Source organism: Rattus norvegicus, chromosome 9 (genome assembly GCF_021556685.1).
Source record: "Rattus norvegicus strain SHRSP/BbbUtx chromosome 9, alternate assembly SHRSP_T2T, whole genome shotgun sequence".
NCBI lineage: Eukaryota > Metazoa > Chordata > Mammalia > Rodentia > Muridae > Rattus > Rattus norvegicus.
In genome coordinates, this window is record NC_141542.1 from 15,455,636 (window position 1) to 15,527,724 (window position 72,089).

The following is a 72,089-nucleotide window of genomic DNA, read 5'->3' on the forward strand; positions in this document are numbered from 1 at the left end:
CTATATAAACACTCTGATGTTCAGTATATGATCTTTAAAGTGTGCTTAAAACGAAGAGAGTATTAAAATCTGTAATTTTTTGGTAAGGCCAAGTAATATATAAAGGCAGATCTACAAGAATTACCCCCACACTTCCCAAGAGAGACCCAAACAGCCAGAAGAACCTGGACAAAGGTCATGAAAACCCTAGGAGAATACAAATACTAGCCCAGGCTACAATACCCTGCAAAATGCTCAATCATCATAGATGGAAAAACCAAAATATTCCAGGACAGAACAAAATTTAAACAACATCTATCTACCAATTCAGGCCTACAGAGGATTCTAGAAGAAAAACTCCACAAGAAAGGTACCTACACCAAAGAAAAAATAAGATGTTAATAATCTCACAACAAAACCAAAAGGAGAGAATCACATACAGATAATGATACCTACAATAACAAACATAATAAGAACTACAATCATGTGTTTAGTATCTCTCAATATCAATATACTCGGTTCCCCAATAAAAAGATATAAGCCAACAGACTGTATATGCCGCCAGGTTTCAACATTTTGCTGCATACAAGAAACAACTCTCAATAAAAAGACAGAAACTCCCTCAAAGTATAAGGCTGGAAAAAACTTCCAAGAAGATGGTTGCAATAAAAAAGGAGTTGCCAATACCCAATAAAATAGACTTTCAGCCAAAAGTTATCAGGTGAGATGGAGAAGGACACTTCATAGTCATTAAAGGAAAAATCCACCAAGAGAAAGTCTCAATCTGAACATCTTGCTACATGCGCAAGGGCACTCACATTCATAAAAGACATTTTACTAAAGCTCTAAACACACATTGAGTCCCACACAATAATAGTGGGAGAATTCAATACCCGATTCTCATCAACTGACAGGCCATTAAAACAGAAACTAAACAGAGACACAGTGAAACTAATAGAGGTTGTGAACAAAATCTTTTTAACAAATATATACAGAACATTTCACCCTAAAACAAAATACTTTCTTTTCAGCACCTAATTTTACCTTCTCCAAAATTGACCATATAGTCAATCACAAAACAAACCTCAACCAATATAAGAAGATTGAAATAAGCCAGGGTATCTTATCAGGTCACCATGGACTAAGTCTAGACTTCAATTAAAAAAAACAAACAAGAGACACCGCCGGAACCTGAGGGAAACAGACCGGATAAACAGTTCTCTGCACCCAAATCCCGTGGGAGGGAGAGCTGAACCTTCAGAGAGGCAGACAAGCCTGGGAAACCAGAAGAGACTGCTCTCTGCACACACATCTCGGACGCCAGAGGAAAAAGCCAAAGACCAAACAAAAAGGACCATAGAAAGAATCAACAGAACCAAAAGTTGGTTCTTTGAGAAAATCAACAAGATAGATAAACCCTTAGCCAGACTAATGAGAGTACACAGAGAGTGCGTCCAAATTAACAAAATCAGAAATGAAAAGGGAGACATAACTACACATTCAGAGGAAATTCAAAAAATCATCAGATCTTACTATAAAAACCTATATTCAACAAAACTTGAAAATCTTCAGGAAATGGACAATTTCCTAGACAGATACCAGGTATCGAAGTTAAATCAGGAACAGATAAACCAGTTAAACAACCCCATAACTCCTAAGGAAATAGAAGCAGTCATTAAAGGTCTCCCAACCAAAAAGAGCCCAGGTCCAGACGGGTTTAGTGCAGAATTCTATCAAACCTTCATAGAAGACCTCATACCAATATTATCCAAACTATTCCACAAAATTGAAACAGATGGAGCCCTACCGAATTCCTTCTACGAAGCCACAATTACTCTTATACCAAAACCACACAAAGACACAACAAAGAAAGAGAACTTCAGACCAATTTCCCTTATGAATATCGACGCAAAAATACTCAATAAAATTCTGGCAAACCGAATTCAAGAGCACATCAAAACAATCATCCACCATGATCAAGTAGGCTTCATCCCAGGCATGCAGGGATGGTTTAATATACGGAAAACCATCAACGTGATCCATTATATAAACAAACTGAAAGAACAGAACCACATGATCATTTCATTAGATGCTGAGAAAGCATTTGACAAAATTCAACACCCCTTCATGATAAAAGTCCTGGAAAGAATAGGAATTCAAGGCCCATACCTAAACATAGTAAAAGCCATATACAGCAAACAAGTTGCTAACATTAAACTAAATGGAGAGAAACTTGAAGCAATCCCACTAAAATCAGGGACTAGACAAGGCTGCCCACTCTCTCCCTACTTATTCAATATAGTTCTTGAAGTTCTAGCCAGAGCAATCAGACAACAAAAGGAGATCAAGGGGATACAGATCGGAAAAGAAGATGTCAAAATATCACTATTTGCAGATGACATGATAGTATATTTAAGTGATCCCAAAAGTTCCACCAGAGAACTACTAAAGCTGATAAACAACTTCAGCAAAGTGGCTGGGTATAAAATTAAGTCAAATAAATCAGTTGCCTTCCTCTATACAAAAGAGAAACAAGCCGAGAAAGAAATTAGGGAAATGACACCCTTCATAATAGACCCAAATAATATAAAGTACCTCGGTGTGACTTTAACCAAGCAAGTAAAAGATCTGTACAATAAGAACTTCAAGACACTGAGGAAAGAAATTGAAGAAGACCTCAGAAGATGGAAAGATCTCCCATGCTCATGGATTGGCAGGATTAATATAGTAAAAATGGCCATTTTACCAAAAGCAATCTACAGATTCCATGCAATCCCCATCAAAATACCAATCCATTTCTTCAAAGAGTTAGACAGAACAATTTGCAAATTCATCTGGAATAACAAAAAACCCAGGATAGCTAAAGCTATCCTCAACAATAAAAGGACTTCAGGGGGAATCACTATCCCTGAACTCAAGCAGTATTACAGAACAATAGTGATAAAAACTGCATAGTATTGGTACAGAGACAGACAAATAGACCAATGGAATAGAATTGAAGACCCAGAAATGAACCCACACACCTATGGTCACTTGATTTTTGACAAAGGAGCCAAAACCATCCAAAGGAAAATAGATAGCATTTTCAGCAAATGGTGCTGGTTCAACTGGAGGGCAACATGTAGAAGAATGCAGATCGATCCATGCTTATCACCCTGTACAAAGCTTAAGTCCAAGTGGATCAAGGACCTCCACATCAAACCAGACACACTCAAACTAATAGAAGAAAAAGTAGGGAAGCATCTGGAACACATGGGCACTGGAAAAAATTTCCTGAACAAAACACCAATGGCTTATGCTCTAAGATCAAGAATCGACAAATGGGATCTCATAAAACAGCAAAGCTTCTGTAAGGCAAAGGACACTGTGGTTAGGACAAAACGGCAACCAACAGATTGGGAAAAGATCTTTACCAATCCTACAACAGATAGAGGCCTTATATCCAAAATATACAAAGAACTCAAGAAGTTAGACCGCAGGGAAACAAATAACCCTATTAAAAAATGGGGTTCAGAGCTAAACAAAGAATTCACAGCTGAGGAATGCCGAATGGCTGAGAAACACCTAAAGAAATGTTCAACATCTTTAGTCATAAGGGAAATGCAAATCAAAACAACCCTGAAATTTCACCTCACACCAGTGAGAATGGCTAAGATCAAAAACTCAGGTGACAGCAGATGCTGGCGAGGATGTGGAGAAAGAAGAACACTCCTCCATTGTTGGTGGGATTGCAGACTGGTAAAACCATTCTGGAAATCAGTCTGGAGGTTCCTCAGAAAATTGGACATTGAACTGCCTGAGGATCCAGCTATACCTCTCTTGGGCATATACCCAAAAGATGCCTCAACATATAAAAGAGACACGTGCTCCACTATGTTCATCACAGCCTTATTTATAATAGCCAGAAAATGGAAAGAACCCAGATGCCCTTCAACAGAGGAATGGATACAGAAAATGTGGTACATCTACACAATGGAATATTACTCAGCTATCAAAAACAACGAGTTTATGAAATTCGTAGGCAAATGGTTGGAACTGGAAAATATCATCCTGAGTGAGCTAACCCAATCACAGAAAGACATACATGGTATGCACTCATTGATAAGTGGCTATTAGCCCAAATGCTTGAATTACCCTAGATCCCTAGAACAAACGAAACTCAAGACGGATGATCAAAATGTGAATGCTTCACTCCTTCTTTAAATGAGGAAAAAGAATACCCTTGGCAGGGAAGGGAGAGGCAAAGATTAAAACAGAGACTGAATGAACACCCATTCAGAGCCTGCCCCACATGTGGACCATACATATACAGCCACCCAATTAGACAAGATGGATGAAGCAAAGAAGTGTAGACCGACCGGAGCCAGATGTAGATCTCTCCTGAGAGACACAGCCAGAATACAGCAAATACAGAGGCGAATGCCAGCAGCAAACCACTGAACTTATAATAGGTCCCCCGTTGAAGGAATCAGAGAAAGAACTGGAAGAGCTTGAAGGGGCTCAAGACCCCAAAAGTACAACAATGCCAAGCAACCAGAGCTTCCAGGGACTAAGCCACTACCTAAAGACTATACATGGACTGACCCTGGACTCTGACCCCATAGGTAGCAATGAATATCCTAGTAAGAGCACCAGTGGAAGAGGAAGCCCTGGGTCCTGCTAAGACTGAACCCCCAGTGAACTAGTCTATGGGGGGAGGGCGGCAATGGGGGGAGGGTTGGGAGGGGAACACCCATAAGGAAGGGGAGGGGGGAGGGGGATGTTTGCCCGGAAACCGGGAAAGGGAGTAACACTCGAAATGTATATAAGAAATACTCAAGTTAATAAAAAAAAAAAAAAAAAAGCCAAAGACCATCTGGTACCCTGGTGCACTGAAGCTCCCGGAAAGGGCGGCACAGGTCTTCCTGGTTGCTGCCGCTGCAGAGAGCCCGTGGGCAGCACCCCACGAGCGAACTTGAGCCCCGGGACCACAGGTAAGACCAACTTTTCTGCTGCAAGAAAGCTGCCTGGTGAGCTTGCGACACACAGACGCAGAATTCCTCTTGGACCAGGCACGTTCTGTGTTTACCGGAAGTCCCACACCCGCGGATCCTGGCCCACAGCAGCTCTCTGCCCCCAGACCCTGTGAGAGAGAGACCCAACCGCCTGGTCAGGTGGGCACTCCTGAGCCTGCAGAGCGGAAGAGACCACCAACACTGCTCACCCCTGCCCACATCCCTGGCCCAAGAGGAAACTGTATAAAGCCTCTGGGCTCCCGTGGGGGAGGGCCCAGGAGCGGCAGGACCCCTGCCTGAGACACCGATGGAACCTGAGGGAAACAGACCTGATAAACAGTTCTCTGCACCCAAATCCCGTGGGAGGGAGAGCTGAACCTTCAGAGAGGCAGACAAGCCTGGGAAAGCAGAAGAGACTGCTCTCTGCACACACATCTCAGACGCCAGAGGAAAAAGCCAAAGACCAACTGGAACCCTGGTGCACTGAAGCTCCCGGAAACGGCGGCACAGGTCTTCCTGGTTGCTGCCGCTGCAGAGAGCCCGTGGGCAACACCCCACGAGCGAACTTGAGCCTCAGGACCACAGGTAAGACCAACTTTTCTGCTGCAAGAAAGCTGCCTGGTGAACTCAAGACACAGGCCCACAGGAACAGCTGAAGACCTGTAGAGAGGAAAAACTACACGCTGGAAAGCAGAACACTCTGTCCCCATAACTGACTGAAAGAGAGGAACACAGGTCTACAGCACTCCTGACACACAGGCTTATAGGACAGTCTAGCCACTGTCAGAAATAGCAGAACAAAGTAACACTAGAGATAATCTGATGGCGAGAGGCAAGCGGAGGAACCCAAGCAACAGAAACCAAGTCTACATGGCACCATCGGAGCCCAATTCTCCCATCAAAACAAACATGGAATATCCAAACACACCAGAAAAGCAAGATCTAGTTTCAAAATCATTTTTGATCATGATGCTGGAGGACTTCAAGAAAGACGTGAAGAACTCCCTTAGAGAACAAGTAGAAGCCTACAGAGAGGAATCGCAAAAATGCCTGAAAGAATCGCAAAAATCCCTGAAAGAATTCCAGGAAAACATAAATAAACAAGTAGAAGCCCATAGAGAGGAGACACAAAAATCCCTGAAAGAATTCCAGGAAAACATAAATAAACAAGTAGAAGCCCATATAGAGAGGAGACACAAAAATCCCTGAAAGAATTCCAGGAAAACACAATCAAACAGTTGAAGGAATTAAAATTGGAAATAGAAGCAATCAAGAAAGAACACATGGAAACAACCCTGGATATAGAAAACCAAAAGAAGAGACAAGGAGCTGTAGATACAAGCTTCACCAACAGAATACAAGAGATGGAAGAGAGAATCTCAGGAGCAGAAGATTCCATAGAAATCATTGAATCAACTGTCAAAGATAATGTAAGGAGGAAAAAGCTACTGGTCCAAAACATACAGGAAATCCAGGACTCAATGAGAAGATCAAACCTAAGGATAATAGGTATAGAAGAGAGTGAAGACTCCCAGCTCAAAGGACCAGTAAATATATTCAACAAAATAATAGAAGAAAACTTCCCTAACCTAAAAAAGAGATACCCATAGACATACAAGAAGCCTACAGAACTCCAAATAGATTGGACCAGAAAAGAAACACCTCGCGTCACATAATAGTCAAAACATCAAACGCACAAAATAAAGAAAGAATATTAAAAGCAGTAGGGAAAAAGGTCAAGTAACATATAAAGGGAGACCTATCAGAATCACACCAGACTTCTCGCCAGAAACTATGAAGGCCAGAAGATCCTGGACTGATGTCATACAGACCCTAAGAGAACACAAATGCCAGCCCAGGTTACTGTATCCAGCAAAACTCTCAATTAACATTGATGGAGAAACCAAGATATTCCATGACAAAACCAAATTTACACAATATCTTTCTACAAATCCAGCACTACAAAGGATAATAAATGGTAAAGCCCAACATAAGGAGGCAAGCTATACCCTAGAAGAAGCAAGAAACTAATCGTCTTGGCAACAAAACAAAGAGAATGAAAGCACACAATCATAACCTCACATCCAAATATGAATATAACGGGAAGCAATAATCACTATTCCTTAATATCTCTCAATATCAATGGCCTCAACTCCCCAATAAAAAGACATAGATTAACAAACTGGATACGCAACGAGGACCCTGCATTCTGCTGCCTATTGGAAACACACCTCAGACACAAAGACAGACACTACCTCAGAGTGAAAGGCTGGAAAACAACTTTCCAAGCAAATGGTCAGAAGAAGCAAGCTGGAGTAGCCATTCTAATATCAAATAAAATCAATTTCCAACTAAAAGTCATCAAAAAAGATAAGGAAGGACACTTCATATTCATCAAAGGAAAAATCCACCAAGATGAACTCTCAATCCTTAATATCTATGCCCCAAATACAAGGGCACCTACATACGTAAAAGAAACCTTACTAAAGCTCAAAACACACATTGCACCTCACACAATAATAGCGGGAGATATCAACACCCCACTCTCATCAATGGACAGATCATGGAAATAGAAATTAAACAGTGATGTCGACAGACTAAGAGAAGTCATGAGCCAAATGGACTTAACGGATATTTATAGAACATTCTATCCTAAAGCAAAAGGATATAACTTCTTCTCAGCTCCTCATGATACTTTCTCCAAAATTGACCATATAATTGGTCAAAAAACGGGCCTCAACAGGTACAGAAAGATAGAAATAATCCCATGCGTGCTATCGGAGCACCACGGCCTAAAACTGGTCTTCAATAAAAATAAGGGAAGAATGCCCACATATACGTGGAAATTGAACAATGCTCTACTCAATGATAACCTGGTCAAGGAAGAAATAAAGAAAGAAATTAAAAACTTTTTAGAATTTAATGAAAATGAAGATACAACATACCCAAACTTATGGGACACAATGAAAGCTGTGCTAAGAGGAAAACTCATAGCGCCGAGTGCCTGCAGAAAGAAACAGGAAGGAGCATATGTCAGCAGCTTGACAGCACACCTAAAAGCTCTAGAACTAAAAGAAGCAAATACACCCAGGAGGAGTAGAAGGCATGAAATAATCAAACTCAGAGCTGAAATCAACCAAGTAGAAACAAAAAGGACCATAGAAAGAATCAACAGAACCAAAAGTTGGTTCTTTGAGAAAATCAACAAGATAGATAAACCCTTAGCCAGACTAACGAGAGGACACAGAGAGTGCGTCCAAATTAACAAAATCAGAAATGAAAAGGGAGACATAACTACAGATTCAGAGGAAATTCAAAAAATCATCAGATCTTACTATAAAAACCTATATTCAACAAAACTTGAAAATCTTCAGGAAATGGACAATTTCCTAGACAGACACCAGGTATCGAAGTTAAATCAGGAACAGATAAACCAGTTAAACAACCCCATAACTCCTAAGGAAATAGAAGCAGTCATTAAAGGTCTCCCAACCAAAAAGAGCCCAGGTCCAGACGGGTTTAGTGCAGAATTCTATCAAACCTTCATAGAAGACCTCATACCAATATTATCCAAACTATTCCACAAAATTGAAACAGATGGAGCCCTACCGAATTCCTTCTACGAAGCCACAATTACTCTTATACCTAAACCACACAAAGACACAACAAAGAAAGAGAACTTCAGACCAATTTCTCTTATGAATATCGACGCACAAATACTCAATAAATTCTGGCAAACCGAATTCAAGAGCACATCAAAACAATCATCCACCATGATCATGTAGGCTTCATCCCAGGCATGCAGGGATGGTTTAATATACGGAAAACCATCAACGTGATCCACTATATAAACAAACTAAAAGAACAGAACCACATGATTATTTCATTAGATGCTGAGAAAGCATTTGACAAAATTCAACACCCCTTCATGATAAAAGTCCTGGAAAGAATAGGAATTCAAGGCCCATACCTAAACATAGTAAAAGCCATATACAGCAAACCAGTTGCTAACATTAAACTAAATGGAGAGAAACTTGAAGCAATCCCACTAAAATCAGGGACTAGACAAGGCTGCCCACTCTCTCCCTACTTATTCAATATAGTTCTTGAAGTTCTAGCCAGAGCAATCAGACAACAAAAGGAGATCAAAGGGATACAGATCGGAAAAGAAGATGTCAAAATATCACTATTTGCAGATGACATGATAGTATATTTAAGTGATCCCAAAAGTTCCACCAGTGAACTACTAAAGCTGATAAACAACTTCAGCAATGTGCCTGGGTATAAAATTAACTCAAATAAATCAGTTGCCTTCCTCTATACAAAAGAGAAACAAGCCGAGAGAGAAATTAGGGAAAAGACGCCCTTCATAATAGACCCAAATAATATAAAGTACCTCGGTGTGACTTTAACCAAGCAAGTAAAAGATCTGTACAATAAGAACTTCAAGACACCGAGGAAAGAAATTGAAGAAGACCTCAGAAGATGGAAAGATCTCCCATGCTCATGGATTGGCAGGATTAATATAGTAAAAATGGCCATTTTACCAAAAGCAATCTACAGATTCCATGCAATCCCCATCAAAATACCAATCCATTTCTTCAAAGAGTTAGACAGAACAATTTGCAAATTCATCTGGAATAAAAAAAAACCCAGGATAGCCAAAGCTATCCTCAACAATAAAAGGACTTCAGGGGGAATCACTATCCCTGAACTCAAGCAGTATTACAGAGCAATAGTGATAAAAACTGCATGGTATTGGTACAGAGACAGACAGATAGACCAATGGAATAGAATTGAAGACCCAGAAATGAACCCACACACCTATGGTCACTTGATTTTTGACAAAGGAGCCAAAACCATCCAAAGGAAAAAAGATAGCATTTTCAGCAAATGGTGCTGGTTCAACTGGAGGGCAACATGTAGAAGAATGCAGATCGATCCATGCTTATCACCCTGTACAAAGCTTAAGTCCAAGTGGATCAAGGACCTCCACATCAAACCAGACACACTCAAACTAATAGAAGAAAAACTAGGGAAGCATCTGGAACACATGGGCACTGGAAAAAATTTCCTGAACAAAACACCAATGGCTTATGCTCTAAGATCAAGAATCGACAAATGGGATCTCATAAAACTGCAAAGCTTCTGTAAGGCAAAGGACACTGTGGTTAGGACAAAACGGCAACCAACAGATTGGGAAAAGATCTTTACCAATCCTACAACAGATAGAGGCCTTATATCCAAAATATACAAAGAACTCAAGAAGTTAGACCGCAGGGAAACAAATAACCCTATTAAAAAATGGGGTTCAGAGCTAAACAAAGAATTCACAGCTGAGGAATGCCGAATGGCTGAGAAACACCTAAAGAAATGTTCAACATCTTTAGTCATAAGGGAAATGCAAATCAAAACAACCCTGAGATTTCACCTCACACCAGTGAGAATGGCTAAGATCAAAAACTCAGGTGACAGCAGATGCTGGCGAGGATGTGGAGAAAGAGGAACACTCCTCCATTGTTGGTGGGATTGCAGACTGGTAAAACCATTCTGGAAATCAGTCTGGAGGTTCCTCAGAAAATTGGACATTGAACTGCCTGAGGATCCAGCTATACCTCTCTTGGGCATATACCCAAAAGATGCCTCAACATATAAAAGAGACACGTGCTCCACTATGTTCATCGCAGCCTTATTTATAATAGCCAGAAAATGGAAAGAACCCAGATGCCCTTCAACAGAGGAATGGATACAGAAAATGTGGTACATCTACACAATGGAATATTACTCAGCTATCAAAAACAACGAGTTTATGAAATTCGTAGGCAAATGGTTGGAACTGGAAAATATCATCCTGAGTGAGCTAACCCAATCACAGAAAGACATACATGGTATGCACTCATTGATAAGTGGCTATTAGCCCAAATGCTTGAATTACCCTAGATCCCTAGAACAAACGAAACTCAAGACGGATGATCAAAATGTGAATGTTTCACTCCTTCTTTAAATGAGGAAAAAGAATACCCTTGGCAGGGAAGGGAGAGGCAAAGATTAAAACAGAGACTGAAGGAACACTCATTCAGAGCCTGCCCCACATGTGGCCCATACATATACAGCCACCCAATTAGACAAGATGGATGAAGCAAAGAAGTGCAGACCAACAGGAGCCGGATGTAGATCGCTCCTGAGAGACACAGCCAGAATACAGCAAATACAGAGGCGAATGCCAGCAGCAAACCACTGAACTGAGAATAGGTCCCCCGTTGAAGGAATCAGAGAAAGAACTGGAAGAACTTGAAGGGGCTCGAGACCCCAAAAGTACAACAATGCCAAGCAACCAGAGCTTCCAGGGACTAAGCCACTACCTAAAGAGTATACATGGACTGACCCTGGACTCTGACCCCATAGGTAGAAATGAATATCCTAGTAAGAGCACCAGTGGAAGGGGAAGCCCTGGGTCCTGCTAAGACTGAACCCCCAGTGAACTAGTCTATGGGGGGAGGGCGGCAATGGGGGGAGGGTTGGGAGGGGAACACCCAAAAGGAAGGGGAGGGGGGAGGGGGATGTTTGCCCGGGAACCGGGAAAGGGAATAACACTTGAAATGTATATAAGAAATACTCAAGTTAATAAAAAAAAATAAAATAAAAAAAAACAAAAACAAACAAAAACCAGAAATCTCCCATACCCATAGAAACTGCACAACTCTCTACTCAATGATAACTTGGTAACAGAAAGAAAAAAATAATAAAATAATAAAAAACAAAAAATAATAAAGAAAAAGGTTAAGACTTCCTGGAATTCAATAAAAATGATGACACAACATACCCCAACTTAAGGGACAAAATGAAAGCATTAGTAAGAGGAAAATAAGCACTAAATACCCTTGTAAACAAATGGTAGAGAGCCTACAGTAAAAACTTAACAACACACCTGAAATCCCTACAGCAAAAAATGTAAACACCCCCAAGAAATAAGAGATCAGGAAATAGTCAAACTTTGGGCAGAAATCAACAAAATAGTACAAAGAGAGCTACACAAAGAATTAAGAAAGCTCTAACTGTTATTTGAGAAAATCAACAAGATTGATTAAACCCTTAGCCAAACTACCTAAAGAGCCCAGAGACAGTATCCAAATTCACAAAATCAGAAGTGAAAAGGGAGACATAACAGCAGAAACTGAGGAAGTCCAAAATATCATCAGCTCCTACTACAAAAGCCTATACTCCACAAAACTAGAAAATCTAGATGAAATGGATGATTTTTTTGACAGATACTATGTCCCTAAGTTTAATGAAGAGCAAGTAAACTATCTAAATAGGCCAATATCACCAAAGGAAATAAAAGAAGTCATTAAAAATCTCTCAATGCAAAGAGTCTTAGGGCCAGGTGGCTTTAGAGCTGAATTCTATCAGAACTTCAAAGAAGATCTAATACTCATACTGTCCAAACTATTTCACAAAATAGAAACAGCAGAAACACTTCCTATTTCCTTCTGTGAAGCCACAATTAGACTTATACCTAAACCTCACAAAGACTCAACAAAGAAAACTTCAATCCAATTTCCCTTATGAATATCGATGTAAAAATACTCCATAAAATTCTCAGAAACTGAATCCAAGAACACCTCAAAACTATCATTCACCGTGATCAAGTAGGCATCATTCTAGGGATGCAAGGTTGGTTCAATGTATGAAAATTCTTTAACGTAATCCAATATATAAACGAACTCAAAGAAAAAAATGCATGATCATCTCATCACGGGCTAAAAAAATCATTTGACAAAAACCAACACCACTTCTTGATAAAAGTCTTGGAAAGATCAAGAATTGAAGGCCCATACATAACATAATAATAGGAATATATAGAAAACCACAGCCAACATCAAATTAAATGGAGAGAAACTCAGAGCAGTCCCATTAAAGTCAGGGACAAGACAATGCTGTCCTATCTTCTCAATATAGTACTAGAAGTTCTAGTCAGAGCAATTAGACAACAAAAAAGATTAGACGGATACAAATTGGAAAAGAGGAAGTAAAGGTATCACTATTTGCATATGATATCATAGTAGACAGAAGCAAAAATTCAACCAGAGATCTTCTGCAGGTGATACACAATGTTAGCAAAGTGGCCAGATACACAATTAACTCAAAAAAAATAGTAGCCTTCCTTTATACAAATGTTAAATAGAATGAGAAGAAAAATAAGGAAACAATATCCCCTCACAATGGTCACAAATACTATAAAATACTTTGGGTAAATCTAACCAAACACGTAAAAGATCTATATGACAAGAACTTCAAGTCTCTCAGGAAAGACACTGAAGGAACCATCAGAATATGGAGAGATCTTCCATGCTCATGGATTGGTAGAACTAATAGAGTAAACGTGGTCATCCTACCACATGGAATCTACAGATTCAATGCAGTCCCCATCAAAATCCGAACACAATTCTTCAAAGACATGGAAAGAGCAATTCTGAAGTTTACATGGAAAAACAAAATATGCAGATAGCAAAAAACTATTTTTAACAATAAAAGAACTTCTGGGCAAAATTACCATCCCTGACCTCAATTGTACTACAGAGCAATAGTGAGAAAAACTGCATGGTATTAGTACGAAGATAGACAGGCTTATCAGTGGAATAGAATTGAAGTCCCAAAAATAAATCCACACACTTATGCACACTTAATCTTTAACAAAGAAGCCAAAAATATCCAATAAAAAAGAAAAGCAGAAGGGGCTCGAGACCCCTTATACAACAATGCCAAGACACTAGAGCTTCCAGGGACTAAGCCACTACCTAAAGAGTATACATGGACTGACCCTGGACTCTAACCTCATAGGTAGCAATGAATATTCTAGTAAGATCACCAGTGGAAGGGGAAGCCCTTGGTCCTGCTAAGACTGAACCCCCAGTGAACGTGATTGTTGGGGGGAGGGCGGCAAGGGGGGGAGAGTGGGGAGGGGAACAACCATAAAGAAGGGGAGGGGGAGGGATTAGGGGGATGTTTGCCCGGAAACCAGGAAAGGGAATAACATTCGAAATGTAAATAAGAAATACTCAAGTTAATAAAAAAAAAAGCATCTTCAATCAATGGTGCTGGTCTAACTGGCAGTTCACATGTAGAAAAATGAAAATAGATCTATATCTGTCACCTTGCACAAGGCTCAAGTCCAGGTAGATCAAGGACCTCAACACAAAACCAGATACACTGAATCTAATAGAAATTAATGTGGGAAAATGCCTCAAAATCATTGGCATGGGTACAGGGTGGTAGTGGTGGTGGTTCCCAAACAGAACTCCAGTGGCTCAGTCTCTAAGATATAGTATTGATAAATGGAACCTCATGAAAATGAAAAGTTTCTGTAAAGCAAAGAACATAGTCAATAGGACAAATCGGCAAACTATAGATTGGGAAAACATCTTCACTAACCCCACATCCAATAGAGGGCTAATATCCAAACTGTATAAAGCCATCAAGAAAAGCTAACTTCTAGAAAACTAAATCACCCAATCAAAAATGGGGTATAGAATTTATCAGAATATTCACAACAGGAATCTTAAATGACCAAGGAGCACTTAAAGAAATGTTTAAAGTCCTTGCTTATCAGGGAAATGCAAATCCAAACAACCCTGAAGTTCCACCTTATACCATTCAGAATGGCTAGGATCAAAATCTCAGGTGACAGCACATGTGGAGAAAGGGGAACACTCCTCCATTGCTGGTGGCATTGCAAACTGTACAACCACTCTGGAAATCAATCTGGAGGTTCCTCAGAAAATTGAAAATAGATCAACCTGAAGACCCAGTTATACCACTCTTGGGCATAGACCCAAAAGATGCTCCACCATGCCACAGGGACACATGCTCCACTATGATCATAGCAGTCTTATTTGTGATAGTCAGAATCTGGAAACAACCCAGATGTCTCACAATGGAATGATGGATACAGAAAATGTGGTGTATTTACACAATGGAATACTATTCAGCTATTAAGAATGAGTTTTGCAGGCAAATAGATGGAACTAGAAAATATCATCCTGAGTGAGGTAAGTCAGATGCAAAGGAACATGTGTGATATGTACTCACTAATAAGTGGATATTAGTGGGTACAGTATACCCAAGATACAATCCACAGAACTCACAAAACTTTACAAGGTAAAGGGCCCACGTGAGGATGCTACAGTCCCACTTGGGAAGAAGAAAGTAATCACGGGGGGGGGGTAGGGTGTTGGGGAGGCAGGGAGGGATCTGGGTGGGAGAGGGAAGGGCAAAGGGAAAAGGGAATAAGATCAGGTATTGCATAAGCGGTGGGAGTGGGGCAGCAGGAGTGAAACCCCGAAGATCAGTAGAATGAATGACAACAGGCAACCTTGGGAAGTGGGAGATCTAGGTACACTCTAGAATGTACCAGAGACCTGGGAGGTAAAAGTTTCTCAGGACTCGAAGGGAGGAACCTCAGATGAAATGCCCAACGGTGGAGAAAGGGAACTCGTAGAAGGCATCAAGTACAGGGATGGGGTTTCTGTACCATAGTCAAAAACCCTGACCCAGAATTGTTCCTGTCTAAAGGAACTGCCAGGACAAAAATGGAGGACTGAAGGAAAGGAGGTCCAGTGACAGGCCCAAATTAGGATCCATCTCAAGGGAGTCTCCAGGGTCTGACAGAATTACTGGTGCTAAGGTGTGCTTACAGACATGAGCCTAGCATGGCTGCCCTCTGAGAGACCCAACAAGCAGCTGACCAAGACAGATTCAGATACTTATACCCAAAAAAAGGAATGAAGTTGGGGACCAATTGACTGAATTAGGGAAAGACTGGAAGAAGACATGGAGGAGGAAACCCAGAAATTCTCAACTAACCTGGATCCCTGAAGATCTTTCATACACTGGAACACCAACCAGACAGCACACACTAGCTGGGAGGACCACCACTCACCCACCCCCTGCACATATACAGCAGAGGACTTCCTGGTGTGGCCTCAATGAGAGAAGATGCACCTAACCCTTGAATCCTCAGGGAGTAGGGAGGTCTGGCAGGGGGTATGGGAGTGGGGTGGGGATATGTTATTGGAAACAAGGAGGAGGAATGAGATGAGGAACTGTTGGAGGCTAGACCAGGAGGAGGATAATGACTGGACTGTAAAAAAAAATGATTAAAGATATTTTTAAACTGAAAGAAAAAAGAAAAACATCACATGCTAGACCAAAGTGAGCCTGATACCCAGCAGGAAAATTCCAAATTCTGTAGCTCCAAACATTCTGTGTCAAAAAGCTTAGATGGTTAGATTTCTTTCTCATAGGCTGGTTCTACTCAATTTATCTAGCACTCCCTGGCAGACATCTCACAAGTCTAGCATTGTGGGGGTCTGCAATGTAATTTTGGCTTTACTTTTGTAGTTTCATGCAGTGACCTCTGGGCCTCAATGCAACAACTCCCCTGCCATACATCTGACCTCAGCAGCTTTCCTTAATTAACCGAAGATGCCATAACCCCTTTATTTCTGCATCATTGAATCTGACACTTCTGATGCTTACTTAGGATGGTACTTGCCCCCTTCTTGAAGTATATCTGCATAACCTTTGATTTGTTGAGGTACTTAGGAAAAGATAATTCCTTGGACCTTTTCGTTTCAAAAGCTGCAGGATTAGCTGGGAAATGATTAACTTTGAAAACACCTCTCCCTTTGTTTGATTTCTCCTCTGGGAGAAAAGGGACATTGACTTTTTGCTCAGCCCAACTAAACTGTAGGAAGTGTGACTGTTTTTGGTTTTGTTTTGTTTTGTTTTGGGGGGAGTCTGGAATAGGCCAAATACTCTCAAACAGTTTTGTACTATCTGCATTTTCCGATATTTTAATGAGACGGGATTTTTATTTATTTTATTTTTTAAGTGCCTGCTGGAGGAAAATGTGATGGGGAGTAGGTAGAAGAGGGGTAGTGGGAAATGGAATGTGGATTTAATTAAAATGCATTATATCCACTATAAATTCTAAAGCAATAGTCAAAAAATAAAACACAAATTAGAAATAGTCAAATGTGGTAGCACGAGTTTGTAATCCTGTTACAAGATTTGAGGCAGGCAGTGGGTAATTCAAAGTCACCTGGGTTACACAACTACAGTTGGCTAGGACTGGTTTTAACAAATTCATGTCAAATTTAAAATGCAATAGATTCAGGAGATGCTAGTTCAGTGGGTTCCACCGTCCTAAAGCTATGACAGGTCACATTCTGTGACACTCAAGCACAAAATTATTTTTCTAGCTTGCTCATAACTGTAATTTTGATTTTATAAATCGTATTTTAAGTATCTGATATGCAGATGGTTTTGGTCACCCCTGTGAAAGGGTCATGCAATTGCCAGAGGTATTTCAGCCCACAGGTTGAGCTCATCTGGTCTAGTCAGTTCTGTTCCAGGATGTCTCTACTGGCAGGCTATGCAGCTTAGATTATAGATAGCTCAGAATTTAAGACAGGAAAAGTGAAACAATAAGATACGAACAAAGTATTTCTCTAAAACTTGTACTGGATGTGTTTAAGAGTTTAGGATACTGAAAACCTTATGGCCAAATGGGATCTGTTTGAAAAGTGCCTTTGAGCATATCTAAGCTACATTTCTGTTGGAATGGAGGGAACATGTTGTCTCTGGCATTCCCTGGGCAGGTAGAGGCCCTTCTCGTAGAAGTCTGTAGGAACAGACTTCATACAACAAGATAGTGCGGAGAAAACTTCTGTATGTAGGGTATCAATGCATAAGTATTGGATGTAATAACACACAAGAGATTAGAAAATTCTATTCTTAAAAATAATGATGAGTTATCTTTTTATGTAAGAAAATACCAGTCACTTTAGAAGTAGTAATGGATTAGAAAAGTCTAGACTCATAGAAATTAATAGTAAGTAAAGTTTTCACATTCAATATAACCTTGCAGAAATCAATCCCAAGGCCATTGGTTCATGCCTGACAGGAAATTGTATCAAATTGTACATCTGCTCATTCTTTTCCATGGAAATATCTGGTGCCACCTTAACTTGCCCAATGCACTTATTGTAGCTTTTTAACTACTTCCAAGGTCTGACCATTTGCTGCTTTCCAAGTGGTTACTGATTCCTCGTTTTATTAAGTTTCCAGTTTTCTTGCTCATTCTGGAGCCCTTCCTTCAGTGTCTCCTTTGACAGTTCTATACTTCAGTTACATCATGGAGTTTTCATGGCTCATCTCTAGAGTCTCTGTCTTAATGATTAGATATTTTTAGGCCCACCTACAGTAGACTCAAAAGGCCATCTTTCCATTCTGATACATGTCCTTATCTCAAACCTCTACTCTGAAGCCTCCATTAGTTATGGGCCATTTCTTTAAGCTTATTCCTTATGTGATAGACCACGTGGAGGCCTCTTAAGACATGACTGCTCCAGAAATTTGGAGGTCTCCCAAAAGATCTACAAAAAGTAATATATATCATTATTTTGCAAGTTTCCCAAATCCCAAGTCTAGACACTCTGCCCCCTCATACTCTATGGATTATGCTAAAAGTTCTACAGTTTTCCCTTTAAATATTCACCAATTCTAGCATTTGCTTCATCTACACTGCCTTAAACAAAGTCTTTATTAGCAATTACTAATTGCTAGTTTAGCACAGTCCTTCATATTGCATTTCCTTACCTCAACTTCATACACTTTCTCTGCAGAGGAACTGGAGATGATCTTTTCAATGCATAAATAGCCTTTTACCTACATTTTTAACAAATAAGTTGTATGGAGGTCATGTCTATGAAAGACCCAGAGTTCAAAGGCTACATTTTAAATATGTCTATAGCATTAATATTCACTAATAGTCTTTCTGCAGTTATCTTTTTCATTGGTATAATCAAGCCTTCATTTACATGACTTTAAGGAAAATTATTTTTAAAACAACATATTATATATCTTGGAAGGCAGAGCAAGTTACAAAGTGACTGTGCCTTTATGTGTAGGAGAATCTAAGTTAGAGTTTTCATAGTAGATGCTCTTGATCTCTTTTGTGCATTTTACACAAAGTAGAGTTATTTGGGAAGAGCAAACCTCAGTTGAGGAATTGCCTTCATCAGCTTGGCCTATCAGCAGGTCTCTCCACCATTTTCTTAATTGATGATCAAAGAACTGGTGGTCTGTGGCTGCCAACAAAAGCAGACTTAGCAAGGCATCAAGCAGTTTTCTTCATATTCCTGATCTATTTCTGTCAGTGATGGACTGTGCTTGAAATGAGGAAATCAAATAAAGCATTTCCTCCCTAAGTTTCTTTTTTTCACGGTGTTTATCACAGCAATAGAGAGCAAAGAAACACAGGAGATAAACTACTTACATGTGACAGCAATTCCCTAGTTGCTCATTACATACAGCATGCAATAGTACATATTTGCTGCATTTTTCACATATATCAGTGGATTGGATTTGTGAATAACTTTAATGTTCCTCATCATACATGCAATAAAAAACTTGTGATATAGTTTCTCAAACACAACTTCCTAACTTTGACCGTGCCATAATATTGACCGTGCTCTTAGAAGTATAATAAGAAGACGTGAAAGTGAGGAGTCCTGCTTCTTACCCCACTGATTCCTGAAGGACCCCTTTCACACACACCCCCTCCAATCCCACCCTACACCACTAGCCCCATGATTTCTCCTAGCCATGGTGCTCATGAAATATTTGCTGCCAGACTTTAGGAGGAAAAAAATCTCAGTGAAGACTATTATAAAATGTCAGAATTGACATGTCTCTAGAGGAGAGTTTGAAGTCAATGTGGAAAACTAGTTTGCAGTATAGGTTTAAAATAATTCATGGGTTTTTGAATTTATAGTCTTGCTATTGTAAGATCAATGCGACTTATTATAAAATGGGATTTAGAATTTAATATATTGATCTGGGTATTTCACAGCAGCTCCCATGTGATTTATAAATTAATATTTTAATTAATATTCTCTTTTTAAATGTTCTTCTACTCGCAAACGCTTGAGAATTTCCCCAGGAGAATGAAGTTACCATTTGGAAGCCTAAGGGAGGTTAGCTCCTAGAAACTTTTCAGCTCAGAATATATTTTGAGTACTTAGATTTCAACTCAGGATATTTTTCACATTTGTTTTCCTAATAATTTTGTGTCTCTTTTAGTCGTAATGTTTTAAATTTCCATGCATTAATATAATTTAGATTCAAACAGTAAAATAGTTTCTTTTGTGGCCTGGTCTGCATTTCTTCAGTCCTTAGCAGGCACACAGCTGACCTGTACTTGAAGTCTGTATGCCAACCATGAACACAATTGCTTTGAGGAACAGGTTATATGGAATCTATATTTTTTTAAAATGAAAGTATGTCATATATCATTTCATATATGATGTCATATATTATTTCATCTACAAAGCTCATCTTCTATGCTACCTCCTTTCTGTCATCCCACCAGAGGTCCTCTGCAATAAGCCATTGTTCTCAGAACAGAGTGATACCTTGCCATCTTGCTTATGCTATCCCACCTTTGGCTGACCAAGCTGTTTGTCGTATGAACACTGGTTATTTACTGTGGCAGAAGAGTGACTATCAATGGGTTTGGGGCATTCTCATTTTGATTTGGCTCTACCTCAACCTGGCAGTTAAGCATTATCTCAATCATTGCTTCCTTAGCCCCTACCTTTCTATTTTGTAAAATGAGAGACTGTGATTGGGTGACTCTTCCTGTAGTCACTAAGGGAAGAACGAAAACTTACAGCTTTGCTTAGGCAAAGTGTGGACACAACAGACACTCTTTCATCTGTTATTTCTGGGTTCACTTCCCTGTTGGTATTTGCTGTTACTTCAGATCACTACCTTTGAAGGCATGGAGCTGCATTCAAGGAATAAAAATTTTACCTTATTTGTAAACATGATTATTCTTTTAGGGTTTAGAATAAATTCTAAGTATATAATTTGGCAAAAAGTGGTCAAAATAAGCATGTCTCTAGAAAGATAAATGGAGAGAGAGAAGAAATTGACCAGAGTTGTCAAAACCAGCCAATCACCTATGTGGTCAGTTGGTTTTGTTTACTTCTGTAAGATCTCATTCTAAATTTCATCAAATTACCAAAAGTATAAGATATAAAGAAACTCACAGTAGTTCTTATTTTCCTCCAGATTTATGGATTACTATGTACTTTGTCTTTGACCAGTATGCTTTTCTGGTTTGCATCTCTGAAAGGTTGAGAGGTATGGAAATTGTCTTCTCCATTCTCCTTTCTTCTGCTCTGGTTCTCACTGTGATAGGCCTTACCTACATTTCCTTTCCCCCCAGTTCTTCTTGACTTTTGCTTTGAAGAACTGGCTGATCTTGATCCTCTATAGTGATCTTTGCAGTTGCTCTTATTCACTTGGGGCCTTGGTAAAGCAGCACACACTACTGTCTTGCTTCTCTTTTCTCATGGCTCTTTTTTGCTGCCAGATGCCACCCAAAGTTCTTCCCTTAGATTTACTTTTTGACAATGTTGTGTGTAATACCATTTTCTTCTCAGTTTTATTCTATTGATAACACTGATTTTTTTAAACAAAAAATTTTATATTAAGATAATTCCAAAATTTTCCCTCTCTCCTTTCTGCCTTCTAACCCCTCCAATGTCTAATGTCTTCAATGCCCACAGACTTCTCACTTTTCTTAAATTCATGATCTCTTTTGTTTCAATTATTATCATACACAAACACACTCATATAAAAACAGGCTCTATAAATATAGCCCACTGAATCTGTTTAGTGTTGTCTGAATGTATATGATTTCAGGTTGACCACTTGTTGAGTATTGAATTAGAGCACTTATCCCAGGTCAAGTAACATTGATTTTATCTGGAATTCTTTGCTTTATTTTCCCTTTATAGTTACCTTATTAGTAGAAAATTATGGATGTTGTTGACTTTGTCTTGACTAATAGTCCATCTTAGTTCTGGATTAGTTCCAGACTAGAATAAAGAAAAGGTCTTCATATCATGTTCTTGCTTTCTCCCTTTTTACAGTCTATCAAAACCTGTTATTTTGAGCTCACTTACTTGTCTCTTTTAGGTAGGGTTTCCTTGTTCTCCATCATCTCTCTTTGACTCCTTTATTTTTATTCCTCCTGTATGTTTTACTCTGTTTTCTGTATGGTCTCTGTGAATCTGAGCTTCGATTTCCCAACTGACTGACAATTTCCTAGAATCTCTAGTCCTGTTTACCTACATATTTTATGACCTAGTTGTATGTTTACTATAGACAGACTTAGAATGACACAAAATGGAATGTACTATCCTTCTTTTTGGAATAAAATTTTAAAATAAAATGAAAAAAAATTAATGTAAAAACATGAAAAAATTATTCATTGCAACATCTTATCTTGTTTTTGATTTGTTAGGTACCTAAAACTATTTTGAGTTTACCCCATGTCAACTCAGCAGTCCTTTTAAAAGTAAATGATATATACCCATTTTGTATCTAGGGAAAAACAATTGTTCCTTTATTCTTAAGATATCAGAGAAAAAAGTAGTCAAACAGTGGAAACCATGTACTTCAACAACCATACACTTAACTGTCATCATATATTTAGCACATTTCAGAGAACAAGTTACTGTTTAGTATCTCTTTACTATTAATGAATTATTTAATCAAATTCTTGACTAAATTTAATTCAAATTATTTTGCATAATTCATAGGGACAGGGGATAAAGGGTTAGAGTGTGTTTGTGTTTGTGTTTGTGTGTGTGTGTATGTGTGTGTGTATATTGTGTGTGTGTGTGTGTGTGTGTGTGTGTGTGTGTGTATTAATGGGTATATTCATCAGTAAGTTGACAAATGAAGTCCAAAACTAAACTAATGGGCAAATGAGTAAATGAATGTATTTTAATATTTGTTAACTATTGATGTGTTTGTGTAGTTGAAAAATTTTGAGGTAAATATAAATATATTGAATCTCCATTTGAAGTTCTAACACCCTCTACCATCTAAAATTTTATGCTCTTTAATTTTAAATGACTCTATAATATTAAAATGAGTATCTGTACAACTGTTTATCTTGAATATTGATTGTAGAAATTTATCCCTGATACTGCTAATCTGACTATGAATATGAAGTATGCTACATATCCTACTAGTATTATTATGCTAATGAAAGTAGTATCAAATTTCCTCCTAAATATTTATCCTTATACCATAGACAAGTATAAATTCCACCTGTCAGCTGAGAAGTTTCTTTATGTAGTGGATGATAGTTAATACAGAGTATCAAAACTGGTAAATGTGCAGAAATAGGTGATGGTAGAGCGCTCAGCAGTAATTGTAATATCTTTATCACATTCATACCGTCACTCTCTATCCAAGATATAGAGACATTGCAATAAAGAAGGAAAAAAGATTGTTAAGAGCCAGCTGTCTGGAAGATCGTTACATAATAATGACTTCTGAATGTAAGTGTTGAACTCATAAACTCAGACGGTGTGGTTGGTGGCACAAGACTGAAACAACATCAAACCAGTCAACACTCTAACATGGAAAGGGAAGAATCTAATGAAGTCCCATCCATTGCAGTGGTAATTAGTAGCCACAAAGAGAGGAAGTTTTCTTTAATACTGTGGTCCATAAAAGGTTTCCCTTCCCTTAGTAGATGGCCCTGCACCCATTCCCATATGAATAACACTAATAGGATTCAGGAAGTTAGCAGCAAGAGAGGGCATGTGGAGGAGGGGAGGGGAGAGAGGAGAAGAAACAATGAAGCTGTGAGGGGGATGATGGGATCCTGAAGGAGTTTATGAGAGGAGTGTGGAGGGTTGTAAATGTAATCTAAATAAATTCATGTATGCAGTTATCAAGGGATAATAAGGTTAAAAAATGATTTTGAAAATAAGTGGATATTAGCCCAAAAGCTTGAATTACCCAAGCTACAATCCACAGACCACATTAAGCTCAAGAAGAAGGATGACCAAAATGAGGATACTTTAGTCCTTCTTAAAAGGGGGACAAAATATTCATAGGAGGTGATATGGAGACAATGTTGGGAGCAAAGACTGAAGGAATGGCCATTCAGAGCATACACCACCTGGGGATCCAGCACATATACATAGAGTCACCAAAACTAGACAATATTGATGCAGCCAATAAGTGCACGCTGACAGGAGTCTGATATAGCTGTCTCCTGAGAGGCTCAGGCAGAGCATGACAAATTCAGAGGTGAATGCTAGCAGCAAACCATTGAACTGAGAACTAGGTCCCCACTGGAGGAATTAGAGGAAGGACTAAAGGAACTGAAGGGGCTTGCAACCCCATAAGAACAACAATACCAACCAACCAGTGCTCCCAGGGACTAAACCACTACCTGGAGAGTACACATGGACAAACCCATGACTCCAGCTGCACCAATGGGAGGAGAAGCTCTTGGTCCTGCCAAAGCTGTACCTCCCAGTGTAGAGGAATGTCAGGGCAGGGAGGCAGGAATGGGGGGTAGTTGGGGAGAGGAACACTCTTGTAGAAGGGTAGGGGCATGGGATAGGGGGCTTATGGATGGGAAACCATGAAAGAAAATACCATTTGAAATGTAAATAAAAATATCCAATAAAAAAAGGGTAAATGAAAAAGTAAATACGTATAAAGTCCTTTAAAAACATGTCCTCAAATGCTGATTTTCTGCCTCACTTTACTACTTAACTGACTGTCACAAACTCAGTATCTTCTCTCTAGGTACATTCCAGTGAGGTTGCTATGCATGGGAAACACAGGTTCCAGGAATCATGAAACCATAAACAATCAATTTAATTGCACTTCAAGTTGGTGTAGTCACACTATTCTTCTAGTTCACAGATGGTCTTCGGGAAAAGATTCAGTTACACCCAGATGCCAGAATTACTCATAAACTGGGTATTATTGATAACCCAACTCAGTCCGTGGAGTGATCAAGGCTTCAAACCTTCTTTATGCTAAACATGTTCATTATTCTTTGTCAAACTCTCTGTACTAATCTTGCAGTTCTGACCTTCCATAGACCCATAGGATAATAAGCTGCGACATCTGCCTTAGCAGTTCTACTGGACCAGAACTCAGTTCCTTGCCTCTAAATTTGACTACAGACAGTCTATAACTTAAAATAGTTGGACTTAATGATTCCTGTCTTTTAAATGACACAAAGGTCTATGTGTTCTGTAGCTTTAGTCTATTTAGTTTGGATAACCTCTGGGTGAACCTCTTCTTTCATGATGCTGGGGAGCAGCAGAATTTTTTTTTGAAACTCAGGTCATTGATAGCAAAGAGAAACAGCAGAGACTCCAGTGTGCTACATACTTGAGGCTGGATGCTCTGAAGGTTAGATTGAGTCAATGTGTCTTCCTTCCATGATATTTTTTATTATTCTGTAATTATTTAGCTGTGTACTCTGTAAGCAGAAGAGTGTCTGAATTCAGTATTGTGCAATGATCCTTTGCCTGCCTGCACAGAAATCTCAGCCACATATGAACCTATAACTTAGCATCATCACATAACTTTACACTTCTTCCCTTGGCAGAAGGTGTAAAGAATAGCATCTAAAGTTGGAAAGAATGAGCATAATTTACAGTTTAATTATTTCTTCTAAGAGACAAGGATTTTTTTTATAAATACAGTCATATTTTAAGGGATCTGAAAGCAAAGTCAGATCTCAGAAGCCTTCAAAATCTACCCTGGTTCATACTGGGCAAGGATTAGTGGCTCCCTAGAAAGTTGAGTCCAAAGGTTTTTTTTTTCTTTTAGTCAAAATGCATGATAAATTTGTGATATTTCCCAATCATTAACCAGTCCTTGTTTTACCTGAGGCTTTTAAACTACTGGAGCCCATATAAAGTCCTAGCTGCCACCCAGAGAAATAGAGGCCATGACATTTATTACAAGTATTAACAGTAATTTACTCCTCATTAATCAGAGGAGTCAGCTATAGTACTTTTCAATCATGCATACTACTTCACTAGTTGGCTGAAATAGTTAATCTATCCATCAGTCTTGGAGACTCCGGAAATACCTTACAAATTTAGACAGGGCATCACATCCTGAGCAGTGTAATGCCCTTTTATGGTTAATTGATGGGCCATGTTTTTTTTATGCCAAGATGTAGGCTTTCCTACTGATCAAGGTTTGAAACATACAAGTTTAAACAGTACGATGTATTGGTCCATCAGATAAGAAGGAACATATTATGCCTTCTCCTATGTTGATGTTTGTATAGTTCTTATAATCAGCTGTTGGCAAAATTTTCTAAAAGCAAAATCAATTCCTACACTAGAAGTCAACCATGAAATTTAACTTGCCATTGCACATTTCTTCTGTCCAATTATTTCATAATTAAATTATTACTAAAAGTAAAAGGAAATATTGGAAGAAGTTGAAAATATCTTTAATTCTGTCACATAATTTGTGCAAAATTTTACAAAAACATGTATTTGAATATACATATATCTGTGCATATCTGGTTTACAAAAGGAATAGTCCTAGACCAAGGAATTTGTGGATGACATATAAGTACCAATGGAAAATGACACAGTGTTACAGAAGGCATGACAGTGGTTTGGAGCCTTTCTTGATTTGGATCGTCTTTACAATCACCATTTTATTTATATTGTGATATGAACATGTAGAATTGCTCATATCCTATCATTATGATATTCTAACTTCTAGAATTTTAAGTTTCAACAAGACCATACCTATTGCTCTAATTTATTAAGTATTGACATCTGTATTGGTGAAATTTGATATAGAAAAGCCAAAATGCAAACTGAAAGAATTTATTTCAGTCTAGTTGCTCTTCTGGTTGATTCATTAGAGACCTCAATTCTTTTTCAATGCAGAATGTAAGCTGCATTGAAATAACATAAAATTCAAGGAAGCCTTCCTTTACTTAATAGTGTAATGAGATGATATATCTCTGACATAACAATACAAACGTCTTAGAAAAGTGGCTCCCATAGTCTGGGACTCTGATGGCTAGGCAGCCTAGATGATATAACTCATGCCTGCTATATGTATGCAACAGCAATCATACATGCCACAATTTCCTCTGGGAGTTCTAAATTCAAGGTTACCAACTGTTTATTAACAAACTTTCTCTCTCTTGTTTTCTCATCTGTCTGGCTTCCCATTTTTTTTAAATTCTTTCTGTTTAGTACTTTTAAACACCACAAAGGAAACAATTGCTCAGCAGAACAAACTGAGTTTAAGATCTAAGAAAAATACTCCTCCTTCCTGGGAAGAAAATGATGATCAATTTTCTTCAAATAGCCTGAAAAAAGTTAGCTAATTCACTACATTTCCAGAAAATTTCTGTATAAAACATATGCTCCTGGATACATTGATCTTGAAAAAGACTATGTCATAGCTTTGGGCTTCTCTGTTCATAGTGATTCTGTAATTGCATATGTCCATTCCAGGCATCTTTAAACCTATGCCTCTGGAGTTGCTATAAAACTGTTGGTCCCTGGGGTACATGAGCCTTCTATGTTGGGATGTCTTTGTCCTTGGTGTGTATATGTCTTTTCCCCCCTCGCCTTTTCCTGGGGGACCCTGTGCACTGTGGTGACAGATGGCGTTAGGTGATTTCCTCTGAAGTCAGAAATGTGGGCAGAGTGTAGTCTCTTCTGGCTTCCCAGGCGTTTCTGCCCCTCTGAAGGTTTATCTCTCCCTCCCACGGGCTTTGGGTGCAGAGAACTATTGACTGGATCCCTTCAGGTCCAGGCGGTGTCTGGACCGCAGGGGACCTGCTGCTCGAGTCGTCCAGATAGCTTCTTATGAGCTACTTCATTACACTAAAATATGAAAGATTCATACTGAGAAGTGGGGCTATTTCTGTCATAAACATGATCATGTAGTTTCTAGGACATTGGAACTACTTTGTAGAAATAATGTGAAAGGTTAGAATGGAGAACTATAGAAGCCCTTGGGTGATGTAAGCAGAACTGATGGGTTACTCTGCTAAGAGTTTGGAGGACCAGAAAACAGAATAATGTTGACAGGTAATTCCTAGCTCATGAGTTTTATAAGGGGAAAAAGGTCTGGATTTGGAATTGAACTACAGGTAATTTAGTTTATATTTTGGCAAAAAAAAAAAACCCCTAGCTACATTCATTCATCCATATTCTCAGATTTTGAGTGGAGTTGAATTTTAGAGTAATTGACTAATGTGTTTGACGGGAAATTTTAAGGCAGTAGCATTTAGGCTGTTCATGATCATTAAAAATTATTTTTATCAAGGTCTATAGAGAAAAACAGCAATGAGTTAGGCAGGAAGATATCAAAATATGTACATTTTTGTCCCAGAAACTAGCTGGAACGAGTTTACTTTAGTTATAACTAAGAATTTCCTACCATTCATTAGGGCAATAGGAAAAGTGCCCTGAGGGTAGAACTGCCACAGTCAGTGCTGCACATCACGGGAGTGGGAAAAGGCCAGTGATGACAGAGATAAAAAACTAGGTTCACTTCAGGAATGACCAATTTTTATTTTTCTTACTGTTGCTTATATATGGTTAACCTATATTAGAGATAGCATCACAAAAAAGAACCTGATCAAACAGTATCTTTGACGCCTTATTTGAGGTCTTTGTTTTGTATTTCCCTGCCCCTTTGGTTTTCTTTTGTCCCCAAGGACAGCCCTACTAGGATCCACAGTGTGCATGTAGCTTTTTGCAGTCACACAGGGGCCACATGCAGTTCAGGGTTTGTGCTTGAGAAAGAAACTGTAGCCCATCTCAACCACAGTAACTTTCAGTACCTGGTTTTGTAGCATCACAATGACATAAGCAGATTTTTCTTGAGCATCAATCTTCTTCATATTTTTTGGATATAGAAGCAACCTATTAAGAAAAATAAAAGAATGATAGTAACCAATATTTCATTTTTTTAGTATTTAAAATAGTAAAGGGGATGGAATATTTTAAAGTGCCTTTGCAATTCATCCACAAGTTGTTGACCAGAGACCATTGACAAATGAGAATGTTGCAACGAATATGTCTTAATATAATTGTTCAATTTCAATAGTACTAGAGAATATACTTGAGAATAGTATTGAGAACATACCTCATGTACATTATTTTTGACCAATTTGCATAAATATTTAGGTTCATTGTAAGGTAAGCAGGCATAAATTTAGGTCACAATCAGCATGCATAATATTTTGCTAATGAAGTCTTCTTTACATTCTCCAGAGAAAGCAACCAAGGACACTGACTAGGTTCTCAGACTTTTGTCCTCCTGAATGTTGCCATGTCAGGGAAAGATGGGACAAAAATAAGAAAAGTGCCATCAAGTTTTTTAGGCATTTCTAAAGTGTCATTTCTTCATCTGCTGTTCAGGCTTCCCTTGATCGCTTCAAACCACTGGCTCTTTTCCAGGGTCCTTCCAATGTTGAGTATAGCCATGTCAGTTTGCACTGATTTCTCTGTAGTAGCACAGAATTTTGCACGGATGACCGGCTAGCTTGTGGAGGTTACATCAGGCATTCACTCAGACTGCATTCAGTTTTCAATATTTAGGAAATATATTCATGGTTGAGAAAGCTATTAGAATTAGTTACAGAAAGATTTATTGTGTAGTTTGTGATTATAAAGATTTCATAAGAAATTTGGATATTAGCGTTTATAGGGACACACACACAAACACACACACGCACACACACATTTATATATATCACAAAAGCTCAGACAGTATAACAGAAACAGATATATAAAATTACATTAAAATTGAAAGTTTCTGTAGTGCACATAAAATAATATCAAAATTAAAATTAGCCTACAAAGTGAGAAAATACTTATAATTTGCCATATAAACCTGACAAAAACACATGTTATATAAAGTTTACAAATGACAATCTATAGGAAATATAACATAAAATCAGACTAAGTAGCCCATGTCTGTAATTATAGAATTTGACAAACTGAGACAAGAGGATTATGATCACAAAGGTCATCCTTGCCACTTAGTGAGATCTTGTTTCAGCAACAAGAGAAAAAAGGAAACATAAGTTAACAGAATGAAAACCAATTACCCAGTTATAAAATGGACTAAGAAGCTTACACACATTTTCCAAGAAAAATACTAAATGTCCAGTAGGCATGTGAAAAGGAGCTTGACTTGTTTAATCACTGGGGAATTTTAAATTAAATATTACCAGAAGCCTTATCTCTCATTCTTTCCCATGCTACAGAACTGGTACTGGAAGGCTTTAATTTTCACAGTAATTCCCAAGAAGATAGACTGTGAAAGGCAGACATCTTTTCTACTTATGATCATAAATGACATTTTTCTACAGAAATGCTCTCTTTATGTATATTTAGCATTTACACAGTGATTAAAATGTAGATGTTTTACTTTAAAAAGGCATGTTTTAAGTCAGCTGATTGTTACACCATAATCTTGTTAAATGAAAATTAATCATTTGCCTTGAGAGATCATGTAAGATTCGTACAAAGCACGGATTTCATCTCATATTGAGTGCTTAATGAACAGGAGTAACTATGCTCCTGAATAATAGAAAACTATCAACTGAAGATGTGTGTGAAATAGTAATGGGTTTTTTATTTATATGGGTATTTCATCAACAAATGCTAATTGACATACCCTATATTATGGGAAATGAAGTTTTAAGTGAACTATAGTGAAAAAAATTTCTTCTTCTTCTTCTTCTTCTTCTTCTTCTTCTTCTTCTTCTTCTTCTTCCTCCTCCTCCTCCTCCTCCTCCTCCTCCTCCTCCTCCTCCTCCTCCTTCTTCTTCTTCTTCTTCTTCTTCCTGCTCCTCCTCCTGCCCCTGCTCCTCCTGCTGCTCCTCCTCCTCTTCCTGCTCCTCCTTATTCTTCTCCAATTTCAAGGATATTTATGGAAGATTCCAGAATATTCCAGTTCACAAAGCAAAATTTATCAACTTATAAGGTGACTGAATCATATTCTTTTGCCTTGAAGACTGATTGTTGTTTTCCCCTGTTCTTTGCCCACAGTTGTCAGCAGACATTTTCTATTTATTAATGTTGGAAACCATGACTATACAGAAATCCTGGTTACGGAGATAACTACCACATAGCCTCTGTATATCCCAGACCTTTAAAAGACAAAGCTGGAAAGGATTAGTTCTAAGTTTTTGTTATTGGATTATTTTTAAATATTTTATTAATTTTATACCAGTAGATAATGTATTGTTTTTCTATTTTTTTAACTGCAAATTTTTATTTATATTTCAAATGTTATTATTCCCTTTCCCGGTCTTCCGGACATAAGCCCCCTATTCCAACCCTTCTATATTGGTGTTCCCCTCCCCATCCCCACCATCCCCCCACACACATTCCCCTATACTGGGGGTCCAACCTTGGCAGGACCAAGGGCTTCTCCTTCCATTGGTGCCCAACAAGGCCATCCTCTGCTACACACGCAGTTGGAGCCATGGGTCAGTCCATGTATAGTCTTTGGGTAGTGGTTTAGTCCCTGGGAGATCTGGTTGGTTGGCATTGTTGTCCTTATGGGATTGCAAGCCCCTTCAGCTCTTTCAATCCTTTCTCTAATTCCTCCAATGGGGGAACTATTCTCAGGTCAGTGGTTTGCTGCTAGCATTCACCACTGTATTTGACATGCTCTGGCTGTGTCTCTCAGGACACATCTATAACTGGTTCCTGTCAACATGCCCTTCTTAGCTATGTCAATTTTATCTAGTCTTGGTGATTATATACAGGGGGCACATGTAAGGCAGGCTGTTAATAGCTGTTCCTTCAGTCGCTGCTCCAAACTCTGTTTCCATATTCCCTCCTGTGAATATTTTCCTTCCCCTTTTAATAAGGAATGAAGACTCCACACTTTGGTCTTCCTTCTTCTTGAACTTCATGTGTTCTGTGTATTGTTTCTTTGGTGATTCAAGCTTTTGGGCTAACATTCACTTATCAGTGAATGCATATTATGTGTGTTTTTCTGTGACAGGGTTACCTCACTGAGGATAATATTTTCTAGTTCCATCCATTTGCCTATAAATTTCATGAAGCCATTGTTTTTGATAGCCGAGTTGCACTCCATTGTGTAGAAGTACAACATTTTCTATATCCATTCCTCTGCTGAAGGGCATATGGGTTCTTTCCAGCTTCTGGGTATTATTAATAAGGCTGTTATGAACATAGTAGACCACGTGTCTTTTTTCTTTTTTATGTTGGAGCATCTTTTGGGTATATGCCTAGTACAGGTATAGCTGTGTTCTCAGGTAGTGCAACATCCAATTTTCTGAGGAACCTCCAAAATGATTGCCAGAGGGGTTGTACCAGTTTCCAATACTACCAACAATGGAGGAGTGTCCCTCTTTTACCACAGCTTCGCCAACATCTGTTGTCACCTGAGTTTTTGATCTTAGTCATTCTGACTGTTGTGAGCTGGAATCTCAGGGTTGTTTTGATTTACATTTTCCTGATGACCAAGGATGTTGAGCATTTCTTTAGGTACTTCCCAGCCCTTCAATATTCCACAGCTGAAAATTCTTTGTTTAGCTCTGTACTCCATTTTTCAATAGTGTTATTTGGCTCTCTGGAGTCTAACTTCTTGAATTCTTTGATTTTATTGGATATAATCCCTTTACCAGATGTAGGATTGGTAAAGATCTTTTCGCAATTTGTTGATTGACATTTTGTCCTAATGAGAGTGTCCTTTGCATACAAAAGCTTTGCAGTTTTATGAGTTCTTATTTGCTGATTCTTGATCTTAGAGCATAAGCCATTGGTGTTTTGTTCAGGAAAGTTTCCCCAGCACCTATGTGATCGAGACCTTCCCCACATTTATTTTTTCTATTAGTTTGAGTATACCTGATTTGATGTGGAAGTCCTTGATCCACGTGGACTTAAGCTTTGTACAGGGTGATAAGCATGGATCAATCTGCATTCTTCTACATGCTGACCTCCAGTTGAACCAACACCATTTTTTGAAAATGCTATCTTTTTTCCATTGGATGGTTTTAGCTCCTTTGTCAAAGATCAACGGACCATAGGTTTGTGGGTTCATTTCTGTGTCTTCAATTCTATTCCACTGACCTACCTGCCTGTCTGTGTACCAATACCATACAGGTTTTATCACTATTGCTCTGTAATAACTGCTTGAGGTCAGGGATGTTGATTCTCCCCGAAGTTCTTTATGGTTGAATATAGTTTTCACTACTCTGTTTTTTGTTATTCCAAATGAATTTGCCAATTGCTCTTTCTAACTCTATGAAGAATTGAGCTGGAATTTTCATGGGGATTGCATTTGAATCTGTAGATTGCTTTAGGCCACATGGCCATTTTTACTATATTAATCCTGCCAATCCATGAGCATGGGAAATCTTTCCATCTCCTGAGATTTTCTCCAATTTCTTTCTTCAGAGACATGAAGTAATGGTCATACAGGTCTTCCACTTGCTTGGATAAAGTCACCTTTAGGTATTTTATATTATTTGGGCCTACTGTGAATGGTGTCATTTCCCTAATTTCTTTCTCAGCCTGTTTATCCTTTGAGGAGAGGAAGTCTTCTGATTTGTTTAATTTTATACCCAGTCACTTTGCTAAAGTTGTTTATCAGGCTTAGTAATCCTGTGGTGGATCATTTGGGGTCACCTAAGTATACTATCGTATCATCTGAAAATAGTGATATTTTGATGTCTTCCTTTCCAATTTGTATCCCTTTGACCTCCTTTCATTGTCTGATTGCTATGGCTAGGACTTCGAGTACTATATTGAATAAGTAAGGAGAGATTGGCAGCCTTATCTGGTCCCTGTTTTTAGTGGGATTGCTTCACATTTCTCTCCATTTAATTTAATATTAGCTACTGGTTTGCTGTATATTGCTTTTACTATGTTTAGGTATGGGCCTTGAATTCCTGATCTCTAAATGACTTTTATAATGAAGGGGTATTGAATTTTGTCAAATGCCTTCTCAGCATCAGATGAAATGGTCATTTGGTTTTTTGCTTTGAGTTTGTTTATATAGTAGATTACGTTGATGGATTTCCGTATACTGAACTCTTCCTGCATCCCTGGCATGAAGCCTACTTGATCATGATGGATGATCATTTTGATGTGCTCTGGGATCCGGTTTGTGTGAATTTTATTGAGTATATTTGCATTAATATTCATAAGTGAAATTGGTCTGAAGTTTTCTTTCTTTGTTGGGTCTTTGTGTGGTTTCGGTATAAGAATTATTCAGTATTAGAACAGCTACTCCAGCTTGCTTCTCCGGACCATTTGCTAGGAAAATTCTTTTCCAGCCTTGTACTCTGAGGGAGTGAGTGTCTTTGTCACTGAGGTGCGTTTCTTGTAAGCAGCAAAATCCTGGGTATTCTTTGTATATCCAGTCTGTTAGTATCTGTGTTTTTGTAGGGGAATTGAGTCCATTGAATTTAAGAGATATTAAGGAATAGTGAATAGTGATTGGTGCTTCCTGTCATTTTCATATTTAGAGGTTGAATTATGTTTGTTTGTCTCTCTTCTTTTGTTTTTGTTTATTTTTTGCAAGGATATTACTTCCTTGCTTTTCCCACAGGGTTGTTTCCCTCCTTGTGTTGGACTTTTCCATCTATTTTCTTTTGTAAGGCTGGATTTGTAGAATGATATTGTGTTAATTTGGTTTTGTCATGGAATATCATGGTTTTTCCATCTATGTTACTTGAGAATTTTGCTGGCTATAGTAGCCCGGGCTGGCATTTGGGTTCTCTTAGCGTCTATATTTCATTGCCCAGGATTTTCTGGCTTTCATAGTCTCTGGTAAGAAGTCTGGTGTAATTCTTATAGGTCTGTCTTTTTATGTTACTTTACCTTTTTCCCATACTGCTTTTAATATTTTTCTTTGTTTTGTTCATTTGGTGTTTTGACTATTATGTGACATGAGGATTTTTTTTTCTGGTCCAATTTATTTGGAGTTATGTATGCTTCTTTTATGTTTATGTGTATCTTTTTCATTAGGTTATAGAAGTTTTCTTCTATAATTTCCTTGGACACATTTACTGGTCTTTCAAGTTGGAAGTCTTCACTCTCTTCTATACCTATTATCCTTAGGTTTGGTCTTTTCCTTGTGCCCTGGATTTCCTGCATGTTTTGGTCTGAGGAGCTTTGTGCCTTTTACATTATCTTTGACAGTTGTGTCAATATTTTCTATGGTATCTTCTGCCCTTGAGGTTCTCTCTTCTGTTTCTTGTATTCTGTTGTGATGCTTGCATCTATGACTCCTTATCTCTTCCCTAGGTTTTTTATCTTCAGCGTTGTCTCCCTTTGTGCTTTCTTTATTGTTTCTATTTCCATTTTTAGATCCTGAGTAATTTTGTTCAATTCCTTCACCTGTTTCGTTGTGCTTTCCTGAAATTCTTTAAGAGATTTTTATGTTTCCTCTTTAAGGGCTTCTATTTGTTCACTTGTGTTGTCCTCTATTTCTTTAAGGGATTTATTTATGTCATTCTTAAATTCATTCATCATCACCCTAAAATGTGATTTTATATCTAAATCTTGATTTTCCAGTGTGTTTGAATATCCAGTATTTGCTTTGTTGGGATAGCTGAGCTCTGATGATGCCAAATATTCTTTGTTTCTCTTCCCTAGGTTCCTGTGCTTGCCTCTTGTCATTAAGTTGTCTCTGGTGTTTGTTTGTCTTGCTGTCTCTGACAGTGGTTTGACCCTCCTATAGACCTCTGTATCAGCACTCCTGTAGACCATGTTTTCTTTCAATGGGATCTGGGAACAGAGAGCTCTGCTCTCAGGTTTTTAGGCTCTCCTGGGTACTGGCATTCAGTTCTTGGTGCATACAGAAACCCAAAGGGTCTACCCCTGACTCCTCCTAGGTCTATGTGCCCGAGGGGCACAGATGGCACTAACCAATTTCCTCTTGGGTCAGGAATGTGGGCAGAGAGTAATCTCCTTTGAGTTCTGAGGAGTGTCTGCACTTCTGAGGGTCCAGTTCTCTCCCATGGGATTTGGGTACAGAGAGCTCTGCGGCTGGTTCAGTTCAGTTCATGGCACAGGCAGGACCCAGGAGGTTCCTCCTGCTGACTGCCCATATATTCCTGTATCCAGAGGCACTATATAGTTTCCTCTTGGGCCAGGAGTGTGGGAGAGGTGGGCAGAAGTGGTAGCCTGTCCTGCAGTCTCACGACTGTCTGAACTTCTGGGTGTTCAGCTCTCTCACCCATGGGATTTGGGTGCAGGGAGCTGTAGTATAAGTTCAGGTCAGTTCCAGGCACTAGATAATGTATGTTGATCATACTTACCCTTTATTCTATTCCTCCAACTACTACTTCCCCAACACATATTCCTTCCAACTTCATCTTCTTTCCATCTTTTATTTTATATAACCCATCAAATTCAATTCTTGCAGTACATGTGATAATGGATCTAGGACCATTTTATATTGTCCTATTTTATATTATTCTAATATATTGTTCCATATTCTAACTAATATCCAAATCTTGACATATATATTTTTACATAATAGATCTGTTCCAATTCTCAGGAAGAACAACAAAAGTTTAAAGCATTTGCTTGGCAGTTAAGAATGAAATGAGCCTACCCTTACTGTTTTAATTGTCATTGATAATAATGCTTCTGCTGCTGACAATATCCACCCTTTGCCCTCTTCTCCATTTCTTTTTTCTCCTTAATATCTCCTTTTTTCCTTTTATTTATTAAAAATAGATTCTTTTCCCCTACAGTATATCCTGATTATATTTTCTCCTCCCTCTACTCCTTCCACTTACTCCTTATATTTCCTCTCTTCTTCATCCACGTTCTTTCTTTCTCTCATTGGAAAAACAGTTTCTAGTAGATGAGAGTCAAATATGACAAAAATATAAGATAAAGCAAAAATGATCATATCAAAGTTGGACAGAGTAATTCAACAAAAGGAAAAGATTCTTAAGAGCAGATTCAAGAGTCAGAACCCCACACATTCTCACAGTCAGAAGTCCTATAAATATATTAATCTAGTAACTATAATATATGTGCAAAGGACCTGGTGCAGATACATTTAGACACTGTGTTTGATGCTCAGTCTCTGTGATCTCATGTGTGGGTGGCTTGGTTGACTCAGAGAGCCTTATCCTTGATGCTCTCAATCTGCTCTGGTTATTTCAATCTTCCTACACAGGAATTCCGGAAAGGGAATGGGAGGGATTGGATGGAGATCTTCTATTTTAACTCTTTTCACATATCTGACTCTGAATCTCTGTATCTGTCACCAACTTCCAGACAAATCCTCTTTGATGATGATTGGATAAAGCGCTGATCCATGGTTACAGTAAAATACCTTTATGAATTCTTTAGCTTTTTTTTTTTAAGCATCAGTAGTGTTTGTTTTTTACCCTGGATTTCTGGGCTATCTAATCTCATTCTTGGCTACCCAAGCAGTGCTGTGTATGGGTTCTTTCTTGTGGAGTGGACCTTAAATCAAATCACAAGTTGGTCAGCCATTCCCACATTTGTTTTGTCATTATTGCCTTAGTATACTTTGCATGCAAGGCAGAATGTAGGTCAAAGATTTTTGTGGCTGGGTTGCTGTTCACATTCCCTTTTCAGTAGCTTCCAGAGTACCTTCCTGCACAAAAGAAACTAGAATGTAGGATGAGGCTGCATGTAGAAGCCAGATCAGCTTCTCCATTTTCAATGACATATGTGAATGCTGTCCTTGGCAAGAGAGACCCATTGCTGACAGTTTAAAAGAACATCTCTTTGTCTTAGCAATAGCCTTAGTTGTTTAGGTATATTCATGGAAACCTTTTGGCCAACAGTTTAGTTAAATACACCCTAGTCCTATCAACAAAAGCCTGGTCTAGCTACAAGAGATGAGCAGTTGAGACTCCATATAGCCCATTATTAGAAGTCATCATTAGAATCATGTTCATATATTCCAGTAAGTTCCAAATTCCCCACCATTCCTTAGATGCTACTCCAATTCTACCCATCTCACCCTGCAGTCTCTCCTTCCACTGGGGTTTCCATCACAACTAACCCTACCTCCCATCCCCATACAACTCCAGTCCAACCATAAATTTTATTCTATTTTTTACCTTCCAGGGAGATCTTTGTGTCCCCTTTAGACTCCTCTCAGTTACCTATTCTTTCTTTATCTACATACTTTATCTTGATTAACACTTAATTAATGGCTAATAGTCCCCTTATAAGTTAAAATATACCATCTTTATCTTTCTGTATCTGGGCTACCTTACTCAGGATGATCTTTTCTAGTTCCATACATTTGTCTGCAAATTTTATGTTCCTGTTTTTTAATGACCGAATAATACTCCATTGTGTAAATATAACACATTTTTGAGTCCATTTTCAGTTGAGTGGCATCTAGGTTGTTTCCAATTTCTGGTTATTATGAATAAAGCTGCGCTGGACAAATTTGAGAAAGTATCCTGTGGTATGGCGTGACTTCTGTTATATGTATATGCCCAGGAGTGGTATTATAGGTCATGAGGTAGAACTGTTACTACTTTTCTAAGAAACTGCCAAGTTGATTTCCAAAGTAGTTGTACAAGTTTTCACTTTCCCTCATAATGAAGGAGTGTTCCCTTGTGCCCGATCCTCTCCATCATGAGCTGTTACTCATGTTTTTTATATTGACAATTCAGACAGGTATAAGACAGAATTCACAGTCATTTTGATTTGTATTTTCCTCATGGCTAAGGATGTTGAACATTTCTTTAAATATTTCTCAGCTAACTAAGATTCATCTATTGAGAATTCTCTCTTTAAATCTCTTCCTATTTTTAGATTGGATCATATGGTCTTTTAAATACCTAGTTTCTTGTGTTCTTATATACTTGGATATTAGTTCTCTATTGGATGTGCTGTTGGTGAAATTATTTTCCTATTCTGTAGGCTGACCCTTTGTCTGATTGATTGTGTCCTTTAATTTACATAAGCTTTTCAGCTTCATGAGGTCTGATTTATTAATTGTTGATCTTATTGTGTGCTCTAAGTACTCTATTCAGAAAACCATATCCTGTGCCAAGTCCTTCAAGCATGTTATCTACTTTCTCTTTAACCAGGTTCAATGTGTCTGGTTTTATATTAAGGTACTTGATCCACTTAGACTTTAGATTTTTGCAGAGTAATGAATATGGATCACTTTGTATTCTTCTGCATGACAACATCCCACTTGATCATAACCATTTGTTGATTATGCTGTCTTTTCTCTAATGCATAGTCTGGGTTTATATTTGGGCCTCCAGTTTGTTGCCATTGATCAGCAGACCTGTTTTTATGTGAATATCATATGGTTTTTAGTTCCTGCACCTCAGTAGTAGAACTTGAGATCAATGATGGTGACACCTGCAGCAGATGTGGATGGTGAATGTTCTTTTATTGTGGTGGATTATTTTAGCTATCTTTTTTTTTTTTTGCATGTGATATTGAGTACTGTCGTTTCAAAGGCTGTAAAGTATTGTAAAGAATTTTAGAGGCTGTGGGGGAGTATTGGTAGGGATTATAGTGAATTTATAGATTGCTTTTGGCAGTATGGACATTTTTACTCTGTTAAGCTTACTAATCCATAAGCATGAGGGGATCTTGCCATCTTCTTATATATTTTTATATTTCTTTCTTCAGTGACTTGAAGTTTTTATTATAATGGTCATTTACATGGTTTTTCAGTGTCAACCTAAGATATTTTATAATATTTTAAGATATTGTGAATGTCGCTGTTTCTATGCTTTCTTTCTCAGTCCATTTGTCATTTGTGTGTAGGAGAGACATTGATTTTATTTTGGTTACTCTTGTATCTAGCCACTTTCCAGAAAGTGATTATCAGTTGTTGGTGTTCCCTGGTGGAGTTTTGGGATCACTTATATATACTATCATATCCTTTGAAAATAGATGCTTTGACTTTTTTATTTCCAAGTTTTATCCACTTGATCTCTTTTAGTTGTCTTCCTGCTCTAGCTAAAATTTAACGTACTATGTTGAATAGATATGAAGATAGTGGAAAACATTATTTTGTTCCTGATTTAATGGAATTGCTTTGATTTTTTTCTCCATATAATTTGATGTTGACTGTAGGCTTGGTGTAAATTGCTTTTAATGTGTTGAGATAAGTACCATGTATCCTTAACCTCTCCAATACTTTTTTCATAAAGCAATGTTGGATTTTGCCAAAGGTAATTTCTGCATCTAATGAGATGATCATGTCATTTATTTCCTTCAGTGTGTTTATATGGTAGATTACATTTTTTATTGATTTTTATATATTGATTTCATATATTTCATATATCATATCTCCATTCCTGGGATGAAGTTTATTTGATCATGAAGGGTAATCTTTTGGACATGTTTTTGGGTTGATTAGCCAGTACTGAGTATTTGAATAGTTTAGCATTTTTGCTTCTTTGTTCACAAGGAAAATTTTCCTGTAATTCTCTTTCGTTGTTCAGCCTTTATGTAAATTGGATATCATGGTAACTGTAGCTTCATAAAATTAATTGAGCAATGAACCTTCTGTTTCTATTTTGTGGAGTAATTTAAAGAGTATTGGCATTAATTCGTTTTGAACGTCCGGTAGAATTCTGTGTTAAAATTATTTGGGTCTGGGCTTGTTTATTTGAGACTTTTAATTACTGTTTCTATTTCCTTTGGTATTATAGGTCTATTTAATTGTTTATCTGGTCTTGATTTAACTTTGGTAAGTGCACTTATTGAGAAATTATTCTTTCTTTTAAATTTTCCAATTATGGAAAGTATAGACTTTAAAAGAATGTCCTTATGATTCTGTGGATTTCCTAGGTATCTGTTGTTGTGTCCCCTTTGTTGTTTCTGATTTTAATAATTTAGCTATTTTTGTTCTGTCTTTTCTTTGGATACGAGTTTGCCATTTTTGCTGATTTTCTCAAAGTATTCATTATTTCATTGATTCTTTGTTTCTATTTTATGGATTTTAGCCCTCAGTTTGATTATTTTCTGCTATTCCCTTGAGTGTGTTTGCTCCTTTTTGTTCTGGAGATTTTACGTATGCTCTTAATTTTGCTAGTAAGAGATCTCCCTAAGTTCTATATGAAGGCAACTAGTGCTATGAACTTTCCTCTTAGCCCTCCTTTCATAGTGTCTCATAACTTGGGATTTGTTATATATCAATTTTCATTAACCTTTCACTCAATTTTCATTGATTATAGAAACATTTTCTTTGAATGATGAATCTATTTTTCCATCATATCTTCCATGCCTGAGATCTTCTCTTCCATCTCGTATATTCTGTTGGGGATTCTTGCACCTATAACTTCTGCTAACACATGAAGATTTTCTATCTCGCAGATTCCAGTTTGGCTATGCTATATATTCTAGACATCTTTCTTCATTCCTTTCTTGACCACCTTATCATTCAATAAGGAGTTATTTAGTTTTCATGAGTTTTTAAGCTTTTTGCCATTTCTGTTGTTGATATTCAGCCTTATTTCACAATGGTCTGATAGAATGCAGGGAGTTACTTTAATTTTCTTTTGTATGTTGAGACTTACTCTATATCTCATTACGTGGTCAATTTTGGAGAAAATTCTATAAGGTGTAGAAGAATACACCTCTGAATATCTGTTAGGTCCACTTGGTATATAATGTCTATAAGCTCAAGTATTTCTCTGTTCAGTTTTTCTTTCAATGACCTGTTGATTGATGAAAAAGGGGTAATGAAGTTTCCCACTATCACTGTGTGATGGTTAGTATGTGATTTAAGCTGTAATTATCTTATTTTTACAAATGCGGTTAACCTTTGTTTTTGCAGCACAGATGTTAGGAATTTAAATGTCATCTTGTTGAGTTTTTCCTTTGATGCATATGGACTGTGCTTCTACCTATCTTTTGATTAGTTTGGATTGAAAGTATATTTTGTTAAATATTAAAATTCCCACACTAGCTTGGTTCTTAGGTCCCTTTGTTTAGAATAATTTTTCCTAATTCTTTACCCTGTGGTAATATTTATTCTTGATTTTCAAGTATTTTTCTTGGATGCAACAGAAGGATGGATCCTGCTTTTGAATTTATTTTGTTAATCTATACCATGTTATGGAGGAATTGAGACCACTAACATTGAGAGATAACATCTTGTCATGTGGGTTTTGGATAGGTCCTTATTTCTGGATTTTTCTTTTTTTGATGGGGTGGTGGTGGGTGGGTATTTTGTTGCTTGGTTTCTGTTTACTCTTTACATTTTCAAAGAGTGTTATGATTGTGTCTTGTCTGTTTTTCTGGCCTGTTCATCTTATATGTTCATAGGGAGTGGCTGCTGGTGCTGGATGCTAGGTAACTGAGATGAATTGAGGAAGGATGTAGGAGATTTCAGTTGCGCATGGGATCAGAGAGGAAAGGCAGATCATGGCAGGATTCCAGCTACAGAGCTGGAGATAGGACCTGAAGTACTGGATCTCAGGAGCAGTAGAAGATGTGTAGGATCTACAGGAAATGTGGGAAGGGGTTAGGGAAGTCTGCAGTTGATATTTTCTTGAAGCACCAAAAAAGAGACTGGTGCATTGCTTCTGGTGGAATATAGAGAAGAGATCAGTTGGCAGCCTTGGAAAAAAATTCCTTTTAATTACATATAATTAGAAATAGTTGTTCCATGTAGTATGTATGTGTTATTTTTATTTTAGTAGGGTAAAAGTCTACTTTGAGTAAAATTTTATATGCTTATATCAGATACAATATTTTTATATGCCTTTAAATGTATTTTCTTTTTTGAGATTATAGTATTATTAAATAAATTCCCCCTCTTTCTTCACTTTAAATCATACAATAGATTCTTCCTTGTTCTATTTTAAATTCATGGCCTGTTTCTTTAAATATTGTTACATAAACACACACACACACACACACACACACACACACACACACACACACACACACACACAAATGTATGGACAGTAGACTGTGCCAGGAAACTTGGTAAGGTAAAGTTGGTCTGAGAACCTGGCACTCAAGTACCCACCTGAGAAAATAGTTACTCCCTTGCTCACTACTAGACTCCTGGCCCAGAACATGTGTCTATACTCTCCACATCAGTCACGTAGTCCAGAACAGAGTTCTTCATGCTCAAGAGGTATCTAGAGGCATTGAAACTTTAGATAATATGCTTTTCTTACAAGACATTTCTTCCCACAAAACATATTTTATCTCTGGTACACTCTGAGAAGATGGTGTGCATTCATTTTCCACAATGAACAGTCAATACATGGCATAGATAAACGTGGACTATGTCTTCCATCAAAACCACCATGGGGATCTTACAAAGCCACAACCTAAGTCTCCCATACAAGGTTTCTCTGCATTTCCAGACAACCATTTCCAAGCTAAGGACAATCACCTGTGAGTTAAGCCAGAGCTTCCCAGTTTCTCGGGCCACAGTTTATTGTTCTCAGCTTGTGGGCCTTTAACAGTCTCAGTCTCATCACTGGCCCATGGATTCCATTTCTTTCATTCCTGACTTTCTGTGTGGCACCCCAGTTGTAATGGGATGTCTGGGAGTCAGAGAACCCTAATTTGGTTTCCTTCACCTTCGACTGCATTCTCCAACTTCCTGAGCACTGTCTTGGTGCTTCCCTGAAGCCCAGCATTGGAGAGCTCCAGTAGGACTGGGACATGCAGTTAAGCACTCCTGCATTTCACATCCTTAAGGGTGTGCCCCACACCCAAGTGGTGGGACAGAATGTAGGACCACATATGTATATGGATATACATACATACACATATATCCATATATCTTACTAAATAAAAAAAATGCAACCTGCTTAGTCTATATGAAGTAAGTTATTGTCTGGGACCAGACTGCCGAACTGGGCAAAGCTAGAGCCCTGCCCTGAGCAGATTCCTGAAAAGGGCTTGATCTTTTCAAAGAAGAAGAACATCTTGCAGTTTAATGATTCACCTTATGTCCTTGGGCACTTCCTAGTACTCTCCCGGCCCTAAGCTTCAGTTCCTGCTTCAGAGCAGCTTTAAATGCTGTACACTCCTCTCAATAAACAGACCTTGACAAGGAAACTGCTTGGTCTCACTCCTCTTTCTTGCCTGTTCTCCCACAGGTATGAATCCCTCTCAACCCCCACGAATAAGTGAGTCCCCGCTGGTTGGGGCAAGTTATATGCACACATCTTCAGGGATGACCATTTCTAACTGTAAAACTAATTGTTGTGCTTTCCCCTTGGGAAAGATTAGTTTTCATGTTCTCTGCATTCCTGCAGTCTTTGTGCAGAGATGAGGTCACACTGGTTTCCTACCATCTATATTAGCATGTCTACTGTTGTACTTCTTCAGTTCCTGTTTTAGCAGCTATGTTGATGACAGTGTATGGGTGTAGCTTCTCATATGTCTAGGAGATACAATCTGACAGAAAATCCCCATGATCTTCTGTGTTTTGTCAATATTTCAATCTCCTGCTTTGCAATAACTCCTGAATCTCAGGGCTAGAAATTGTAATGTTCACTGGCTCTACAACTCTATACTTTGATTGATTTTGGTTCCCTGTAACAGTCTCTGTTGCAAAGAGGTTTTCTTGATGATGAGTAGATATTGCACTTATTTGTGGTTATCAAGTCAAATGTCTATAATGAAGTTATGGATTATGTTGGTTAAATTAAGTGGGAGTTGCAGGTCCTTCTTCAAGATTCATGACTTCTTCCCAAAGCCTGGGTAGTTGACTAGGTTTTATGTGCCAAGGAGGATTTCCTCCTTGTTGATCAAGTCTTAGGTTCAATAAGATAACTCTTGGTTACTGCCAAAATATTCATGCAGCTATTTCATGTTTAGGGCTATTACATCATTATTGTCCTCATTGTAGTTCATAGGCATCATAGTTCATTTGAATGTTTAGTTGCTTTCCTTCTTTGAAAGGTTACCTTTACCTTCTGGTACCATATACAATAGTTCTCTGGAAGGAAGATCAGTTGCAGCTCAGGATCTGTCTGGCATCCACAACATATTCAGCAGTAGGGATTTAAGTTCCATCTCTGAGGGAAAACTAGGGGTAATAGTAATATAGTAATATCTAATAGTGTTCTTGGAGTCTCCAGGATTACTTTGACCAAAGACTCATAAGAGGGCTTCTCATATGTTGGCACTTTTGTTAGGTAGTCTTTGGATCTTAGGGGAACATTGTCACCTAGGTAGTAAATTTTTATCTAAAATACATGTGTATATTTATATGACATTCAAGTATTACAAAGATTGTTAGGTAGATAGTAAATGGTATGATAATTTATGGATTTTTTCAGACATTCTTACTGTTATTTCACCTTCCCTAAACTTCTCTATTTATGTCAGTCATTCTTTCCTTCCTGATTAGAGATTCCATATTTTCTATTTTCTCTGTGGGACGGCAGGCAGTGAAAGGTACCCTGATTTCTGGTGGAGACAGGACAAATCCCCAGGACCCTAAAATGAACAGCAGAGGCATTCCAAGCCTCCCAGATTAAGGGCCTTACTAGCTGCAGCCCTCCACAAACCCTTGTGGACAGGTTTGAGACAGACCAGTCATGTAGAGCAATTCCCCAAGCCCCTCCTTTACAGGCGAGGATGTGATCACAGGCTACAAAGGCTCAAGACAGATCAGTTGAATGAATAGGACCACACCTCCAAATATGTAGATGACATCTTCCCAAGCTCTCAAGCCAAACCAATAAGAAGTACCTGCTGTCAGACGACCCATTCAAAAAACTGTATTTAAGTGCCGTGTTCAGAATTAAAGGTGTGCAGGAATCAATCCATTGTCTGAGAGCTTCTGTCATAAGAGGTATAACACCTCTACTTGAGGAAGTGATCCGCTCTTCGGAAATCACTACCAGAAGCTCCCATGCACCCCTCAAGAGCTAGTCAGTCTCCTCCTGGCTTAGCCTGACCTGAGCAACCAAACCAGCAGTCACAGAAAGGAGAAGGACCGGCAGCTGGGGGCGGTGAAAGCTGTTCTGCTTCCCTGCCGGAGTTCTCTCCCCCTTCACCCAACTCGAGCACCTAGCTGGGTGAGAGATCACTGTGGAGAGCCCTACAACTGATGCTCACAACATGGTGCTTGAACAATGACCTATACAACTGCAGGGATAGATACTGCGAGGTGAGCCCCCCTCTTCCAACTCTGGAGACAAGCAACCTATCCTTTCCTGCTGGGCTTTCAGTCAGCGCCATTGTGTAGATTTGGACAAGCTGAAGGGGCAACCGAAGCCTGCTGGCCAGAGCTACTCTCTGGTGTAGGTCCCTCTAGCCCCTGTCTAAATCCCGATAGCCCGCAATGGGCATGGGCAAAGACTCTCTTATCTAACATCTCCATAAAACAAAAAGGAAAATCTGGTAATGCAGTAGCCACTTAAAAGCCACAGGGATGGCTGCCAGTTCTTAAATCTGCAGGAAGGCTTACCATTTTGGACCTCTCTGGAATCCCCCAAAGCTGTAAACTACAAATCACCAGCAATCTGTCTGCTTCTCTCGCTCCTCCCTCTCCCACCAAGGGCAGGGCTCCATTAAAAAAACAAAGGAGCTTCCACCTGCCTTTCCCTTTACTCCACCTACCCTTACCCAACTAGGGAGAGATATCTTACAAGTCTTAGAGGTAGTTCTTACCACCCAACCGGAAAGAGCCAATGTCCCCCTTTTAGCAATAGACAGATCTTCATTAGAAGATCTAAAGACCTAGAACCTTAGTCAATCAGTCTTTCTTCCCAGACACTCTTCCCGGGCAAGCATGCTAAACTTCCATTGTACTGCCTCCAATTGAAAGGAAAATTATACAGATTTAAGGTTTAAAAATATAAAATTAAAAGAATAAGTTTCAAAATCCACAGACTCAGGGCTAAACACTGTCCAGGCAGGGCGGGGCCCACCCTGCAGCCAGGACTGACAGGCTATAAAGATAAAGAAAAGGAAGGCAGGAACCAGCCTAAGCTATCAAGACTGACTCATAAACCATTTGGCAGGAGGGCACCTCCCCCAGCTTACTCAGAGTCACACCTTAACCAGATGTCCTTCAAACCCTGATAAGCCCCTATCTTCTAAAATCCTGAATGCCCCAGTCAGCACGTACTCTTCTGATGTGTTGTGATCTCACTGCTATGTTTAAACGAGCCAATCACTTACAGCCGCGCTAAAAATTAGCCACCACTGTTTGAAACAACCAATTGTGTGAAACCGCGCCAAACCCCCTAGCCTTCTCTATATAAACCCCTGACTTTTGAGTTTCGGGGTTGACACCTCTGTCTCCTGCGTGGGATAAGTGTCGGCCCGGAGATCTCTGTAATAGATCTCCGTTTATACCTTGCCTTTGCTTATTACATCCAAAATGGTCTCTCTGTGTCTGGGGTCCGCGATTTCCCAAGACTTGAGTAAGGGTCTCTCTTCGGGGATCTTTCATTTGGGGGCTTGTCCGGGATCGGTGTTTCCTGGGGCGTGCCATCCTGAGACTCGAGCCCCATCCTCAGACTCGACCCTCCCCGCTCCCCATTAATCCAACAACTGTTTTTCACTCCCTCTGGCCCTGACTGTACTATCAAGACTCTATTCTTCCTTTGAGATTTTCTTCAAAGTTGGCCTTTTCATCTCCTTCCAATCTATATTTACGATTTACCAGCCAAGAAAAAAACAAACGGGAAAAAACGGAGATCAGTCGACTTCGAGCACACAGCCTCAGCTACAGAGAGGCAGAGCAGGCCCTTCCCCCCTTACATCTAGGCCAGCCAAAGACTGTGGAAAAACACAACCTGAAACCTGAAAGTTTTCATGCTTTGCTTAAATGCTTGTGTTCTTTAACAGGAACACCTAAGACAATGTTCGTACTTCTCAACCCAAAATTTACATTTCTCTTTATGTAAATGTTTATTTTCTCCCTAACATTCATGATTTATGTCCAAAAAATTTCCAAATTTTCTGTAAGATTTAGAAGTCATCTAATCTACTCCCACAGGTCAAAACAACTGTACTGATAACCATTATTTAATCCTTTTCTTTCACTGACAAACTGGTACTGCCTATCCCTGATACAGAATTAACATGGTATTTTCTTCCTCAGTCATCCAAAGCAGACCACAACAGAGACATGTAGGTTTCTCTATAGTGCTGCTCTCACAGATCCAGCCAAGACTGAACACCTTATTTGAACAGATGAAAGCCAACTATCCCTTTATGAGTTAATTTGATCAGGAACCAATTGCAATACATCTTGATGCCATGTGAAGGATGGCATGATGGATCTTAAGGATTCCACAGCCAGCAAGATTTATTGTCTAATTTTAGCTAAAGTTTTGGCTAGAGATATTTTTATGTCTAAGTCAATTACAAAGTTGTTGCCATGTGTAGGAATCAGAAAATCAAGTTACCTGTACTGTCTGATTCTTTCAAATTTTTCTTTTCTGTAGTCAAAACTTTCAGGGGGGTGTCTTCCCCAATCATATCTGACCCATATTACTCTGGAAGATGTACAAAGCTTTTTCTCCTATCCTATTAACACAAATACAGAACATTTCTCCCCAAATAGCATGTCTTTGGTTTTATAACCTAAAATCATCAAAGGTATGGATTGACTCAATTTGGTAGCTTGACCACTCTCCCATAGGACTAATATCATAACCATCCAAATTATAGCCATATGCATTTTGTTATTTAAAACAATGTAAAGCAATTAAAGCAATCTAAACAATTATTATCCATTGAGACAATGTTCCTTCACTAGCCTCTGCCTTGCAGAGATCAAAAGGCCTCAATTTATTTATTCATCGATGCATACTTAAATTCTCCTTTCTGTGGAGATTAATATCTCTGTGGGTGTATATGTCTCCTTTCTCTTTATATAACTTGAATTAACATCTTTTTTCCATATATTTAACTTCTATTAATGTCCCTTCTATATGAGCCTATTTCTAAATTCAAATGTGTCATATGCCAGGCTAACCAATCCCAGAATCCCCATGTAGACCACGTTCTTATAACTCAGTACTTGCAATGGTATAGACTTTGAAAATTTCTTGTATAGTAAATACCATTTCTATATTTTACTTAGAATCACTCTTAATGGTCTGCCTTTTCTTTAGCAGGAGCTGCCTCTGCTTTACAGCCTGCTTTCACTCAGCAGGAGATATTAGCATTAGAGTCTTAAGCTGCTGTAGAACTTGAATCACTAGCCTGCTTAACATATCCCTGGGTCAACCTGAGTGCATTCCAGCCTTAAGTCACAATCCCAAGAACTGTGCATGCCAATTCAGTACATCTTCTATTCTAGTTCCAAAGTCACATGGCTTGGGCAAAGCCTGCAGCTCTGCTGAGAAATCAATTCTCCCCATCTTCTAATCTTACAGGGAAGGTGTGTGCATTCCATTACAGAAGTTCTAATTTTTAAATGTGAGTACAAGCATGACACAGTGATTGCCACCTGACTTGGTAAATTCTAATCTCCCTGGTAGGTGCATGCACACTTTTAGGCTACTTGCCAACTATCATCCTAATATTCTGGACTCTCAAAAGAAAGACACATATACACATACTTACATTTTAAATATTTTAAACAGCTCAATGGCTGGGCCACTCCCTAAGTCCATATGGCTAACATACTCTTCTCTTATTTTTGACTTAATACTTACTAAATCTATACTTCATCTTTGCTGTTCTGAACCCTGCTGGGCAGTATTCCTGGGGCCACTTTTCCCCTCCATCTACATGTTGGTTGTATCTCCCTCATGCACTATCATCTGAGTGGAAACCCCTCTTCCTCCTTCCTCCTTCCCTTCCCTGGAATCCTAAAAGTCCTGCCTCTGTCTCCCTCCCCAGCAATGGGCTGCCAGTAACTTTATATTGACCAGTCAATATCAAGTGTAGATCTGTAGTCCTATGTACTGAACACTGGAAACAGGTTTTTGGGTAACATAATTAGCATGAGAACACAAGACTCTATGGATTGCCTTTTAGTATTTTGGGTAATTTTCTTTAAAACTTTGTTGGAATATTTTCTTTAAAATAGAAATAACTATCATAGGATTAAATCACTTCATTATTAGGAATATATAGTGTTTGATATATTCCATGGTACCTAGTAAGCTCTTCCTAAAAGCTAGTTGTTTATTACTAATGTGGGCTTCTATGTTATCTTTTCCAAAACCTATGGAGCTGGAGTGATCAATAAATTTGGGGTATTGGAATTTGTAATGTTGAATACTGAATGTACTTGTATTAGTTAGGTTTAAATTGCTTTGATAAATACCATGATCAAAAGCTTCACTGATCATGAAAGCCTTCATTTCAGATTACAGCATAGTTTATCATCTAGTAAATTCAAGAGTAAAACTTAAGTCAGAAAGCTAGAGACAGGAAGTCAAGTGGAAGCCATGGAGAAGTTCTGTTTACCTGGATGCTTACCATGGGTTGCTGAAGAGCTTTACTTATAGACTCCATTATCACCATCCCAGTTATGGCACTGTCAATAGTTTCCACAGTGAGCTGGGCCCTTTTACTTCAATCATTGATTATGATCTAGTTTTGTGGAATATTTTTCTTAGTTGAGGCACTCTCATTCCAACTGTCTCTATCTGTGTCAGTCTGACATAAATCTACCAGGATAAGGGAAACCTTCTGGAGAAAAAGATGTGAAAGTAGGTGGGAGCCATGACTTGAAAGCAGAGCGCTTATCTAGTATGCACAAGGTCCCCAATTCAATATCCACATTGAAAAATAAAGAAAATGAAGGAGAGGAAATGAAGAAAGAGAAGAAGAAAATAAATCATGTGAGCTTGTACCATAAATTTGTTTTTGTGTGACTTCTAGTCATGTCTCCCAACTTGTCCTCTTTGCTCTCCTCTCTACAGTGAGGATAAAAATACCTAATTAGTGTTATTACAAGAATCAAATAAAAAGGGTCTCCAAACTAACCCAAGATATGCTTTAAATTTGAAGCCACTAAGTTTAGAAAATAATTTGTTTCAGCCTACATGAAAAATGATTTCTCATTCTGGCATATTCATTTTAGCTCAACCAAACTGCTGTTTTTTTAACTTTTGTTTTTGTTTGTTTTGTTTAATTTTATTTTTTTGGCATTTCATGGACTCCTAATTCAATGATTAGGTCTTAGAGGACTGTGTAAGAAAAAGAGTTATTGTATAGAATGGTCTAGGATTGCACAAACAACATATTTTAAAAAGTAAAAACAATTAAAATATACTTTGATAACCAATATACCTGAAATATTTTATTTTAACAGACGCTAGCCTTGCATGTTTTTTATTTTAGATCTCAGTTGGAACTATCCACCTTCAAAGGTGAAAAGTTGTTGTGTTGGCCAGTTTACATTGGGAATATCCCAGGAAATCTCTTACTTTGCAACAAGTATATGCCACCTGTCATTTATGCATAATATGGCAAAAATATGTTTCAAAGTTCCAGGTGAAATTACCAATCATTTATCCTGCCAGGAAGAGCAATACAGAGCAATAAATCTAGAAGAGATCATATTAGAGCATTATTACACCTTGTTATTGCTCTGAGGTAGAAGGAAATTTATTACTTTTCTTACTGCAAATTATAAACTAGTGTTATCAATCTTCTGCATCACTCTGCCTAAACAATTATCACTTGGTTTCTAAAATGCTATGATTACTGTGGTAGTCTATAAAATTTTAATTTATAAAATTTAAAATGCAGCCAAGAGTGTACTTGTTCTGTAATGGTCCTTTTCTGGTCATAGGCTTTCATTTGTAAAGAGCAGCTAATAAACTCTGTAAACATCCCTGTAATCACTGTTGATGGAGACTAATGCATATCAAATGGGAATGAAGTCTTTGTACATCACATTATATTTTTCAACAATCCTGAGTCAGATTGATGTCTTAGTAGACATTTCAAAGTTTCATTGATGAGGAATGAGAGCTACACTTATTTGTGTGCATAGAGATAAATATTTAGAATGGAGTTAGAAGTTATGCTGATTTAGTACAATTGTGGTTATGGGTTCAAGTCAAAAACCTGTGACTCACTAGCTCTACATAATTGGCTTCATTTCCAGTACCAGGCTTTCCTTCTTGTTGGGTCTTAGGTCCAATTAGAGAATTGTTGGTTACTGACAATGTATGCATGCCACTATTGTACCCTTAAGATTATCATGACATGCTGGTTGTTGTATGGTTCACATGTATCATAACTGGGTAAAAATATTATTTGGTTTCCTATCTCGGACAACTTATCAAAATACACAGAACAACTGATCATGTGGTACCCAGTCCCAACTAATAAATATCTAACACAATTCCTTCACCTAAGGCTTAAGAATCATTAAAGAAGAGGAAAAAGAATGATTATAAAATCCAGAGGAATAGGAAGTTTGCTATGGCATTGTGTCTCCTTGACATTTCAGAAACGTGTCAATGTAGTCTCATTAACATGGATACACAAATTCTCAATGACAACACCAATAGGAGTTCTATCATGGAAAGGGAGAAACTAGTGAGGTCTCAATCTTAGACAATGAAGTACAATTGGTTACCCATCAGCCTTGAGAATCTATCTATCTATCTATCTATCTATCTATCTTTCTTTCTTTCTTTCTTTCTTTCTATAGACATATGAAGTTAATATTTAATAGACTAAGAAAATTATATTTATATATTTAAGGCACTCATATATGTACATGCATATATCAACAATTGAAGAAGAAGAAGCCATAATTTGAGAGAGGGAGAGAGAGAGAGAGAGAACAAGGTGGGTACTAGGAATGGGTTGGGTGGAAAAGGTGAAGAAGAGAAATAATGTAATTAATTATAATTTCAAAAATAAAAAAATTAATTTTTACCATTCTCTAAAGATGAATAAAGAACTGGTGCCCAGGATCCTACACTGGCAGTAACAGAAGAATCAAAGGTATGCGAAGAGTATGTGGGAGAAGAAGAGATGCCGCCTACATTATATTAGCACTAAAGAAAGCAAGCAGCAATAGTGACCAGACCCTTAGGTCAGCAGAAAGAAAGCTTCAGAAAGAGTTTTCAAACCATTCTGCTTTGTGGAAACAGTCACAATCACGTGGTTCCTGACTTTCTTTGGTTTACTTGGAGAATTTTCAACATCATAATGCTGGGGAAAAGCCCAGAAATATTTCTGGCATTAGGTTTCATTCTGATAAGCAATAAGTCATATCTTTATTATGATACTAGACTATATAAATAACCACAATTCTCCACCTCAGAAAGCAATGACTATGGTTTGCTGTACAGCTAAGTGATGACATTTATTAAGTTAGGTATATTAATTTATTTTCAACTTACAATATTGTCCACTCATTATATTAGGACATAAGCCAAGTAGGAGTTGAGGAGTTCTGTGGCATTGTTCCTTGGTATCTCTAGGAGAATATAGCATTTTTCCTACAGAGAATATGAAATATGATATTTTGTTATATGAGAGCACATAACAAAGTTCACCCGTGATCAAGTCTGCTCTTTAAATTTCATTAGCGTTTGCATATAACCTCTAAACATCTTCCACGTATACTTCGAATTTTATCTGTATGACTTCCAATGCCTTCTTCAGTGAGTGCTTCTTGTTCTGTATCATTTAGAACATGGTAAGTTCCTTATTATTTCTAGGTGTTCAGTACAAGTGAAACTTTAAAATGTCTTTTCCTATTACTTGGTTGAACCCATTAATGAATAACCCATATATTTAGAGCGGAATGCCTGTTTGATGAATTTTCAATGTTCAAAACAACCCTGAGGGAAGGCTACTGGTTGGAAATAATTGTTCCCTGGAGATATTCATATATTGGTGTTTGGAAACTGTGACAGTTCCTGACTTTATATGTCTGAAGTGAAAAATTATCTGAAATGTGATTAATCTAAAATTCTGGAATATGTAGGTGATCCTTCATGTGTATGTGGTTTTATATATTTTGCTTTTTATTTATTTATTGTGTGTGTGAGAGAGATATTCAAAGAATATCCTCAGACTGTTTCTTGGACTCCTATTTGCCTCCTTCTCTTTCTTCAAATATCAAGTTTCTACATTCTCTGGCTAACAAGCTGGAAGGATCTGCTTATCTCCACCTTTCCAAATGTATGATATATTTTTCCAATTTCTTTATAAAATATTTGGACATTTTGGAGGTTTGTCAATGAGTTAAATAAAGTGACAATTTTATTAAACCAGCATAGTCCTTACCTACAATCAACATATTTGTTTTTATATGTATGTAGTCATCACCTTTCTCCAGGAGACTTATATTTAACAGTAGTTAAAAACCATTACAGAAAACCACAAAATGTGTATTTGTGGAGCCCAGTCCCAAGAGATTTAGCTACAAAACAATTTCTGCACTTAAGGCTCTGAGGATTATTGTGGAAGAGGGGACAGAAAGATTCGAAGAGCCATAGGATCAGGGAGTTTTTCTGATATCATGTCTTCTATTAGTGTCAGAAGCTACCTTTAAAGTCTCATCAACATAACTATTTCAATATGAGCTGATGGGGGACAACAGAAATAGGTGTCATAAAGTGGAAAAGACAATGAAACCCCATCCTCAGAGAAGGAAGCATAAGGAAATAAAGACTGCTGACAGCAGAAGTGGTCTACCCTAGGGAAAGAATATTAGTTTGTGATCTAATATCAAGCTATCAATCCTGACAACACACACACTTTACACAGATTAAGTAATTTTTATTTATATATTTAGGAATATATATGTATATACCTACAAGTATGCAATGACAGTTAATAAAAAAGAAGTGTGAATTTGAAAGAGGGCATGGGAGAGTTTGGAGGGAACAAAGAGACAATGGAAATGCTGTAATTATATTATAATCTCAAAAAAATTGAAGACAATATTTTTAGGAAGGGTAAATTTAGATCTTTCAGTTGACCAAGTATGGCCACTGCTGGTCATATATCCAAAAACTCTGTATCTTTCGAAAAATCTGTATCTAATGGCAGCGATACTTAGATATTCTGTTTATTAGGTCTCTGGTTACAACTTCTAGCAAGTGGAAATAACCTAGATATCTATTAACAAATATATGGATAATAAAACTGTGCTATATGTACACAATGAAATTTATTTAGCTGTAAGAAAAATGAAAATTTCAAGAACATGGAAAGAACTGAAAAAAAAATAGGAGTGGAAGGGTCCCAGTCTGGGTAGATGAATAATTTGTGTCCTTTTTTTATTTTTCAGATATTGGCCTGGTATTCTAAATTGCAGTGCTTGTAAAGACTAGGAAGCTAGAATAAGACTTTAGAAGGGAAAAAATAAAAAAAGGATTGAGGAAAGAAAAATAGCAAGAAGAATAGCAGAACCCCTGTGAAATAGAAATAATTGATATTTTCAGGAAATGATTATTATAACATAATATGTGTACAAAAAAGTTAGTCTCTGGGTCAGCAGCATGGAATAATACATAATTTAACATTAAAGAAATAATTAGGTTGCTGCCGCCGCAGAGAGCCCTTGGGCAGCACCCCGCGAGCAAACTTGAGCCTCGGGACCACAGGTAAGACCAACTTGTCTGCTGCAAGAGGGCTGCCTGGTGAGATCGGGACACACAGAGGCAGAGTTCATCTAGGACCGGGCATGTCCTGTGTTTGCCGGAGGTCCCACGCCCGCGGACCCCGGCCCGCAGCAGCTCTCTGCTCCCAGACCCCTTGGGAAAGAGGCCTCGCCGCCAGGTCAGGTGAGCACTCCTGAGGCTGCAGAGCGGAAGAGACCACCAACACTGCCCACCCCTGCCCACATCCCTGGCCGAAGAGGAAACTGTATAAGGCCTCTGGGCTCCCGTGGGGGAGGGCCCAGGAGCGGCAGGACCCCTGCCTGAGACACCACCGGAACCTGAGGGAAACAGACCAGATAAACAGTTTTCTGTACCCAAATCCCGTGGGAGGGAGAGCTGAACCTTCAGAGAGGCAGACAAGCCTGGGAAACCAGAAGAGACTGCTCTCTGTACATACATCTCAGACAACAGAGGAAAACACCACAGGCCATCTGGAACCCTGGTGCACTGAAGCTGCCGGAAGGGGCGGCACAGGTCTTCCTGGTTGCTGCCGCTGCAGAGAGCCCTTGGGCAGCACCCCGCCTGGTGAACTCAAGACACAGGCCCACAGGAAGAGCTGAAGACCTGTAGAGAGGAAAAACTACACGCCCGAAAGCAGAACACTCTGTCCCCATAACTGACTGAAAGAGAGGAAAACAGGTCTACAGCACTCCTGACACACAGGCTTATAGGACAGTAGAGCCACTGTCAGAAATAGAAGAACAAAGTAACACTAGAGATAATCTGATGGCGAGAGGCAAGCGCAGGAACCCAAGCAACAGAAACCAAGACTACATGGCATCATCGGAGCCCAATTCTCCCACCAAAACAAACATGGAATATCCAAACACACCAGAAAAGCAAGATCTAGTTTCAAAATCATATTTGATCATGATGCTGAAGGACTTCAAGAAAGACGTGAAGAACTCCCTTAGAGAACAAGTAGAAGCCTACAGAGAGGAATCGCAAAAAACCCTGAAAGAATTCCAGGAAAACACAATCAAACAGTTGAAGGAATTAAAAATGGAAATAGAAGCAATCAAGAAAGAACACATGGAAACAACCCTGGATATAGAAAACCAAAGGAGGGACAAGGAGCCGTAGATACAAGCATCACCAACAGAATACAAGAGATGGAAGAGAGAATCTCAGGAGCAGAAGATTTCATAGAAATCATTGACTCAACTGTCAAAGATAATGTAAAGCGGAAAAAGCTACTGGTCCAAAACATACAGGAAATCCAGGACTCAATGAGAAGATCAAACCTAAGGATAATAGGTATAGAAGAGAGTGAAGGACCAGTAAATATCTTCAACAAAATCATAGAAGAAAACTTCCCTAACCTAAAAAAAGAGATACCCATAGGCATACAAGAAGCCTACAGAACTCCAAATAGATTGGACCAGAAAAGAAACACCTCCCGTCACATAATAGTCAAAACACCAAACGCACAAAATAAAGAAAGAATATTAAAAGCAGTAAGGGAAAAAGGTCAAGTAACATATAAAGGCAGACCTATCAGAATCACACCAGACTTTTCGCCAGAAACTATGAAGGCCAGAAGATCCTGGACAGATGTCATAGAGACCCTAAGAGAACACAAATGCCAGCCCAGGTTACTGTATCCTGCAAAACTCTCAATTAACATAGATGGAGAAACCAAGATATTCCATGACAAAACCAAATTTACACAATATCTTTCTACAAATCCAGCACTACAAAGGATAATAAATGGTAAAGCCCAACATAAGGAGGCAAGCTATACCCTAGAAGAAGCAAGAAACTAATCGTCTTGGCAACAAAACAAAGAGAAGAAAAGCACACAAACATAACCTCATATCCAAATATGAATATAATGGAAAGCAATAATCACTATTCCTTAATATCTCTCAACATCAATGGCCTTAACTCCCCAATCAAAAGACATAGATTAACAAACTGGATACGCAACGAGGACCCTGCATTCTGCTGCCTACAGGAAACACACCTCAGAGACAAAGACAGACATTACCTCAGAGTGAAAGGCTGGAAAACAATTTTCTAAGCAAATGGTCAGAAGAACCAAGCTGGAGTAGCCATTCTAATATCAAATAAAATCAATTTTCAATTAAAATTCATTAAAAAAGATAAGAAAGGACACTTCATATTCATCAAAGGAAAAATCCACCAAGATGAACTCTCAATCCTAAATATCTATGCCCCAAATACAAGGGCACCTACATATGTAAAAGAAACCTTACTAAAGCTCAAAACACACATTGCACCTCACACAACAATAGTGGGAGATTTCAACACCCCACTCTCATCAATGGACAGATCATGGAAACAGAAATTAAACAGAGATGTAGACAGACTAAGAGAAGTCATGAGCCAAATGGACTTAACGGATATTTATAGAACATTCTATCCTAAAGCAAAAGGATATACCTTCTTCTCAGCTCCTCATGGTACTTTCTCCAAAATTGACCATATAATTGGTCAAAAAACAGGCCTCAACAGGTACAGAAAGATAGAAATAATCCCATGCGTGCTATCGGACCACCATGGCCTAAAACTGGTCTTCAATAACAAGCAAGGAAGAATGCCCACATATACTTGGAAATTGAACAATGCTCTACTCAATGATAACCTGGTCAAGAAAGAAATAAAGAAAGAAATTAAAAACTTTTTAGAATTTAATGAAAATGAAGGTACAACATACCCAAACTTATGGGACACAATGAAAGCTGTGCTAAGAGGAAAACTCATAGCGCTGAGTGCCTGCAGAAAGAAACAGGAAAGAGCATATGTCAGCAGCTTGACAGCACACCTAAAAGCTCTAGAACAAAAAGAAGCAAATACACCCAGGAGGAGTAGAAGTCAGGAAATAATCAAACTCAGACTTGAAATCAACCAAGTAGAAACAAAAAGGACCATAGAAAGAATCAACAAACCAAAAGTTGGTTCTTTGAGAAAATCAACAAGATAGATAAACCCTTAGCCAGACTAACGAGAAGACACAGAGAGTGCGTCCAAATTAACAAAATCAGAAATGAAAAGGGAGACATAACTACAGATTCAGAGGAAATTCAAAAAATCATCAGATCTTACTATAAAAACCTATATTCAACAAAATTTGAAAATCTTCAGGAAATGGACAATTTCCTAGACAGATACCAGGTATCGAAGTTAAATCAGGAACAGATAAACGAGTTAAACAACCCCATAACTCCTAAGGAAATAGAAGCAGTCATTAAAGGTCTCCCAACCAAAAAGAGCCCAGGTCCAGACGGGTTTAGTGCAGAATTCTATCAAACCTTCATAGAAGACCTGATACCAATATTATCCAAACTATTCCACAGAATTGAAACAGATGGATCACTACCGAATACCTTCTATGAAGCCACAATTACTCTTATACCTAAACCACACAAAGACACAACAAAGAAAGAGAACTTCAGACCAATTTCCCTTATGAATATCGACGCAAAAATACTCAACAAAATTCTGGCAAACGGAATCCAAGAGCACATCAAAACAATCATCCACCATGATCAAGTAGGCTTCATCCCAGGAATGCAGGGATGGTTTAATATACGGAAAACCATCAACGTGATCCATTATATAAACAAACTGAAAGAACAAAACCACATGATCATTTCATTAGATGCTGAGAAAGCATTTGACAAAATTCAACACCCCTTCATGATAAAAGTCCTGGAAAGAATAGGAATTTAAGGCCCATACCTGAACATAGTAAAAGCCATATACAGCAAACCAGTTGCTAACATTAAACTAAATGGAGAGAAACTTGAAGCAATCCCACTAAAATCAGGGACTAGACAAGGCTGCCCACTCTCTCCCTACTTATTCAATATAGTTCTTGAAGTTCTAGCCAGAGCAATCAGACAACAGAAGGAGGTCAAGGGGATACAGATCGGAAAAGAAGAAGTCAAAATATCACTATTTGCAGATGATATGATAGTATATTTAAGTGATCCCAAACGTTCCACCAGAGAACTACTAAAGCTGATAGACAACTTCAGCAAAGTGGCTGGGTATAAAATTAACTCAAATAAATCAGTTGCCTTCCTCTATACAAAAAAAAAAAGAAACAAGCCGAGAAAGAAATTAGGGAAACGACACCCTTCATAATAGACCCAAATAATATAAAGTACCTCGGTGTGACTTTAACAAAGCAAGTAAAAGATCTGTACAATAAGAACTTCAAGACACTGAAGAAGGAAATTGAAGAAGACCTCAGAAGATGGAAAGATCTCCCATGCTCATGGATTGGCAGGATTAATATAGTAAAAATGGCCATTTTACCAAAAGCAATCTACAGATTCAATGCAATCCCCATCAAAATACCAATCCAATTCTTCAAAGAGTTAGACAGAACAATTTGCAAATTCATCTGGAATAACAAAAAACCCAGGATAGCTAAAGCTATCCTCAACAATAAAAGGACTTCAGGGGGAATCACTATCCCTGAACTCAAGCAGTATTACAGAGCAATAGTGATAAAAACTGCATGGTATTGGTACAGAGACAGACAGATAGACCAATGGAATAGAATTGAAGACCCAGAAATGAACCCACACACCTATGGTCACTTGATTTTTGACAAAGGAGCCAAAACCATCCAATGGAAAAAAGATAGCATTTTCAGCAAATGGTGCTGGTTCAACTGGAGGGCAACATGTAGAAGAAAGCAGATCGATCCATGCTTATCACCCTGTACAAAGCTTAAGTCCAAGTTGATCAAGGACCTCCACATCAAACCAGACACACTCAAACTAATAGAAGAAAAACTAGGGAAGCATCTGGAACACATGGGCACTGGAAAAAATTTCCTAAACAAAACACCAATGGCTTACGCTCTAAGATCAAGAATTGACAAATGGGATCTCATAAAACTGCAAAGCTTCTGTAAGGCAAAGGACACTGAGGTTAGGACAAAACGGCAACCAACAGATTGGGAAAAGATCTTTACCAATCCTACTACAGATAGAGGCCTTATATCCAAAATATACAAAGAACTCAAGAATTTAGACCGCAGGGAAACAAATAACCCTATTAAAAAATGGGGTTCAGAGCTAAACAAAGAATTCACAGCTGAGGAATGCCAAATGGCTGAGAAACACCTAAAGAAACGTTCAACATCTTTAGTCATAAGGGAAATGAAAATCAAAACAACCCTGAGATTTCACCTCACACCAGTGAGAATGGCTATGATCAAAAACCCAGGGGACAACAGATGCTGGCGTGGATGTGGAAAAAGAGGAACACTCCTCCATTGTTGGTGGGATTGCAAACTGGTACAACCATTCTGGAAATCAGTCTGGAGGTACCTCAGAAAATTGGACATTGAACTGCCTGAGGATCCAGCTATACCTCTCTTGGGCATATACCCAAAAGATGCCCCAACATATAAAAAAGACACTTGCTCCACTATGTTCATTGCAGCCTTATTTATAATAGCCAGAAGCTGGAAAGAACCCAGATGCCCTTCAACAGAGGAATGGATACAGAAAATGTGGTACATCTACACAATGGAATATTACTCAGCTATCAAAAACAACGACTTTATGAAATTCGTAGGCAAATGGTTGGAACTGGAAAATATCATCCTGAGTGAGCTAACCCAATCACAGAAAGACATACATGGTATGCACTCATTGATAAGTGGCTATTAGCCCAAATGCTTGAATTACCCTAGATCCCTAGAACAAATGAAACTCAAGACAGATGATCAAAATGTGAATGCTTCACTCCTTCTTTAAAAGGGGAACAAGAATACCCTTGGCAGGGGAGAGAGAGGTAAAGATTAAAACAAAGACTGAAGGAACACCCATTCAGAGCCTGCCCCTCATGTGGCCCATACATATACAGCCACCCAATTAGACAAGATGGATGAAGCATAGAAGTGCAGACCGACAGGAGCCGGATGTAGATCGCTCCTGAGAGACACAGCCAGAATACAGCAAATACAGAGGCGAATGCCAGCAGCAAACCACTGAACTGAGAATAGGACCCCCGTTGAAGGAATCAGAGAAAGAACTGGAAGATCTTGAAGGGGCTCGAGACTCTATATGTGCAACAATGCTAAGCAACCAGAGCTTCCAGGGACTAAGCCACTACCTAACGACTATACATGGACTGACCCTGGACTCTGACCTCATAGGTAGCAATGAATATCCTAGTAAGAGCACCAGTGGAAGGAGAAGCCCTGGGTCCTGCTAAGACTGAACCCCCAGTGAACTAGACTGGTGTGGGGAGGGCGGCAATGGGGGGAGGGTTGGGAGGGGAACACCCATAAGGAAGGGGAGGGGGGAGGGGGATATTTGCCAGGATACCGGGAAAGGGAATAACACTCGAAATGTATATAAGAAATACTCAAGTTAATAAAAAAAAAAAGAAAGAAATAATTAGGGTTTGGGGATTTAGCTCAGTGGTAGAGCGCTTGCCTAGCAAGCGCAAGGTCCTGTGTTCGGTCCTCAGCTCCGGAAAAAAGAAAGAAAGAAAGAAAGAAAGAAAGAAAGAAAGAAAGAAAGAAAGAAAGAAAGAAAGAAAGAAAGAAAGAAAGAAAGAAAGAAGAAAAGAAAGAAAGAAAGAAAGAAAGGGGAGAGAGAGAGGGAGAGAGAGAGAGATAGAGAGAGAGAGAAAGAGAGAGAGAGAGAGAGAGAGAGAGAGAGAAATAATTATCTTAGGTTGTAAAAGTTGATTACATGAGAAATCCAAGACTAATCAGGTTGGATTTTACAGTATTCCCTTAAAGGTAGGGTAAACAAAAGGCTGAATACTTAGCAAGGTATCAAGGTACGTCTTATGTGTCCTCAGATATATCATGTACTTGGCTGTGAGCTCCAGCAAAAGTACTAGTATCTTAGAATGTACGAAACAGTTCATAAAGTACCCCTAATTTTATTTTCTAAATATCCTTTAATGATTCAGAACTGGGAAGTAAAAGGGACAAGTACTATATTTGACACAGAAAAGCAAAAAATGTTGAAGTTTATTTGTAAAAAAAATGAAATTATCAGAGTGTATTAGGAATTGGTGGAAAAAAACTGAGTAATTTGAATTCTTCTTTTCTGAAACTAGACATTTTCCCTTTACTTGTACAAAGCACAGTTAAGCCGTCTTGCTTTGGTTGTTTGTCTGTGATTTTTCTTTTTAATTCCATGACTCAATTACATTTGAGACATTTATCAGTTTCATTTGGGATAATAACATCTTTATTCTTCAACAGAGTAAATTTTTTCTGTTTCAAAATTAAACTTTTCTGAGTCCATTTCACATTCATGGCTATACCTTAGACACTAAGACAAGATCATCCTCTTACAGAAGCTATAACCTCTTAGCATTCCTCATCAGATCACTTTACCAACAGACTAGCTGTCATGAAGCAGATCTGCTTTCAGCATGTTCTATGAGCTTAAGCAGTAAATCTATATCACATACTTAGTAAGGCAGCAATGATATTAATTTGGCAAAGACTGAGGACATTGACGTCATTAGTGTTATCTTAGTACTGTCTTCCCATAATACCTCAGATTGCTTTCCCTTATCTCTCAGCACCTCTTATTTATGATATGCATCTGGGAGGATCATATTCTACAGGTCCTTATTTCCTAGACATTTCCCATTGTAGATTTGGATGGCATCCTATAAGTATCAGCATGTTATATATTTTCTTTTTGGACTTTTGCTTTCTATGTGAATTTCCCCCTTCTCTGTAGCAGTATCCAATTAATTTACTCACTTGATCCCAGTGGCAGCGGGAGCAGCAGTGAATTCTTCCCTAAGTTCCCCAATGTTCTGGGTTTCTGAATGAAAGACAGATATACACAGCCTTTATATTTTTATATGCCTAAAACAGCTCAGTGCTAGAACCACTTCTTAACCTGCACATGGGTAATCCACAACCCCTCTCTGATATTCCTGAGTGATCATTTACTGAAATGTGTATTCCATCTTTTCTGCCCTAAACCCAAACAGGGTCTTGGGCTGTGATCCACTGGCTCCTACATGGTGGCTGTGCTCTCTGTCTCACACCTCTGAGGCATGGTGTCTCTCCCCTCTCCATCCTCTGATCCTTGCCTGACAATCCTACAAGTTTTGCCTGTCTCATTTCCCAATCTTTGGCCACCAGCATCTTTTTTTATCAATCAAAACCAACTGAGGGTTGGGTTGCCACAGTGTCTTACATACAGATATGCATATTCTTGTCCACTTTTGGGGACACAGATTAACATAATACAAGCAGCATTAGAACAGACCCACAACACTTCCCACTCAGTTTATGTTCTAAGCACAACGTGGGGGCTGAAAATAGCATAAAAGTTCATTTGCTAGCCCATCTATTTCCCCTATTAATTTGCATCAGAAAAGGGAGTATAGAACAATTCCATCTGTTTCCTGATATAAGATGCTTCATTGCTGAAAAATTCATTGCGAGATCCTGCTCTTTCTTTGTTTCTGTTCATGATAAGATACTTAAGGAATAGTGCACTTTAAAGCTTTCTATCAGATTTTGTGTATCATGCTTGTTTAAGAGTACAAACGAGAAAATAGATACCTCCATAATAAACCCACAGGAGTTAGTTTTTTATTCAGAGCACAGGGTCAGATCTTTTTATTTCCTGTGAACTATATTTAGAGTTAGCAGTAAATAGGTTGCCACCTAGAACACAGCTGAAGCCAGTGATTATGAAAGTGATGGATTTGGGAATTAAAACAGACAGGTTCTCTAAACATATTTTGAGAATTCTGGCAAACAAGTAGTACTGATTGGATTGCTGTGAGAAGAACAACTTGTCAATATAGCTATGAGACATACTGTTTTCTATCTTCTAGAAATTGAAAGTATAAATAACCAAAAACAATTGTTCTTATTGTGGCCAAAAAAATAATAAAATGTGCACATACATTCATACCTACAGCACACAGAAAATACAAAGAAGCATTCAAGGGCTATAATTGTCTTAAACCAAGTTAACTATTTAAATGATTCTGTAGAGATTTACAAAAAAATATAGAATTGTCTTAGCTTTAGATATATTGTAGACTTGTAGTCAGAGATATATTAATAAATCAGACTCATAATGTCTGCTATATTCTTTTTGACCCAATTTAGAATTGGTTTACTGTGGTATACAGTCTACTTTGTCAGATCATAATTCACCAGTCTCTGAAAGTTTTGTTTCAGTATTCACTGGAGATGTCCTTAAGTTTAATTTTCTAAATGCTTACTGGTTTTATTTGATAAGATCTGAGGAATTGATGAGGAATCATTAATTTGTCTTTAATATAAATAATTGCTTATTGTTAAAACTTCACCAATGACACAGAAAATGGATGTTCCGAGTACTGAGCTCACATCAGTACTTTGCCTCTGGACACATTCTTCTTGCTGAACTCTTACTGCTTAGGAACTATTCATGGCAATGCTGTTATGAACTACATTTTGAAAGTGACTTTTCTTAGCCTTATTACATCATGCTCCATTCTTTCTCATTTATAATTTGCCTGGAAAGTTCAGGGGGAAGAATGTGATTGTACCATGTTACCCAATCTTCTAGCTTCCAACCAATGAAAAGTGAGAAGCAAAGACAAATGAGGCTGAGACATATCCTAGGGTCTATGGATACAGTTGTTTTGAATTGTTGAGGTTTTATGAAGGTCAGAGGACCACAAGATCCTCTTTACAACTTTTGCTTATAAGTATTTAGTTTGATCATTACTTTAAAAGTAAGCTTTGGAAATCCCACTCTAGAATAAAATCAATGGAATTATATGATACACAAACAGGGAGAGATTCTTGAATAAGAAGAAAGCTATAAATATTAACTAGTCCATCTCTTCTCACAGCCTACTGGAAAATCCTGAACAGTCTGCCTAGCCATTTGATTTAAAGAGAATGCATAGCATGGAGGTGGGACTTCTATAAGGAACTTTAACATAAACCAAAATAAATGAAGCATCACTATATTAGTCAGGGTTCTATGGAGGGACAGAGTCTACATAAAATACAACTTTAATAAGATCGGTTTATACAATATGGTCTTGGTGTTCCAACAATGGCTGTATGCATGCTACAGGTGGTGAGAACCTAATAGACCTTTAGTCCACAGGGCAAGAAGGATCGGTAGTCCCAACCTGACCCTGAAGGCCTGTGGGACTTATGAAAAGCAATTAGTCTTCAGTCTATGTCTGAAGGCTGAAGAATCTGGTTCTGATATTAATAAAGAATGGAGGGAGCAGCTGGAGAAGCAGCAGCAGTGGCAGCAACAGCAACAGTAGCAACACTAATGCATGTACTCACTATCCAGCAAGGGTCAAAAGGGGCAAGCAGGGATAGAATGCCTTTTCTCTCAGACTTCCTTATATGCAGATATCCTGTGATAAAGTGTTGTCTACACAGTCTGTCTAGAAAATAGACTAGCCTCTCAGAACTAGCCTCAGGTATGACTTTCAGTTGATGACAGATCCAATTCGATTGACAACCTAGATTTACCATTGTACTCACCTTGAGAAAACATGGCTGGTGATATTTTATTTCAAATACCATAGAGGTCGTAGTTGTCAGTAAGCTTCTTAGTTAAGGAATCTATTAAAGCTAGAGGTGTTCATTCCCTGAAGGCATTATGAAACAACAACAACAACAAACAAACAAACAAACAAACAAAGACAAAACTCATTATAGCTTCTTGAATATGTGTACATGTTGATTTGCCTTGAGAGAAATGATAGCAGTTTTTGTCAATTCACTGAGCATTGGCACACTTCTGAAATGACTTCAAACCCTAAACCAATTATAAATCCAACTACTATCCAGAGAATTTAGAGGAAAATATTCTGTGTTAGTTCATTGTGGGAAAGATTGTATTTCACACAGACACTCTAATAATAGCTCTTCCTGTTTTTTTTTCTTTATTTCTGGACTGATAACTTCTGAGTAGATCAGGTGTTACATACATACAAACAACATAAGATATAGTGAGTATGAAAATTCATTCAATTTTCCTATTTGGAGAGCGAATAATAGAATTCTTCTACAACCAAGGTTTTAAGGTGTGATTTGTACAGGTCAGTAGCTTTATATGTCGGCATGTCTCACTGCCCTCATCGATACACAGCAAGTATTTATTTTCTCAGTTAATATAAAGTCCTAGTTTTGTTCAGAAATAAATAATGTTAAAGTGAAGGGCTTATTCAAATATGAGAGATCTTTACATCCATTCAGTTAATACTGATGACTAAACCAGTTTTATATATGGTTTGTGGAAATATTCATTAAGGAAAATGAGATTATCTGTGATATGTTGTGTGTGTGTGTGTGTGTGTGTGTGTGTGTGTATGTGTATGTGGTGTGGTGTGTTTGTGTGTGTTTGTGTGTGTGTGTGTGTGTATAGTCACATGTTGTTATATCATGTGCAGATATGCAAGGCTTGTATGTACTTGCCTGTACTTGCTGCTTTGGGTTTAAATCAAACTAACCCAACCACATAATTTTTATCATCTAAAAACCCAAAAAAACCTCTAAAGTATACCTCAGTGTCATGGATGGAGCACAGAAACTTTGCAGTAGAAGATAGCTGAACATTATGTTTCCTCATAATTATCATATATGTTTGCAGAAAATTATTGTACTATGCATATTATTACATGGTTTGATTTTTCTTTAATTCAGGGGAAAGTAATTTTCTATATTTCTACATAAATCAAATATACACAATGAGTACATATGGAATAACTGATAAGGTTTTTGGATAAGTGGGATGATATTGCAGATATAAAAGAAAAAATGTGATAAGCAACACCAACTACCCAACTAACCCCCATTCCTGCCTCCTTACCCTGACATTCCTCTACACTGGGAGGTACAGCTTTGGCAGGACCAAGAGCTTCTCCTCCCATTGGTGCAGCTGGAGTCATGGGTTTGTCCATGTGTACTCTGCAGGTAGTGGTTTAGTCCCTGGGAGCACTGGTTGGTTGGTATTGTTGTTCTTATGGGGTTGCAAGCCCCTTCAGTTCCTTTAGTCCTTCCTCTAATTCCTCCAGTGGGGACCTAGTTCTCAGTTCAATGGTTTGCTGCTAGCATTCACCTCTGAATTTGTCATGCTCTGCCTGAGCCTCTCAGGAGACAGCTATATCAGACTCCTGTCAGCGTGCACTTACTGGCTGCATCAATATTGTCTAGTTTTGGTGACTCTATGTATATGTGCTGGATCCCCAGGTGGTGTATGCTCTGAATGGCCATTCCTTCAGTCTTTGCTCCCAACTTTGTCTCCATATCACCTCCTATGAATATTTTGTCCCCCTTTTAAGAAGGACTAAAGTATCCTCATTTTGGTCATCCTTCTTCTTGAGCTTCACGTGGTCTGTGGATTGTAGCTTGGGTAATTCAAGCTTTTGGGCTAATATCCACTTATTTTCAAAACCATTTTTTAACCTTTTTATCCCTTGATAACTGCATACATGAATTTATTTAGATTACATTTACAACCCTCCACACTCCTCTCATAAACTCCTTCAGGATCCCATCATCCCCCTCACAGCTTCATTGTTTCTTCTCCTCTCTCCCCTCCCCTCCTCCACATGCCCTCTCTTGCTGCTAACTTCCTGAATCCTATTAGTGTTATTCATATGGGAATGGGTGCAGGGCCATCTACTAAGGGAAGGGAAACCTTTTATGGACCACAGTATTAAAGAAAACTTCCTCTCTTTGTGGCTACTAATTACCACTGCAATGGATGGGACTTCATTAGATTCTTCCCTTTCCATGTTAGAGTGTTGACTGGTTTGATGTTGTTTCAGTCTTGTGCCACCAACCACACCGTCTGTACTTTATGAGTTCAACACTTACATTCATTATTATGTAACCATCTTCCAGACAGCTGGCTCTTAACAATCTTTTTTCCTTCTTTATTGCAATGTCCCTCTACATCTTGGATGGAGAATGACGGTATGAATGTGATAAAGATATTACAATTACTGCTGAGCGCTCTACCATCACCTATTTCTGCACATTTACCTGTTTTGATACTCTGTATTAGCTATCATCCACTACATAAAGAAACTTCTCAGCTGACAGGTGGAATTTATACTTGTCTATGGTATAAGGATAAATATTTAGGAGGAAATTTGATACTACTTTCATTAGCATAGTAATACTAGTAGGATATATAGCATACTTCATATTCTTAGTCAGATTAGCAGTATCAGGGATAAATTTCTACAATCAATATTCAAGATAAACAGTTGTACAGATACTCATTTTAATATTATAGAGTCATTTAAAATTAAAGAGCATAAAATTTTAGATGGTAGAGGGTATTAGAACTTCAAATGGAGATTCAATATATTTATATTTACCTCAAAATTTTTCAACTACACAAACACATCAATAGTTAACAAATATTAAAATACATTCATTTACTCATTTGCCCATTAGTTTAGTTTTGGACTTCATTTGTCAACTTACTGATGAATATACCCATTAATACACACACACACACACACACACACACACACACACACACACACACACACACACAGACACGCACGCAAGATACACACACATAAACACACACACAAACACAAACACAAACACCCTAACCCTTTATCCCCTGTCCCTATGAATTATGCAAAATAATTTGAATTAAATTTAGTCAAGAATTTGATTAAATAATTCATTAATAGTAAAGAGATACTAAACAGTAACTTGTTCTCTGAAATGTGCTAAATATATGATGACAGTTAAGTGTATGGTTGTTGAAGTACATGGTTTCCACTGTTTGACTACTTTTTGTCTCTGATATCTTAAGAATAAAGGAACAATTGTTTTTCCCTAGATACAAAATGGGTATATATCATTTACTTTTAAAAGGACTGCTGAGTTGACATGGGGTAAACTCAAAATAGTTTTAGGTACCTAACAAATCAAAAACAAGATAAGATGTTGCAATGAATAATTTTTTCATGTTTTTACATTAATTTTTTTTCATTTTATTTTAAAATTTTATTCCAAAAAGAAGGATAGTACATTCCATTTTGTGTCATTCTAAGTCTGTCTATAGTAAACATACAACTAGGTCATAAAATATGTAGGTAAACAGGACTAGAGATTCTAGGAAATTGTCAGTCAGTTGGGAAATCGAAGCTCAGATTCACAGAGACCATACAGAAAACAGAGTAAAACATACAGGAGGAATAAAAATAAAGGAGTCAAAGAGAGATGATGGAGAAAAAGGAAACCCTACCTAAAAGAGACAAGTAAGTGAGCTCAAAATAACATGTTTTGATAGACTGTAAAAAGGGAGAAAGCAAGAACATGATATGAAGACCTTTTCTTTATTCTAGTCTGGAACTAATCCAGAACTAAGATGGACTATTGGTCAAGAGAAAGTCAACAACATCCATAATTTTCTACTAATAAGGTAACTATAAAGGGAAAATAAAGCAAAGAATTCCAGATAAAATCAATGTTACTTGACCTGGGATAAGTGCTCTAATTCAATACTCAACAAGTGGTCAACCTGAAATCATATACATTCAGACAACACTAAACAGATTCAGTGGGCTATATTTATAGAGCCTGTTTTTATATGAGTGTGTTTGTGTATGATAATAATTGAAACAAAAGAGATCATGAATTTAAGAAAAGTGAGAAGTCTGTGGGCATTGAAGACATTAGACATTGGAGGGGTTAGAAGGCAGAAAGGAGAGAGGGAAAATTTTGGAATTATCTTAATATAAAATTTTTTGTTTAAAAAATCAGTGTTATCAATAGAATAGAACTGAGAAGAAAATGGTATTACACACAACATTGTCAAAAAGTAAATCTAAGGGAAGAACTTTGGGTGGCATCTGGCAGCAAAAAAGAGCCATGAGAAAAGAGAAGCAAGACAGTAGTGTGTGCTGCTTTACCAAGGCCCCAAGTGAATAAGAGCAACTGCAAAGATCACTATAGAGGATCAAGATCAGCCAGTTCTTCAAAGCAAAAGTCAAGAAGAACTGGGGGGAAAGGAAATGTAGGTAAGGCCTATCACAGTGAGAACCAGAGCAGAAGAAAGGAGAATGGAGAAGACAATTTCCATACCTCTCAACCTTTCAGAGATGCAAACCAGAAAAGCATACTGGCCAAAGACAAAGTACATAGTAATCCATAAATCTGGAGGAAAATAAGAACTACTGTGAGTTTCTTTATATCTTATACTTTTGGTAATTTGATGAAATTTAGAATGAGATCTTACAGAAGTAAACAAAACCAACTGACCACATAGGTGATTGGCTGGTTTTGACAACTCTGGTCAATTTCTTCTCTCTCTCCATTTATCTTTCTAGAGACATGCTTATTTTGACCACTTTTTGCCAAATTATATACTTAGAATTTATTCTAAACCCTAAAAGAATAATCATGTTTACAAATAAGTTAAAAAATTTTATTCCTTGAATGCAGCTCCTTGCCTTCGAAGGTAGTGATCTGAAGTAACAGCAAATACCAACAGGGAAGTGAACCCAGAAATAACAGATGAAAGAGTGTCTGTTGTGTCCACACTTTGCCTAAGCAAAGCTGTAAGTTTTCGTTCTTCCCTTAGTGACTACAGGAAGAGTCACCCAATCACAGTCTCTCATTTTACAAAATAGAAAGGTAGAGGCTAAGGAAGCAATGATTGAGATAATGCTTAACTGCCAGGTTGAGGTAGAGCCAAATCAAAATGAGAATGCCCCAAACCCATTGATAGTCACTCTTCTGCCACAGTAAATAACCAGTGTTCATACGACAAACAGCTTGGTCAGCCAAAGGTGGGATAGCATAAGCAAGATGGCAAGGTATCACTCTGTTCTGAGAACAATGGCTTATTGCAGAGGACCTCTGGTGGGATGACAGAAAGGAGGTAGCATAGAAGATGAGCTTTGTAGATGAAATAATATATGACATCATATATGACTTACTTTCATTTTGAAAAAATATAGATTCCATATAACCTGTTCCTCAAAGTAATTGTGTTCATGGTTGGCATACAGACTTCAAGTACAGGTCAGCTGTGTGCCTGCTAAGGACTGAAGAAATGCAGACCAGGCCACAAAAGAAACTATTTTACTGTATGAATCTAAATTATATTAATGCCTTGTAATTTAAAACATTACAACTAAAAGAGATACAAATTTTTTTAGGAAAACAAATGTGAAACCTATCCTGAGTTGAAATCTAAGTACTCAAAATATATTCTGAGCTGAAAGTTTCTAGGAGCTAACCTCCCTTAGGCTTCCAAATGGTAACTTCATTCGCCTGGGGAATCCTCAAGTGTTTGTGTGTAGAAGAACATTTAAAAAGAGACTATTAATTAAAATACTAATTTATAAATCCCATGGGAGCTGCTGTGAAATACCCAGATCAATATATTATATTCTAAATCCCATTTTTTAATAAGTTGCATTGATCTTACAATAGCAAGACTATAAATTAAAAAACCCATAAATTATTTTAAGCCTATACTGAAAACTAGCTTTCTACAAACTAGGACTTCAAACTCTCCTCTAGAGACATGTCAATTCTGACATTTTATAATAGTCTTCACTGAGATTTTTTTCCTCCTAAAGTCTGGCAGCAAATATTTCATGAGCACTATGGCTAGGAGAAGTCATGGGGCTAGTGGTGTAGGGTGGGATTG